Source organism: Pelodiscus sinensis, chromosome 5, assembly GCF_049634645.1.
Source record: "Pelodiscus sinensis isolate JC-2024 chromosome 5, ASM4963464v1, whole genome shotgun sequence".
In the NCBI taxonomy this organism is placed as follows: domain Eukaryota; kingdom Metazoa; phylum Chordata; order Testudines; family Trionychidae; genus Pelodiscus; species Pelodiscus sinensis.
The window spans coordinates 97,779,464-97,851,552 of record NC_134715.1 but is presented as its reverse complement, the minus strand read 5'-3'; the positions used below and the strand labels follow the sequence as shown (position 1 = coordinate 97,851,552).

At 40.9% G+C, this 72,089-nt stretch overlaps 1 long non-coding RNA gene across 1 annotated transcript; it reads left to right on the top strand.

Moving 5' to 3' along the window:
• The first annotated feature begins 37,089 nt into the window (after positions 1 to 37,089).
• Positions 37,090 to 46,643, top strand: LOC142829469 (uncharacterized). Its single transcript, XR_012903888.1, has 3 exons — positions 37,090 to 37,224; positions 43,902 to 44,004; positions 45,466 to 46,643. It is a non-coding gene; the product is annotated as an uncharacterized LOC142829469 (long non-coding RNA).
• Positions 46,644 to 72,089: the final 25,446 nt, after the last annotated feature.

The following is a 72,089-nucleotide window of genomic DNA, read 5'->3' as shown; positions in this document are numbered from 1 at the left end:
AATTCACTCTTCTTCCTTATCTTCAAGGGAGGATGTTGCGGAAGCTCGCTGCCACTGTGACTTGCTGATAACAGGTTATAGAAGATTCTTCGTTTCACACTTACCCCTACTCCCAGGGGAAGTGGAGTTGACCAGTGATTTTCATGCCCCTTAGCAGGGATAAGATGAAGTGTGCAGACAATTTAGGCTATCAGTGTGTTCTATCTCCCTGCAAATTTGCTGGGTAATCAAATATTTACTGCAAGTCTTCAAAACACTGAGTTCTCAAGCAGTATGAAAGGGACACTACATTTGATATCCCCTCACCAGCAACTGTTTGAAACCATCAAAGCTCGCCTAAAGAATTACTCAGATTCATTTAATCTGGTTCAAAGCTTATCACAAAGATGGGCATGCTTGGCTTTGAATGCCAAATGGATTTTCCCAGTCATAATGGACAAATTCTTCAGGCCATCCTGACTTTTACATGCTCGTATATCTATGCAAAATAGGTATATTCAATACTTTGGAAATCTAGGCCAGAATGATTTGCTCATAAACCTTCGAAAATACTGCCTACTGTTTGCACCTTATCCACTAGTGTATGACATTAGGTTGCTAAAAAGATCAGCTAGCAACAACTGTTGTATAACAAGCAGGTCTAACCTTGACTCTGAAAATTAAGTTTAATTGAAAGGCATGAGATTGATTCTCTGAATTTCTTAATTACTGAAAAATGGAGTTCACTGTCAATGTAAAAGAGCAAAGAAGCAGAGAAGAGTAGCTTTTTTATTCTGTGGATGCAGTATGGCCTTATTCACTTCTTTACACCTTCCAGTGAAATTTGCACTGCTCATTGCAACACAAGTGGCTAATTTATTTGAAACTCCATGATTTCTAACAATGTCTTTCCTAAGTACAACATAAAAGAGAATGCAAAAAAAGAATAAAATGTCCATTTTTTTTCATGTAAAGTGCAGAGGGAAAAGAGAAATGAGGATTTAGGAGAATGCTTTCCAATAGATTTAAATAATGCTAAGCATTAGCACTGCTGTGTGGGAGTAAGAACTATAAAGCTTTTGGCCGATAGGCATTGTAATATAATGACGCTGGGCTCTGCTTTCAGAGCCTGATATTTTGAGAGACTTGTGGTATTCAGATGAAACTGGAGATAATAAAACTATTCATACCAATACACAGAATTTTTAATGTTTGTTTTTTCTTAACTCTGATGTAGCTCCTTTTTTATTACAGTCTGTGGTCATGCATTTTCACCTGTCCAAAGAAGAATTCCCAATCTTCTAAATACTGTGTTTTTTAAAAGTCCTGCTCTAAATAAAATGGATTGTTTAGCACCAATACTGAGCTAAGTCCGTGATTTAAGTGTTAATATGCTGGGAAGCTATACCATATGATTCTAGCTGCCTTAAGATGTAAAATTTCACAATCAGTGCTGCAGGATACAGGCAATGAGGCTGTGTGCTTGCTGTCCAGCCACAGAGCCTCAATCTTTGTAAGAGCAGAGATATTAATTAAGACAATTGTCACAATGATTTTTCTGTATGCTTCTTATTTTTCAATGACAACATAAAATGATTAAGTTATGTTTCAGTATTAAAGACCCAAAGACACTGAGTACCAAGTCATATACTTTCTGGCATGATTTCTCTTTAAAATCACTTTCCTCAGCAGAAGGTCATGGTGCTGTACAAGCTTCTGTAAAAAATAATTTCTTCTCCTGAGCAGTGAAAGGAAAATTAGGTTTATTCTTTTCATTTCAGTGGCTCCTGAGTCTCAGACAAGGAATTACTCCTGCTGTTTTAGGAATTAATATCAGAAATCCAAGCAAGAATATTTAGCTGCTGAATAGACAGTAACTGTTACAGAATGATCAGCAGCAGGCCCAGTAAAAACCTTAGTATTGGTATATTATTCCTCCCAGATAGAATGTGAAAGCCATGTCACAATGGAATACCCACAGTTCTGTGTGCTAATTACTGTACCCTGTTAGTCTTGACACATTAGTCAGTATTAGACTTAACTATTTATTAACTGATAGATGCATCACTATAACAAATTACCATAAGTCCTGAATGCAAGGTCCTCTGTACACCATTTGTTAGGGGTCTATAAACACAGATGAATCGACCATCTTGAACCAGTTAGTATCAAAGTCTACTGCAATAAATGTCAATAGTAGATGATAAAATGATATATACAAAGACATTATGTTTTCATTACATTCAATATTTTTACCACATGCTATTTTCAAGAACAGTAGAGTTCTGAATCAAAATAAAACCAAATTTCAGAATATTGAAATCACCCCCAAAAGAGAATAACTTTTCTCTGCCAATTCTAATGAATAACCCTTGAAAGAAACTAGCAAATGAAGTAGTGGCTTCTCCCGCTCTTGCTGTCCTCAAATCAAAACTGTATGCTTCCCTGGAAGATATAATTTAGCCTCCAGGTTATGTTTTATTTAAACACAGGTTGTGTGGCAGAATATGGAGGTAATTGAGTGAAATGTAATGGGATATATTTGAAGTCAGATTGGATGATTCAATATGATTACTTCTGGCTTTAAATGCTATGAATGAATCTATGCAGCTGCTTTATTTGTCTAATTTCTTCCCCTTATAATTGTGCAGTTAATCTCTAAATATGATTCTAATGGAAGTTAATGCAGTGACATCTTTGAGTTTACAGGCAGTTTGAAATAATGGGCCAAATTTTCTGATACTGTAAGAATGTGAAGCTCCACTAATGCCAATTGAATCTCATCATTTACATGAGTAGAGAATCTGGCTCAATCCCTCAAAGAAAACTGTGATGTCGACCTATTCATTCCAATGGGTGGTTAACTGAAGGCTAACAATATTAAATGGTATTTGGTGCAATAAAGGTGGAATAAAATCAATGAATGATTTGATCTCTATTAGTATGCCAAGAGGATAGAGTGTAAAGAGATGATGCTGGGGGAGCACTGGCATAGGCTGATAGGAGTAGCAGAACAACTATGAAGTGGGAAAAGGTAAAAAAGAGGAAGAGAGAAAACAAAGAAGGAAGAATGTAACAAGATATCTAATTGATGTCCCCTCACAGGTTTGCCTCTCAAAGGTTTATATTGTTTCTCCATTGTTGTCTTGTCTTAAGAGAGACAAGCTGTACACACTGTAGACCAGGGACCATATGTGTAGATAATGCCTAGCAATGGAGTCCAGATTCTGAGACAGTTCCTGGGAACTACCACAATACTAGTAAAGAATAATACTTTTTGTAATAGAAAAATGACAGGATTTTTCAGTCTTGACGTGGGAAGAGAAAGAGAAAGGAATTAAATATGTTAACATTATGCATCTGGGAAAAAAGGATGAACTTGATTTATCAATAGTGACTGATTTAAGGAGGAAAGATGAGGGACCATGTTAATCCATGTCTAGATAATGACTAATAGCACCCACATGGTGTCTATTATCACTGTAGCTCTTCTCAGTCTTTACTATATTTATACCTGGGATAAGAAGGTGCAATTACAATGAAGTTGAGAGCTCAAACAGAATTCCCTCCACTCCCAAATTTCAATGTTCATCATTAAATATTTGTACTGGTAGGGGAACCTCATGAATAATATGTTGGAAAGACAGAAATCAAAGATCAAATGGATCATTAAGGTCAGTGGTGAAAAAAATTATATATAGGAGAATTTAGTGATGAGATACTGCATATGAAATTGTTAGTAATAGTCTATAGTTGTATTAGAAACCATGAACAAAGGAATACACACCATTTATACAGTATTGTGATTTTCTGGATATTGTGAATTCTGATAAACCTAATATTTTTTGAAAGCTGATGAATTCCTATATCAAGAAATGAAAACAATCTTTTTTTTTTGAGGGAATATATTTAGATAGATGATTATTTGGATACATGGAACACTAGTTTTAGTTTGGGCTCAATGTAAACTCTGTTTCTTCCAGGAAACATCATTGATTCATTTCAACTTAAAAAACCCCCAAAGTGTATTGTTCTTGCCGAAGGGTGATTTGCTTGCATTGTTTACAGATTGGATGTAAAATTGAACAGTAGGCATTTTGATTATTCTACTTTTCAGTAATATTTAGGGCATTTCCAGACCCGCTACTTTGTTACAACCAACGTTTTTTTGATAATATAAAAAGTTAAAAACAGGTTTTGATTGCTAAAGCTGAAGTATGCCAAACCACATAGAGTTGACAATGAAATGTCGAGTTAGCAGATACTTATAACAGTTGAAATGAGACCACATCCAGTAGTTCATTTAAATGCAATTAATATGAATTTGCTAATGACAGTGTGGTAATATATACTACGAAATATGACACCATATCTTAACTTTTTTATATCCAAAAACAATGACAAACCCATAATTTATATTTATTAGTACAATAGATTTAGTTCTGCATCAGAGTCCTAAAAGGAAGATAAATTGATTAAGCTCCTCAGTGACCTTTGTACAAAAACTTAGAATGCAGTGTCTGTTTTTACTCGAAACAAAAGAAACAAACATTAACTACTTTCCTGTTATTTTAAAATACATAGTGCAATGTAATAGACACAGGGTATGTCTACACTACAGCGCTATTTCGAGTTAACTTAATTCAAAATAGTTAATTCGAATTAAGATAATTTGAAATAACACATCTATACACAAAAACTATTTCGAAATAGTGTTTTGCCATTTCAAAAAAGCACATTCAAACTGAGTGCACCCTGAACCGAAGTTAAGGCTGGCTGGAACCAGTGCCGACAGATTAAGAACCAGTGCCGACAGGGCATGGGGCTGGTGCCAGAGGCTAACTGAGCTCCATGCTTAAAGGGAACCTAGACTCAACCTGGACAGACAGTTCTCAGGGTTCCCCTCTTGCTTGTCTACCTTGATGAGGGACAGCAAAGCAGTCCTGTCTTGGAATGCCCTGAGTGCCCAAACTCGGGACACCGCAGCACTCGGCCACATGAAGCCAGAGCTGCGCCTGGGCACACAGGTGCATCTTGTGGAGTCGTTGCCATCAGCCTGGCTGCACTTGCTTCAGGCTGCCATCCAGGGGGTCAATCGGGGGGCTGTCAGGATCCAGCAGGCCTTGAGGGAGACCGTCCACCCCAACGAGCCTTCAGAGCCTCCTCAGTCCTCCCCACCGGGGGATCATGCCCCATTCCTCCCTCACGTCCTTCCACTTACCCCTCCCTAGTCCCCCTTCTTCATGTCAAATAAAAGACACGTATGTTCAAAAACAGAAACTGGGTTTATTGAACAAAACTGGGGCCCCCAGTTTTGATGAACCTCTGGGGAGACTGGGAAAAGGAGGTGGTAGAGGAGAAGAGAGAGGGTGGGAGAGGGAGGGGAAACCTGGGAGGAGGGAGCTGGAAGGGGGAAGCAAGGGGAAGAAGGGGGAGGGAAAGCTCAGGGCCCAGGGTTGGGAGTCTTGCCGGACCAACTTGACTTTCATGTGAACCTGCTCCTGAGTTTGCATGTGGCCTTTGGTGGCCAGACTGGCAGCTATCCTGTCATAGACAGCCACATTCCTCTGTCTAGTGAGGAAATCATGGATGTTGGGAGCATCCCCCCAAACCTGAATGAAGTCTATGATCTCCACTGTGGACCAGGAAGGTGATCACCTTCTCCAGCCCCTGTATAGCTCCTGGGAGCTGGCAGGCTGCTCCTGGGGAATGGTGGAGGGCTGGCTGCCAGTGGCTTGCTGGCTCATGTTTGAGGTTACTGGGTCAGGGGCCCTGGTGGCCTCTGCTGGCTCTGGGATGACAGGCTTGGAGCTGGAAGAGGCACTGTGGCCAGGGTCTACCCCTTTAATGGCTCCGAGGCTGGGAGAAAGGAGAGTAAGTTTTCCTAGTTGTGTCCAGAGTGGCCACCAGGGCTCCCTGGGAAGGGCTGGAGGCCCCCTATTTTGAATTAAGTGTCTACACAGCACTTAATTTGAAATAGCTATTTTGAATTTGGTGTTACTCCTTGTAGAATGAGGTTTACCAAATTTGAATTAAATTACTTAAATTCAAAATAGCGGTTTGCATGTATAGATGCTATTGAAATTAATTTGAAATAAGGGCTGTTATTTCGAATTAACTTTGCAGTGTAGACATACCCATAAATATTTACCTTTTTCAGAAATGTCAAAGGAACATCATATATATCGTAGCCCAGTGTCGGAGAGTCTGTAATGCCGAAATGCTGGCTGTTCCCTCTGGGCGGCGCTGTTACCTGAAATGCTGGCTGTTCTCTCTGGGCGGCCCATGCTGCACGAGAAGTGCAGGACCCAAACGGCTACTTGCACCACTTGCTCCCCCGCGGCGGCACAGCAAAGCTGTGCAGAAGTCAACCAAGCACCACGGCAGGAGGAGAAGAGGGGTGGGGTGGTGACGTACATGGCCAGGGGGCGGGGCCTGGCTGTGTATGTCACCGCCTTGCGCCGTTTGCCTCCTGTTGTGTTGCTCGGCTCACTTCTGCACCGCTCAGCTGGGCCGCTGTGGGGGATCAAGCGTCTGTTTGGGCTCCCCCGTGGCGGTCCGGCTGAGCGGCGCAGAAGTCAGCCAAACACCACGGTGGGAGGCGAAGAGGAGTGGGGTGGTGACTTGTGGCATAACAGTGGCTCCAGGCTCTGACCCCTGGCTGTGAAAGTCACCGCCCAGCCCCCCTTCGCCTCCTGCCGTAGCGCTCGGCTGACTTCTGCACTGCTCAGCCAGGCCGACGAGTGGGAGCAAGTGGTGCAAGTGACTGTTTGCGCTCCACGCTCCCCATGCAGCATGGGGAGTGCATAGCCCAAACGGCCATTTGGGCTCCCCGGTCCCCCGAGTGAGAGGCAGGAGGGGGAGGAGAAGAGAAAGAGAGAGACAGAGAGAGAGGCAGAAGGTGGAGGAGAGCTGAGAGAAAGAGGGGGGGAGGCAGTAGGAGGAGGAGAGAGAGAGTGAGAGAAACAGAGCGAGAGACCAGAGGCTCAGGAGAGAAGACCGATGTGGAGGATTGACCTGAAAATCCCGTCTTATGATGGGCTAATTGGCTAGTAACATAATAACGGCCATACTAGGTCAGACCAAAGATCCATCTGGCCCATTACCCTGTCTTCCGACATTTGCCAATGACAGGTGCCCCAGAGAGAATCAACAGAATGGGTAATTATTTGCTGTGTCTAGACTGCATCCCTTTTCCATAAAAGGGATGCAAATTAGACACATCGCAATTGCAAATGAAGCGGGGACTTAAATCCCCCCGCTTCATTTGCATAAACATGGCTGCCCCTTTTTTCCAGCTCGGAGCTTTGCCGGAAAAAAGCGTCAGTCTAGACGTGGATCTTTCGGAAAATAAAGCCTTTTCCGAAAGATCCCTTATTCCTTTTTTAAAGAGGAATAAGGGATCTTTCGGAAAAGGCTTTATTTTCCGAAAGATCCACGTCTAGACTGGCGATTTTTCTGGCAATGCTCCGAGCCAGAAAAAAGCGGCAGCTATGTTTATGCAAATGAAGCGGGGGGATTTAAATCCCCGCTTCATTTGCAATCGCGATGTGTCTAATTTGCATCCCTTTTACGGAAAAGGGATGCAGTCTAGACACAGCTATTGAGTGATCTAATCCCTATAGCTCATTTCCAGTTTCTGACAAATATAGGCTTGAGGCTCCATTCCTGTTCTTCCTGGTTAATAGCTATTGACGGACCTATCCTCCATGAATGTATCCAGGAATTCCACTGGTTGACTGTGTGGTATGAGACAAAGTAATTCCTTTTGTTTGTTTTAAACCTACTACATAATAACTTCATTTGGTATTGCCTTGTTCTTGTCTTATGGGAACAAGTAAATAACTTTTCCTTATTTAATTTCTCTACCCCAGTGATGATTTCATAGATCTCTATCACATCCCCCCTTAGTCTCCTATTTTCCAAGGTGAAAAGTCCCAGTCTTTTAAAATAATCTTAAAAAATGTACTGAGGATAGTGGAGATTATTCACTCACCAATGGTTGTCCTCTGTGAAAGAAGTTTAAATAGAGTTTTTCTGAATTCATTGACATATTGGTCCACCAGTGTTATTATAGTATCATATCTGAAGAGATGTGATGGATTCAGTCATTTCATTGCTTACAGGACTATCAAACTCACAAGTCAGAGCTTTTTGACACACGAGCATACTGGCAGTTATGCAGATGATGACTGCTTTAGTGAATATGGCATTAAATCTTGGCATTAACATGGACAGTACACAGTATAAAGCAGAGGGAAATAAAATAATTGGAAAATGAGGTAATGATAGGCTGGAACTCTTGCTATAGAAGAAAATGGAGCTTCAAGTACATCAGGATGAGATAGAAAATATGATGAATGCAATATTTAAAGGAATTTTCGTGCATAGATACCAAGAGGGAATAGCTGAAATAACAGCCATCTGTAGAATATGGATGGAAACATATAACAGTGCCTTTCTTAATGACAGCTATTTAATTTGTAGATTGGACAGTGCATGATAAGCAAAGAAAGGTAAGACTCAAATGTCTTTCAGTTTTGCAAAGGCATTAGTATAATAACTAACTTAATTCCAAATTGGAGCTCTTCACCAGTTGCTTCAAAGATCACAGAGCTGGCCAGAAAACGACATTTCTGGCTTAAAAAAAAATCTGAGGCTTTGTTTTTGTTCCAACAGAGAATGCAATAAAGATCCTTTGATTTGTTTGTGAAAAGAGGAAATTGACAGTAAGCAAGACTGACTCTAGAGCCTAGTGGTTAAGGCACTAGCCTGGGATATGGGAGATCTCTTTCTCCCACCTCCCAGTGAAATTGTTATTGAAACCTACTTGGTTCCACAAAACATTCCATTTTGATAAAACAGTGTATTTCATCAGAGAATTGCTTAATCAAAAATGCTTCAACCAGCTCCATCTACCAAGTAGATTCAAAGCAGTGGTTTTGGATCAATTCCCTTAAAGCCTTGATTTTCCACAGCACATAACTTCCCTCTTTTGCTTTTTGCTATTGTATAGAAAATGGAGATTTTACATTCTTCAAAGGGAGTCTCTCGGCTCCTTTCTTTACTTTAGCTTGCTGCAGCTGTCACTTTAGTTCCAACAGTCATAAATATTGGGAAGCAAAACTTCTCTCATCTCCTGAAGAAAACAAACATTGAAAGGCAAAATGAAGTTTTATAGGGTACTCTAGAAATATATATTTTTCTAAACTACAGTATTTTTTAAATCTCCTTTCTATACATGTATCTTAGATAAGATTATATTATGTATGGCCTATGAATAGAACATATGAATTTACAGTTTGGTGTAGAATTACCCAGATTACAACAAAAATCAGGTTTTAATAGACTACGTGTTCTACTGTAAACTTTATTTTTAGAATTTTTTTTTAAAGTTCTGTCTATTTTATTTAATTTGTTAATGTTATATCTATTTTGATTTAAGCTCTTCATGTCACAGCCTGTTGACTACTCTATATTGGTAGAGAGTCTAATGTAATAAGGTCCGATTCTCAGTTTGTCTCTAGGCACTACTGTAATAACCATAGTCAATAAATAATTTTAGATAATGCTGACCTATGCCAGAGGGTCAACAATAACATTGAGATACACATTTTAATTATATGTTGGTGGATTAGCTCTAAGGATTTTTATATTGTACTTAATGATGGGACCCCTGCAAAGGAATACAGAGCTTATATCATGGCCAGGGTAGTTAAGAGAAAGACCAGGGTTTTTAGATCAGCTCGTATGAAATGAGTCAGGGTTTACCCTCAATGACAAGAGGCCGGTACAACTTTTTAAATCTCCAGGAGACCAACTTGGACAATATTAAAAAGGGAACTGAAGTAGAGAAATAGTTGTGAACTGCTAGTACCGGTTGTATAATCCTACCCAGCAGGGCTTTGGAAGTTCCAGTTAGGAACAACAGTGGGGATGAAAGCTGAATTTGATAACATGGCTTCTGGCATGGCTATTGTCAACACTTCTGTTTGTCACAAAGGTCCAAATGTTCAGACATTTGCATATACAATTGCAGATATATTTGCACACCTATTAGGCATATGCACACAAGACAGTGGCAGGCACATATATAATTGGCTAATTATGTTGTGACATTCTGTATGCCAAAGCAACTCTTAGCACCCCCATATTTATCATGGCTATATCATTATGCTATGTTTTGTACAAAGATACCAGTTTAAATTTCTTAGCACATACAATTCAACAAGCTATAAATCTTCAACAAACTATCATTTTATGTGGAGTTGTAATACAGTTTTCCTATGTGTATGTTACTGAAATATATTGTGAAGTTTAAAACATGAAAATCAGACTTTCAGATACACCAATGGAGTAGCCAGACCCTGATGATTACCAGTTAAGGAGAAGATAGACTCACAAGGACTATCCCGAAAAATGTACAAAATGGTGACTTCTGAGACAAAACACATGGACAGTGGTGATTACTTGACTCACGTAATTGAAAAAGATGTTTCCAGCAAGCTTTAAAGGAAGGGAAGTGACATCATAATTTGCTTTACTTTCCCTACAACTCAACACCTGGAAACACATTTGTAGGTCAAAGACTGAACTGATGAAGTGGTCCCAGGTTGAAAATAGCAATCCCACATCTTGTGTATGAAGGAATCATACCATCATGATGAGACACTGCTTGATTCAAATCCTGTTTAGTTTATAGAACTCAGATTGTGATTCTACTTTTATTTCATAAGTGACCAACTTCGATCTGTACACCTTCAATTTATAATCACTTAAAAAGTATACATCTGTAATTAATAAATCCATTTTATATTTACCTAAACACGTGTGTTTTGTTTGAAGTGCTTGGAAAATCTGGTCAGGCTTCCACCAAAGGCAAGATGGTATGACACTGGGGTCCTAGGCTTCAGAGCTGTGGGATATTGGCTGGAATTGCGCTATTTTTCATTCATGAGTGACTAGGTGAAGCATTCACATAACACAGCTGTGTGTCCTTGTCTATGGATGGCTGTATAGGTAAACTCTCTGGAAAGATTTGCAGCTTGTCATAGCATAATGGTGTGGGTATGTCTACACTACAGCACTAATTCGAACTAACTTAGTTCGAATTAGTTAATTCGAACTAAGCTAATTCGAATTAACGCATCCAGACTAAAAAACTAGTTCAAATTAGCATTTTGCTAATTCGAACTAGCATGTCCACATTAAGTGGACCCTGAAGCGGGGTTAAGGATGGCCGGAAGCAGTGCCGGCAGGGCATCAGATGAGGACTTAGAGCATGGAGCTGCTGCCTCAGGCTAGCCAAGGGCTGTGCTTAAAGGGACCCTACCCCCACCCCGGACAGACAGTTCTCAGGGGTGCCCCGCTTGCAAAGCAGTCCTGGCTTGGAGTGCCCTGGGGGTATGTCTACACTACCCTCCTAGTTCGAACTAAGAGGGTAATGTATGCATACCGCACTTGCTAATGAAGCCCGGGATTTGAATTTCCCGGGCTTCATTAGCATAAGCGGGGAGCCGCCATTTTTAAATCCCCGCTGCTTCGAACCCCGTGTAGCGCGGCTACACGGGGCTCGAACTAGGTAGTTCGGAGTAGGGTGTACCGGTAGTTCGGAATAGGCACCCTAGTCCGAACTACCTAGTTCGAGCCCCGTGTAGCCGGGCTACACGGGGTTCGAAGCAGCGGGGATTTAAAAATGGTGGCTCCCCGCTTATGCTAATGAAGCCCGGGAAATTCAAATCCCGGGCTTCATTAGCAAGTGCGGTATGCATACATTACCCACCTAGTTCGAACTAGGAGGGTAGTGTAGACATACCCTGGGTGCCCACACTGGGCACATCACAGCACTCGGCCATCAGACCGGTACACTTGCCGCAGGCTGCCATCTGGGAAGAGGGGGCAATTGGGAGGCTGCAGGAGAGCTTCCACCCCCAGAAGCCCGCAGAGCCAGCCCAGTCCTCCCAACGGGGGCTCGTACCCCATTCCTCCCTCACCTCCTTCCACTTACCCTTCCCTAGCCCCCTTCCTGATGTACAAAATAAAGAAAACGTGTGGTCAAAAATAGAATCTCTCTTTATTGAACAAAACTCGGGGACACTGGGAAAAGGAGGTGGGAGAGCGGAAGAGAGAGGGTGGGAGAGGGGAGGGCAACTAAAATGACCAGAGGTTTGGAACAGGTCCCATATGAAGAGAGGCTAAAGAGACTGGGACTTTTCAGCTGAGAAAAGAGGAGATGTAGGGGGACAGGATAGAGGTCTCTAAAAGCATGAGTGGGGTGGAGAGGGTGCATCAAGAAAAGTTCTTCATTAGTTCCCATAATAGAAGGACTAGAGGACACCAAAGGAAAGGAATGGGTAGCAGGCTTCAAACTAGTAACAGAAAGTCAACCTGTGGAACTCCTTGCTGCAGGAGGCTGTGAAGGCTAGAACTAGAACAGAGTTTAAAGAGAAGTGAGATAAAGTGATGGAGGTTGGGTCCATGGAGTGGTATTAGCCAGGGGGTAGGAGTGGTGTCCCTGCCCAAAGTTTGTGGAAGGCTGGAGAGGGATGGCACGAGACAAATGGCTTGGTCACTCTCTTCAGTCCATCCCCTCCAGGGTCCCTAGGGTTGGCCGCTGTCGGCAGACAGGCTACTGGGCTAGATGGACCTTTGGTCTGACCCAGTACGGCCCGTTCTAAGCTCAGGGCTCAGGTTCGGGGGTCTCAGTGGACCACCTTGATTTTCATGCACACCTGCTCCTGGGTGGCCAGGCTGGCAGCTATCCTGCCCTAGACAGCCACTTTCCTGTGCCTACTGCGGAGGTCGTGGACGAGGTCCACGATGTCAGCACTAGCCCAGGTGGGTGCCCGCCTCTTGCGGTCCCGGGCAAGGTCCCGGGAGCCGCCAGCCTGGTCCCAGGAAGAGGGGAGGGCTGGGGGGCGTCGGGAGGCTGGCTCGAGCCGTGCCAGGTGCAGGGTCTGCTGGCTGGGTGCTGGCAGGCTTGTACCTGGCACGGGCACTGTAGCCAGCCCGTGCCCCTTTAAGGGGTCCAGGGCCGGGAGGGGGGCAATAGAGTTTCCCTGGTGTTGACCAGAGTGGCCACCAGGGAAAGCTGGGGAGGGCTAGCCTCCCACTAGTTCGAATTAAGGGGCTACACACGAATTAAGGGGCTACACTAGTAAGTTCGAACTAGGCTTAGTCCTCGTAGAAAGAGGTTTACCTAGTTCGAACTAAGCGCACCGCTAGTTCGAATTAAGTTCGAACTAGCGGCGCGCTAATGTAGTGCCTATCAAAGTTAATTCGAAATAACGTCCGTTAGTTCGAATTAACTTTGTAGTGTAGACATACCCTGTGAGAGGGAGACCATGTAGGCATGCCAGAGGTCTCAATCGTGCCCCAATGCTAGGTTGCACCCTCGGCAACCCGTCACATATGTCAACTGCATGCATAGGCACTTCATTTAAATAGGCAATATGATTATGTGCATAAAAATAGCCCTATAGAATTTTTCTGTTGATTTCAGGAGAATGAAATTGTCTTAGAATTCCATATCAGAGCTTTATTTTTCTACTGAATTCTAAAGGGTGATAAAAACACACACAAGCATTATCATTTTCCATTCAATTCCATAGGAATTTTCTACAAGTGCTGGCATACAAGTCTGTACACAGTGTTTTGACAATTTTGCCTTTATTCATTTTGCCTCAATTTCTTACATACCTAGCTTGAAAGGTATTGAGGATCAATTAAAGAATGAATGATCTGAAATGTACTAAAGGGTAGGAAAAGCATTGTAGAAGTGCTAAATATTATTACTATTTGAATAATTGTCTAAATCTTCACACTTGTACAAGACTTTATGGCTTTATCTCAATGGGCTTTTTTTTTTTTTTTTTTTTTTTACATTGCAAAGTTAATCCAGCTCAGAAACAGATTAGCAACAGCACATTACTTTAGCAATGGGACGAAAACTGATGAAGGGCAGCCATATCGATGTACCCAGCTGGGATTACGGCTTTTAAAAAATATATTACAACTGCATAAATGTTGTTTTGGCTGCCTGCATTGAGGACCATCTGTTTGGATGGCTAGATGCCCATTTACAAGTTGGTAGGACCTTTGCCACTAGACAGAGGTGCCAGGTAACAATGGGTTGAAGATGGGGAGGCCTGAAGAATGATTAATAGGACATCTGTTCTATAGGCACAGAGGAGGGAAGTCCATCTTCTGTGACAACCTCCCACACAGTCACCACATGCCTCCTTAGTGACACCTGTTCATAGTTGTATGTTAAAAAAAAAGGACAAGAGGATCATGTTCAAAAAAGAATCACTCTTAAATAGTGGGAAAAGTATAACCATTTATAGCAAGGGTGGACAATATTTTTGATGGGGCGAGGGGCACTCCAAGATTTTGGAAAGTGGTTGACGGCCTCATTCTTCCAGAATATTAATGGAGGAATTCCAGGGTCTGGGATGGAGGTTGGGTTCAGAAGGGAGCTTGGGGTAAGGGATTGGAGTGCAGGAGGGAGAATGAGAGTTTGAATGAAGGAAGCAGTTGTGACCTAGGGCAGGGGGTTGGGATGTAGGGTTTTAGGATGTGACCTAGGGTAGGAGAGTATTGTAATCTGGGCAGGGAATTGGGGTACCAGATCTAGAAGGCGGTATGGGTGCAGGAGGGGGCAGAGGGTTTGAGTATGTGGAGGGGGGGCAGAGGGTTGAGAAAGGGAGAGTCTGGGGTGCCAGAAGCAGGCTCTGGCTGGGAGGCACTTACCAGAAGAAACCTGAGGCAGACTGTGATGCACGCTGCTCGTTGCTCCACGTGGCTCCTCTCTGGGCATGAGAGGAAGGGTGAGGGGATTGAGGAGAGAGGGAGAAGGCTTCCCACAGTGCCCCTGCTCCCAGCAAAAATTCTCAGCTTCTATTGTTTGGAAACGAGAGATTGGCCAATGGCAGCAAAGACATTTTTGTGGGGGGCGGGAATAGCTTGAAAAGTTTCCCTCCTCTCTCTACAGCAGTCCAGAATGGGGAATAGCTGGCTATTAAAGTGTGAGGTATTCTTTGCCTAAGGCAGGCATGTCCAAAGTCTGGCCCGGGGGTCAATTGCGGCCCGTGTTCCGGTTTAATACGGCCCCACAGGTAATTTGGCAATATCTATCTTTTATGGCCCCCAACGAATCCATATGTATTGAGATGAATACATTGTAAAATCTCAGTTAATGTCAGTTGGTCTAAATCAGATATAAATATATTTGGACACAACATGTATACTTGGTGTTATGTTCCTGTTCATATTTTTTGAACTTAAAAGTTGACAGACAACCTTTATTATCAATAATATGTAATGTACTTTACAATGTTCCTGACATATATTTCAGCTTCCTGGATTTTTTTTTCATCTGGCCTTCAGATATGAAAGGCAGAGTGATTTAACACCTGTTTAGATTTGTCATCCATGTGACGAAATAAAAAGTATGCCGTTTGCAATAAACTTTGCATAAAATAGTTAATTTGCATTTAATTTTAATGGTTCAAAGAATGTCAGGCAAAATGGTCGGCCCTCACGCATGTTCACTTCATCAAATCTGGCCCTCTTTGAAAAAAGTTTGGACACCCCTGGCCTAAGGGTTCCGGTGAGGCAGAGGTGGGCCGGATCTGGTAGCTTGGCAGGCTGGATGTGGCCCGCTGGCAGCCTTTTGCCCACCCCTGATTTATAGATATGTTTGCCTCCCCCTCAAAAAACAGGTTGAACTACAGCAGTCATTTGGGAAACCCATGTAGACTATATGGGATGTCAAAATGAGAATGCTTCCCATAGGCATATTATAGATTAGCAATTCCATGAAAAGCATTGTGACTGGGCACCTAAAAGAAATACAAAAAGGGCAAATCGGACAGGGCTATAGAACAACTTCTGCGTTTGAGAAAAAAATGGTCAATACATTGTTGATCCCCAGTTGGATGAATGATTGCTCCTTTTAGAGTTGCAACAGTTTCCTGAACATTATTGATCACATAGTAGAAAATAATAAAAAAACTATTTGAACCTTCTGTCAAATTGGCATATTCTTGTTATAATGGTAGAATACAATCCTACTGAAAGTATGACCAAACTAATTCAGTGTTTATGAATGCTTAAAAGTAAAATTGCAGAGAAATTACAAAAATAGCAGATATTCATGAGGATTATTTCACAGTTGTGTAAATATAAATGAACAGGGAAATTTAAACATGCACGTGCAAAACTGATTTTCAAATCTTCTATAACATAAAATACTTTGTAAATCAGACAGCAGTTGTCATCAGGAATTAGTCATTAGGGAAATGTTACCTTGTAAAATCCAACTAATTTCAAGTAATGAATACACACATATCTCTTTGAAAAGTTTATTTTTTTCCAAGCAGAAAAAGGGTTATTTTCCCATCCAGAATGGCTGATCTTTTGAAAAGAAAAGAAAAGAAAAGAAAAGAAAAGAAAAGAAAAGAAAAGAAAAGAAAAGAAAAGAAAAGAAATCTCTGAGCTGAAATCTACCTTCAAAGCAATGGTTAAAATTAGTCTTTAAAATAAAATAAAATAAAATAAAATAAAATAATAGCGATGAAAGAGACCTCAGAAGAATCCCAGCCCCTGCCCAAAGCAGGATCACTCCAACTAAATCATCCCAGCCAGGGCTTTGTCAATCCAGGATTTAAAAATCTCTAGAGATGGAGACTCTACCACCTCCCTAAGTAACCCATTCCAGTGCTTCACCATCATCCTAGTAAAATAGTTTTTTCTAATAACCAACCTAGATCTCTACCACTGCAACTTGAGACCATTTCTCCTCATTCTGCCATCTGTTACTACTGAGAACAGGCACTCTCCATGGGTATGTCTACACTAGCTCGTTAGTTCGAGCTAGGTAGATAAATGAGGGCAACCAGGGTTGCAAATGAAGCCCAGGATTTAAATATCTTGGGCTTCATTTGCATCTTCCCGGGTGCCGCCATTTTTAAATCCCAATTAGTCTGAACTCCGTGCCCACGGCTACACGCGACACAGAGTAGGTAGTTCTAATTAAGATCTCTAATTCAAACTACCGTTACTCCTCATGGAACGAGGTGTACCGGTAGTTCGAATTAGATATCCTAATTCGAACTACCTACTCCGTGCCGCATGTAGCCGCGGGCACGGAGTTCAGACTAAGCGGTTACATCTAGACTGGCATGATTTTCCAGAAATGCTTTTAACAGAAAAGTTTTCCGTTAAAAGCATTTTCGGAAAAGTGTGTCTAGATTGGCAGGAGGCTTTTCCACAAAAGCACTTTTTGTGGAAAAGCGTCCGTGGCCAATCTAGATGCGCTTTTCCACAAAAAAGCCCCGATCACCATTTTCCCGATCAGGGCTTTTTTGCTGAAAACAAATCTCTGCTGTCTACACTGGCCCTTTAGCACAAAAGTTTTTCGGAAAAAGACTTTTGCCTGAACGGGAGCAGCATAGTATTTCCGCAAAAACACTGACAATCTTACATGAGATCGTCAGTGCTTTTGCGGAAATTCAAGTGGACAGTGTAGCCAGCTGGCAAGTTTTTCCGGAAAAGCAGTTGATTTTCCAGAAAAACTGGCCAGTCTAGACACAGCCAGGGGGATTTAAAAGTGGCGGCGCCTGGAAAGATGCAAATGAAGCCCGGAATATTTAAATCCCGGGCTTCATTTGCAACCCCAGTTGTCCTCATTTGCCTACCTAGCTTGAACTAACGAGCTAATGTAGACATACCCTATGCTCTTTAGAACCTCCCTTCAGGGTTAAAGGCTGCTATCAGATCACACACACTCTTCTCTTCTGAAGACTAAACAAGTCCAAATCCTTCAGCCGCTCCTCATAAGTCATATGAAACCCCCTAAATCATTTTTGTTGTCCTCTGCTGCACTTTCTCCAATGCGTCCACATCCTTTCTGTAATGTGGACCCCAGAACTGGGCACAATACTCCAGATGTGGCCTCACCAGTGTCAAATAAAGGGCAATAATCACTCCTCTAAATCTACTGGCAATGTTCCTCCTAATGCATTCTAATATGCCATTTACTTCCTTGGCTACAAAGGAACATGGTTGACTCATATTCAGCTTGTCATCCACTGTAATCTCCAGGTCCTTTTCTGCTGAACTGCTGCTTAGACAGTCATTCCCCAATTTGTGACAGTGCTTGGAATTCTTCCATCCCAAATGTAGGACTCTTCAGTTCTTGTTGAACCTCATCAGATTTCTTTTGGCCCAATCCTCCAGTTTGTCTAGGTCACTCTGTACCCTATCCTTACCTCTCCCTCTAGCTTAGTGTCCTCTGCAAACTTGTTGAGAGTGAAATCCATCCCCACATCCAGGTCATTAATAAAGATGTTGAACAAAATCAGCCTTGGAATTGACCTGTAGGGCACTCCGCTTGACACTGACCATCAACCAGATATAGAGCCATTGATCACTATCTGTTGAGCCTGACAATCCAGCCAGCTTTATAACAATCTTACGACCATTTATCCAATCCATACTTCCTTAATGTGCTGGCAAGAATACTATGTGAGACCATATCAAAAGCTTTGTTAAAATCAAAGTATATCACGTCCACTGGCTTCCCAGTATCCAAAGAGCCAGTCACTTTGTCACAGAAGGTATGGCATATAGAATATTAAACTCTTCTTTTATATACGATACTCACACAGTCATTTTGGGTCAGATTCTGACACTCTGAATACTGTGTTACAGGGCAATTAGAATGTGATCCAGCATCCAGTGAAGATATTGGTGATGTTAATGACTTTAAATGGGTGGGGGATCAGCTGTTTAGTCCCTCTGATCTGATAAAGGTATGAGCCAATTTCAGTAAGCTTCAGAATTTGGAGTTTCTTGCAAAACAATCACAATTTCATTTTAATGCATTTTGTTATTTACTGAATGATTTGGGAATGATTCTCGGCCAGACTATTGTGCTGGTTGCAAATTGTTCACTTTGGATATTCACTATTCATATGTACATTGTGTAGATGCTTTTCTAAGTCACATTGTATTTTCTTGTTTCCTGATTTGATGACTGAACATTTTCAAGATAATGCAAAGTGACTAATTGTAGAATCATAGCATGTATAGAACTGAAAGGAACCCCAGCAGGTCATCAAGTTCAGTCACCTGCACTCATGGCAGGATAAAGCACCATTTAGACCATCTCTGACAGGCCTTTGTCTAACCTGCTCTTAAAAATCTCCAACGATAAGGATTCCAAATCTCCCTAGGCAATTTATTGAATGCTGCAGTTCAACCCACTTTCAGACTTACGTTATTTACCCACTTGTAAATACTTAAAATCAGAACTAGGCGAATGGTGATTTTATGAGTAATATTTCAACATTATAATATTTAATTGTAATAATATTAATGATATATTACTAAATATATTTAAAAATTTCATGTAAGAACACAAAATTAGGCAATTTATTGGTGATATTAAAGACTTTAAGTGGGTGCATGATTAACACCCTGACAAGAAGTTTTTTCCTAATGTCCAGCCTCAACCAGTCTTGCTACAGTTTAAATGTCTAATGTCTTTCTGGGGCAAATTTTCATGTAAATAATAATTTATGCTAAACATTTGGGAAATATTTTGTATTTAGAACATTGTCTTTAATTCCTAATAGAATTTCACATATCCACGAAAAACAAGTAATACAATACTACATGTGGAAACATAACTAGCCAAATTCTGTTTCTACATGAAAAACATTTTAATATATTTAATAATATATCATTGATATTGTAATGATGAAATATAGTAATGTTGAAATATTACTAATATGTATATCACCATTCATCTAGTTCTAGTTTTAAGTATTTATAAATGAGTATATAGTCGAAGCCTGAATGTTGGTTGAACCGCAGCATTCATTACTAGCTTTATAATAATGAAGTTGTCAGGCAGAATTTGAGAGTCTTCCCTCTATGTGCTTGTCATGCTCCAGTGAATTCTTCTGACTTTATTAAACGAGACGCACTTTCACATCAGAGGGAAATTTGGCTTTGTGTTTCATGGCTGTCTGAGGGAGAGGGGCAATGGTATCATCTTCTTTGCCTGAGTACCATTCCCTTACTTACATTGTTCAAGTTGACAGAGGTGTTTTCATGAGCTGTAGATAATTTTTTATGGACACAAACACAATGTATTCATGGTGTTATTCATAGTGAGCTCCTCTGTAAGAACTTCATTCCAGTTTTTTATCCCAAAATCAAAATGACCTCTAAAGATTGATAACTTTCTACAAAGAAAAGTACTATAATGAAGCTTCATCTTCTTCTTCTGGTGCTACTACTATTATATAGAGCTGTATTCCTGTTGTCTTCCTAGATTAAACATACCTTTCAGCTAAAATATCTTTCTCTGTATATACATTTTTTTTCCTGATGGACAACAGAATGTTCCTGGTAGGTAACAGAATGACATCATCACAGCATTAGCATCATCAGCATCAGCAGGCTCTCTCAGTGAAGCAAAAGTGGCTAGAGAGAGGGGTGTAGGTGAGCATAGTAAGCAAAGGACACAGGCCCCAGTATATTACATTTATTTTTTCTCTGTTTTTAAATACTAGTTTTTATCCTTATGCGGTCTTAATCTCAGAGGACACATTTACACGGAAGCATTATTTTGGAACTACTGACATTGTTCTGAAATAACATAGTCCACGTCTACACAGCAAGCAACTATTTCAACATAATGTCGAAATAATGTCGAGCAGGAGGATTTCTTGCTCTTACTGCTGTAACCCTCATTTTATAAAGAATAAGTGAAGTTGGAGGAAAAGGGCTCTATCAGACTTCTGGATGTGTAGACAGCACTAAAAGCTGAAAAAAGCTTATTTCAACTTAAGCTAAGTAATTGTCATAGCTTAAGTTGCATAGCTTATTTTGGTTTTAGCGCTACTGTGTAGATGTACCCAGAGGGATCATCATCATGATATTTTACAAAATAAAAAAAGGCTACAATATTTTAGTTAGGGATTTTATGAGGTACTAGTTCTAATTCTAGGTAGAGGATATTGGATGACATTAATTAAATGGGTTTTTACCACACTACATTAATTATGATTATTGCATTATTTTGGGGGCCGTGATACAGTATTTGCAACAATAACAATAGACCAAAACATTTGACAACTGTGGATAGTAACTATTCAGCTATTATTGACTGCAGTTGTGTATATAGCACACCTATTTATAGGAATGAGGTGATATACCTAGCTCCTATAACTAGAAGGGACCTTGAAAAGTCATCAAGTCCAATCCCTGCCTTCACAGCAGGACCAAGTACCATCCCTGACAGATTTGCCCCAGATCTCTAAATGGCCCCCTCAAGATTGAGCTCACAATCCTGAATTTAGCAGGCCAATGCTCAAACCACTGAGCTATCCATCCCCTTATGTACTAATGTGTTCAAGGACAACATATTGAGTGACTTTACTGGAAGAACTGCAATCCCTGACAATGTTTTTTCAGCCAAGAATTTGCTGACTACAAGAGAAATTGTAAGACATTTATTTTCCCCATCTCCTCATCTGCTCCCCTCTTCAAAAAACAGAGGGAGAAGGGACAACCTAGTGAGATATTCTCCCAGTTGTATTTGCTCATTTTATTTTTTATTTTTCAAACACAAATACTTTACACTCATCTTTATTGAATTTAAACATCTTTGATTTCAGACCAGTTCTACAATGTATCAAAGTTCATGTGCTAACAACCTCTCCTATTTCATTATCTAAGTCATGAATTGTATTATTCAACAGTAACAGACCCAGGACAGACCCCATGAGACCATTCTGGATATATCTTCCAACAAACTAGTGATAACTCTTTGAATAAGGTCTTTCAATGATTTATGCATTCACTTTACGGTAATTTAATTGAGACCATATTTCCCTAGTTTGCTTATGAGAATGTAATGTGAGACTGTAAAAAGTATTTCAGATATAAATACATATTGTATCCATTGCTTCCCCTGCAACTACAAAAGCATAATCCTGACAAAGATAGAAAATAGGTTGGTTTGACAGAATATATTCTTGGTCAATCTGGAATGGCAATAAATTTATCACCCCTTTATCTTCTAGGGGGCATTTACACTGCACCTTTAGCTCAAAATAAGCTATGCAATTTGAGTTTTGCAAATTGCGTAACTTATCTTGAGTGTATTTCAAAATAGCTTGTTTTGTAATTTGATGCTGTCCACACAGTGCCAAATTTAGAAATAAACTGTTATTCTGAAATGTTCCTTAATCCTTTTGGAACGAGGTTTATAGGGACGTCATTATCAAAATAGTGCCACAGTGTATATGTACTGTAGGTGATTATATATTGGTTGTTCAATAGTTTATTCTAGCATCTTTCCTACTATCATAGTTAGGTTATCAGATCTATAATTTCTGGTGTCCTCTTTTTAAAAATTAGTACTATGTTTGTCTTTCTCTACTCCTCTGGGTCCTCACCTGTACTCCAAGAGTTCTTTAAGATAATTGCTAATCATGTTGAGATTACTTCAGCTAGTTCCTTAAGTATCCTTGGATGAATTTCATCAGGTCTTGCAGTCATGAATAAGTCCAACTTATTTAAATATTCTTTAACCTGTTGTTTCTCCATTCTGGCTTGTGCTTTGGTTTCCCTGATGTTGTTAATAATAATTGTGTTAAATTCTTGGCCAAAGTTAACCTTTTAAGTGAAGTCTGATGGTGAATAGACATTGATCACCTCAGCTTTCTTAATGTCATCCATTATTAGCTTTACTTCTCTACCAAGTGGTAAATCTACACACTTCCTTTTCTTTCTTGCTCCTAATCTATAGAACCTCTTATTTTCTTTCATGTCCCTTTCTGTATGTTATACATTTTGTGCATTCACTTTCTTACTTTGTTCCTATGTTCTTACTTGGTATTTTGTATTCATCCTTAACAATTTGTCCATACATTTTATTATTATTTCAAGGTCATTAAAGAACTGTGGATGAAGCAATATTGGCCCCTTTCTATTTTCATGCATTACCTTTCCATTAGAATTGGGTTTTTTTGTTGTTGTGCCTTTAATATTATTTCTTTAAGAAGCTGCTAGCAGTTTTATCACAATAGTTATATCAGTTACAAGTGATTAATGACTACCTAATTTGCCCAAAGATTACTAAAAAAAGCTATTGCATTTTGTTGTGGATAAAATCTGCTCTATCTCTTTAAAAAAACCCAGCAGATCAGCTATCAGATCTCCTTTATCCCTACAGGTAAGCACTTGTCACTACTGTAAATAATTGAGAAGGTAGAATGTACAGACTCTTTCAATGAGGTGAGAAGGATAAAGCTGAAATCTAAGCCTTCACAGATATATTGCTTAAGACCTGTATTCTGAGAAAATCGTTAACATTCTGAATAAAAACAGTAGTGCCAATTAATAGAATAAATGTTTTCCTCATTAAATTTCCAAACATTGTAAGAAAATGCTAGATTCAGCCTTGGGGAACAAAATTTATTGTGAGCATGAAAAAATGTTTCAGTTCTGATGCTGTTTTTAAATGACAGCATAATATGTTCTGGATCATTTGATTTTTTTGTATGAAAATGCTATTCAGCGCCCAAAAAGGCATATGCTGCTAACGGCATGTGTTGCAGTCCTTTCTTTATGACATCTGGCAACTAGCAAATGCCAGTCAAAACACAAAATGTCAAGCAGAAACTTTTCCAATAAAACTATTAGTTCAGATAATAACACATAAATAAGCTTTAGTAAATTGTTTTCATTAATCCCAAAACACAGTTTATATAAACAATCTGCAATTTTAACCCCTGAAAATTATATAGGAAGAGACCTATATCTCATAATAGGAATGTACCTTCTACCCTAATTTATTATTAACTTAGAACAGTGGTATCCAACTTAATTCAGTCAAAGGCTACACTGTCATTTTGTCAGGAGCCCAATTTGCTAGGTCATCCTTACTTTGTATAATTGAGAGTAAATGATTGTTTCCCTTATTTCATAGAAAAGTATGGCCTGTGAAGATATTGGTCCACCTGGATTTACTGCATGCTGGTAATGTTAGTTTGTATTATCCATCTGCCTATAGTCAAGATAAGAGCAGCATCTTGCCTATGAGCCACATGTAGTCATTTCTACATGAATAAAACAATTCAAATCAGTTTTCTTTCTTAATGAGTGACTTTTCACTGGAAAGATTTTTGCTCAGGAAGTTTTCTTGAGCAGATTTTTTTTCTACCTTTGAGTTGCAGAGTTTTAATGTTACTGATTTGAGTTGCATTGAGTAGTTCCTATTAATTCATTATGATTCGTGGCTGTTTTGCAATTTTAAAATTTATTAGTAGTGGGGAGAAACAGAAAACCACCTCATCAGAAAGAAGACCATGTTTTTAGGGCTCAGTAGAGGTATTTCTACACTGCAGAGTTGTTCTGGAAAATCTACACTTACATCCACACTGCAATTGTGTTCTTTTGACAGAATGTTGAAAGAATGCAGGTTTTTTTAAAAACAGCGGCAAACCTCTTTCTATGAGGAAGAAGCCTTTTTCCAAAAGAGCTCTTTCAGAAAAAGGAATGTGTGGACGGGGAAGAGTTTTTTTTTTTTTTTAAAGAAGAGACCTCCAGGAAAAAGCACGGGTGCCTTGGTGGCCACTCCATCCATAGTAATCATAACTTAAATGCGAGAGAGCGTCCAGTCAATGTGGACATTATGTTTCAAAAAAACAGATCTCTTTTTCATTGTGCTTTTACTGTGTGGACGCTGTTTTGAAAGATTTTTTTTGGAAGATCTCTTCCAGGAAAGCTTCTTCTGAAAGAAGCCTGCAGTCTAGACATAGCCTAACTTAGGCTATGTCTACACTCATGGCTTCTTGTGCAAGTGCAGCTGTTCTTGCGCAAGAATCTGCAGAGCGTTCACACTGCCTGCCAGTTCTTGTGCAAGGAAATTTACAATATGGCGTGGTAAGAGAGGGCTTCTTGCACAAGCACTACGCTCTTTTTTATCAGGTGTAAGCCCTCTTGCTCAGGAGCTCTAGCACAAGAGGGCAATGTGGATGCGTGGTAGGGGTTTCTTGCACAAGAAAGCCCTATGGCTAAAATGGCCATCAAAGTTTTCTTGCGCAAGAGAGCATCCACTGCCATGGGCCCTCTTGTGCAAAAGCACAGCTCACATATGGCAGTGTGGACGTGTTCTTGTGCAAGACTTCTTGCACAAGAACCCTTGAGCAAGATGTTCTTGTGCAAGAAGCCTCCAGTGTAGACAAGCACTACTATTTTGATTTTGGTTTTGCCAAGTCACTTACTTAAAAAGTAAGGTAAATTCCAAAGAGGAGAGGGGAAAAATTAAGGTCCTCCCAAAATTAAGTGCTGAAATTATAAATTCTGTAATGAAATAGCAATAAGGAAAACAGTGGGACAACAGAAAAAGGACCAGGAGGAGCCAGAGCTGCCTCATGTTGATCATCCTGAGGACGTTGGGGAGATTCCTGAATCTGCACCGTCCTTTGTGGGTGATGAATGTGAGGAACTGTCCCAGACTGAAGTGTCATTAGAGGAGGTTTTGGAACAAATGGAAAAACTTAATGTTAACAAATCTCCGGGACCGGAAGACATTCATCCAAGGGTTCTAAAAGAACTTGAATGGGAAATTGCTGAGCTATTATCTGTGGTTTGTAACCTATCTTTTAAATCGGCTTCCCTACCTAATGACTGGAAGGTAGCCAACGTGACACCAATATTTAAAAAGGGCTCTAGAGGCGATCCTGGCAATTACAGACCGGTAAGTCTAACTTCAGTACCGGGCAAATTAATCGAAACAACACTAAAGAATAAAATTGTGAAGCATGTAGAAGAACATAATTTGTTGGACAAAAGTCAACATGGTTTCTGTAAAGGGAAATCCTGTCTTACTAATCTATTAGAGTTCTTTGAAGGGGTTAACAAACACGCGGACAAGGGGGATCCAGTAAATATAGTATACTTGGATTTTCAGAAAGCCTTTGACAAGATCCCTCACCAAAGGCTCTTGTGTAAATTACATGGCCATGGGATAAGAGGGAAGGTCCTTTCTTGGATTGCGAACTGGTTAAAAGACAGGAAACAAAGGGTAGGAATAAATGGTAAATTTTCAGAATGGAGAGGGGTAACTAGTGGTGAACCCCAAGGGTCAGTCCTGGGACCAATCCTTTTCAACTTATTCATAAATGATCTGGAGAAAGGGGTAAGCAGTGAGGTAGTAAAGTTTGCAGATGATACCAAACTGTTTAGGATAGTCAAGACAGAAGCAGACTGTGAGGGACTCCAAGAAGATCTCACCAAACTGAGTGATTGGGCAACAAAATGGCAAATGAAATTTAATGTGGATAAGTGTAAAGTAATGCACATCGGGAAAAATAACCCCAACTATACGTACAGTATGATGGGGGCTAATTTGGCTACAACAAATCAGGAAAGAGATCTTGGAGTTATCGTGGACAGTTCTCTGAAAACTTCCACACAGAGTGCAGCGGCGGTCAAAAAGGCAAATAGGATACTAGGAATTATTAGGAAAGGGATAGAAAATAAGACCCAGAATATCTTACTGCCCCTGTATAAAACTATGGTACGTCCACATCTTGAATACTGTGTACAGATGTGGTCTCCTCACCTCAAAAAAGATATTTTGGCCTTGGAAAGGGTTCGGAAAATGGCAACTAAAATGATTAGTGGTTTGGAACGGGTCCCATATGAGGAGAGGCTAAAGAGACTGGGACTTTTCAGTTTAGAAAAGAGGAGACTGAGGGGGGATATGATAGAGGTCTATAAAATAATGAGTGGTATGGAGAGGGCTGATAAAGAAAAGTTATTTATTAATTCCCTAAATAGAAGAACTAGAGGACACCAAATGAAATTAATGGGTAGCAGGTTTAAAACTAATAAAAGGAAGTTCTTCTTCACACAGAATGTTGTCAACCTGTGGAACTCCTTGCCAGAGGAGGCTGTGAAGGCTAGGACTATAATAGAGTTTAAAGAGAAGCTGGATAAATTCATGGAGGTTAGGTCCATAAAAGGCTATTAGCCAGGGGATAAAATGGTGTCCTTGGCCTCTATTTGTCAGAGGCTGGAGAGGGATGGCAGGAGACAAATCGCTTGATCATTGTCTTCGGTCCACCCTCTCTGGGGCACCCTGGTGCTGGCCACTGTCGGTAGACAGGATACTGGGCTAGATGGACCTTTGGTCTGACCCAGTATGGCCGTTCTTATGTTCTTATGTTTTTATGTCCTTTCTTTTGCACATTAAGTATGTTAATGATAGGAGAGTTCATTATCTTTTGGAAAAAAGTGAAGTTGGATTGTTCCTGAATTACTTGATGATCTTAGACCAGAAGCAGATTAGATTCTAGGAAAAAGAATCAACAGTGATACCACAAGGATTAGAAGGAAGTTTCCTGATGCTTGTGACAGGCATGGGCAGTTTTAACAAAAGAGAGTGAAGTGATGTCTATCTCATCTTGGTTCAACAGTATTAGAGCCTATGTGGAGAGAGGAAAAAGGCCTCGATATGACAGTCAAGGTGAAAATATTTCCAGTGTTTTGCCTATTAGCAGAATGAACCAATAAACTAGACAGCTAAGTGGTATTGTGCCCTCCACCCCCAAAAGGTGCTACTGAAGTAAAAATGATTAACCATTTTTTAAATGGATCTCCAAGTTGCTGTTTTGTTTCAGACCAATTCCACAAGCCAAATACACAGAGAAGGATTGGAACTTAACTTCATTCACAAGTTTAATTCTTATGCTAATGGTCTGAACAGGGCTATAGGATGGCTTGCACACTATCTTATACCTTTTAATGACTTAATCAACCAACCAACCAATGGAGATGCTAATGGTTCTTAACAGTCTCTTGTAACTATTTGCACTATCTACTGTCTCTCTTTTCCTTCCTACCCTCCCCTTTTTCGTTCCCCCCCCCCATTTATTCTTGGATTTGGACTTCTTATACTCTTGCCATCTGAAGAAGTGGGTTTTGCCCACGAAAGCCCATGATACCATCTACATGTTCTGTTAGCCTTTAAGATGCTATTAGACTATTTGTTGTTTTTATATTTTTACTATACGGTATATGTGACATAGTATAGTGTAAGCTAGTATCCCACTTTAGGAGTCACTGATCAGCCAGTGACTTTTTTTTCTGCTTATGTTACGTTTGTGACTATAAGTCTGATACTGCAGAGACTTATACATGTGAGTCTTCAGGACTGGTGGCCTGGCAGAGCTGGCAGGTAATGGGACCACCAGGGCTGACAGAGCCCATGAGACTGGCAGATTGTGGCAAAGCCACTGGGGCTCTGAGGACCCTGGGAGCCCAGATGGACCTCACAGGGGCTGCCCAAGGCTGGGACCCAGGACTGGCAAAGCTGGTGGTAGATAAACTGTGGAGGTTGGCCCCCGGGTACAGAGAAACTTAGTGCAAAATCTAGCAGTACTGCAGCACTCCCCAAACTTCTACTTCTTATACTCATGCTGTAGTATGGTTAGAACTGGTAGATGTCATTTCAAGAGAAGGTAGAGAGATCCATACAAGCTTTATTAGAGCTAGCCTGCTAATCAACAGTGTAGATGCTTTGGTATGTGTAGCAACTTGGGATAGCCACCCAAGCTTGCACCCAGTGTATTACTGATGTGTGAGGGATGTTTAGAAGGAATCCTGTGAGTAAATGTGATGGGCTGGAAACAAGTATGATATTCTGTAGGGAGAATAAGCTTAACATATAGGGCATGTCTAAACTACATTCCTCTTCCAAAAGAGTAATGTAAATGAGGCTGATTGAAAATTCTAATGAAGCGCAGATTTACAAATCTCATGCTTCATTTGCATAATTGCATGAGAGTGCTTTTTGAAAAAGGGTTTTTTTAAAAAAAAACTTTTTTGAAAGAACCCATGCTTCTGAAAAAATAAGGAGTACGAGTTCTTTCGAAAAAGGTGTTTTTTTTTAAAGAACCCCATCTAGACTGTGAGGGGAGGTGTTGAAAAACACTTTTTCAAAAAGCGCTTTCACGCAATTATGCAAATTTGTATATCCGCACTTCATTTGAATTTTCGATTAGCCTCATTTACATTCCTCTTTCAGAAGAGGAATATAGTTTAGACATGCCCATAGATAGATCTAGGACAAGTAGTTCCTTTCCTATGGAGAGAAAAGGCAGCATGTGTCTATCTGTGTTATGAGTGTTTTGAGGCATTAGTCAGAGAGGGCTGTGTTAAGGTTATATAGACAATCCAGCCTTGACTTTGGGTAGCTCAACTGAACCACCATCTATTCAGCAAGATTTACATACAGTACATGAGTAGTAGCTGTATGAAATTTTTCAGTGGTAGATACAGTAGGTGTGGCAGGATGGTAGACATAATTTTGAGAGCTGAGTAGATGGAGATTAGTGTGAGGGTCATAATGTGATTTTGATATCAGGAAATCAGGGTTTGTGTCCACCCTTTGTGATCAAGTAAAGAAAGGGAACTCTTAACACCCAGAAGAGATATTTTGTATCATTTAGGGCAAAATTGTGTAGGTTGGACTAGTAGCAATGTGAAGGCCAAGACTATAATAGGAATTAAAAAAGAGCTAGAAAAGTTCATGGAGAATAGCTCAATTAATGGCTATTAGATAGGACAGAAAGGGTTGATGGCCCTAGCCTCTGTTTGCCAGGAGCTTGGAATGAGCAATCGGTACATCACTTGATGATAACCTGTTCTGTTCATTTTCTTTGGGGCATCTGGCACTGGCCAGTGTCAGAATACAGGATACTGGGTTGGATGAACACAGGACACTGGTCTGATACATTATAGCCATTCTTATGTTCTTATTTTGCTTTCATTTCTCTCCCTCACATAAAACAAGCAACCCAAACTATCCAAACTAAATCAAGAAAAAATTTCCCCAGATCAGACAGGCAAAGACCCTGGCGGTAATAGTAGGTGGGAGGAGTTCCATATTCTCTATAGTGTGATACATGGAACTTTCCAGTTTGAACTGAAATAAATGGTGGATTCTCTATAACTTGAAATCTTTAAGTGAAGATTTGAGGATTTCTTTAACTCAGCCAGAAGTTTTAGGCCTATTACAGGAGTGAGCAGGTGAAGTTTTATGGCCTACAGGAGGTCAGATTAAATAATTATATTAGTCTCCACTAGCCTTAACAACGAGTCTTTAAAAAATAAAAACAAATAAAGAAAAAACACAACCTGAAAGATAGATTTGTAGCAGTACAACATCTTGCCTTTTTCAGTTTTCTGTCCAAGATACGACTTCAGCTAACAAAGGATGAAAGATTGGTTTCTGTTGAGTTATCCAGCTTTTGGGAAACTTCGAAGGCTATCAATCCTGTGAACTTTTTGGTTCAATATATAGGGATGGCCTAGATAGTGCTTGGTATCACATGGAGGGAATAGACTTGATGACCTTCCTTCAAGTGCAATAGTTATATGAGTCTATGATTTCATACTCTATGAAGAGGGCAAATAAGCTTGTGAGTCTTAGCATAGTTAACTTGAGGAACAAATTATTTTTCAAATAAAATTTTAATACGATTTCCCCCAAAGGCTGGTGGGATGCCTATTCTACTGAGCATCTCATTGTTTATTGAAATGATGTGAGCTCTGGTTTGATCTCTTTTGTGAACATTTAAAGGTCAAAAAGGATGAGTTTGCTTGCTTTAGGCAGGAGAAACTTCTTTTTATCCCCAGGGGAAGCTCCAAAAAGCCAATCCAATGAATTCATCTCTCTTTGGGTAGTTTTCCTTTTCAAAAGAATGTGTATCCATTTGCATCCTCTTTTAATTGTCCTTCATTGTCCCAGCAGACTGCATTAAGAGTGGCAATGGCAATGTTGAATATGGCCGGTTCCCTGGCAATTACATCATTTCTTCTGGGCATTGACTGTGCTGAGCGTCCATAAGGCTGCGGACATTCCAGATGGTGAAATTCATTGCCTTATATCTCATATCTTGGCAATAGAGTTCAGTGATCCCACAGGATACAACTATCCAGTAGAAAAGTGTGAGATTTGTGACACCTTTTCTAGCCATCTCCTCATTTGCGAAAAGCAGAGGGGGCTCCTGAAAAGGCCTGCCCAATCACAGCCATGGCTGCTGAAATGCACTTCTGTCTCAACCAAGCACAAAACAACCTCCATGTGGCTACAGCTGCCTATTTGTGGCTAAAGACTCCAAAAGATCACTCTTCCTGTCTTTTCTGTAACATGTCAATCACTGCAGGTGTAAACCCTTCGGCAGAGGCCTGAGCATAAAATATTTTAATTTTTCCTCTTTGATGTACACAACCTTGTTGTGATGGAAGCCTTGTTTGACCCTGTGGTTACGTCTACACTGGCCCCTTTTCCGTAAGGGGCATGTTAATATGAGCTATCGTAATAGGGAAATCCGCGGGGATTTAAATAGCCCCCGCGGCATTTAAATAAAAATGTCCGCCGCTTTTTTCCGGCTTTTAGAAAAGCCGGAAAAGAGCGTCTACACTGGCCCCGATCCTCCGGAAAAAGTGCCCTTTTTCGGAGGATCTTATTCCTACTTCAAATAACTTTATTAATAATAAGATCCTCCGGAAAAGGGTACTTTTTCCGGAGGATCGGGGCCAGTGTAGACGCTCTTTTCCGGCTTTTCTAAAAGCCGGAAAAAAGCGGCGGACATTTTTATTTAAATGCCGCGGGGGCTATTTAAATCCCCCGCGGATTTCCCTATTACGATAGCTGATATTAACATGCCCCTTCCGGAAAAGGGGCCAGTGTAGACATAGCCTTCAGAGTTCTATCACCTGGAACTTTTATACTCCCAGTGGAGTCCTCCTTGGCAAACCGATATGAGGTGAGGCTCCTGACTGACCATAGTCCTCACTCCAAAAGACCCCAATGGCAGATCAGGTGCATATAGAGGATCTTCTACTACTCTGCAACTCGGAGGCGGATGATAGCTGCAGCCTGAAGGAGGCTTCTGGTTGTGTTAGATCTCCTTGCCACTGGGTCAGGGCTTCCTTCCTGTCAAGTTTTGTGTGGTTACTGCCTGTGCACCAGTTTTTCCCATATTCCTATATGTAGTAGGTAAAAAAAGAACAAAGAGAAAGACTCATGTTTAGAGCTGGGCTTAATCTTGCCCCCTACAGTCTTTAAGACCCTGTGTGCATTTCTATGTTTTGAACTGCTAAAAGGGACATAAAATACCTTGCAGAATGCCACACTTAGTTTCTTTTTGTTTTTTATAATATTAGCATTTGAACTGTGAAGCAGGATAATCTTAAACATGATTCTGGCCTACTAAAAATGAGCACAGCCAGATGGAACACAGGAATTGCAGTTTCTCTTTGAACCACTGCCGGGGAGAAGTGTAAATAACATCACTTGTAAAGGAAAACATTGAACAAAGGTAGCCAAGCTGCTTCGAACTAAATTGGTACTTGAAAGGTTGAACCAATAACTAGTTTAAGACTTAGATTTCAGTCTGCATGTATATTACAACTTTAAAGAAGCTTAGATTTGGGGGAAAGGGCAAATGGGACAAATGAGAGGCTGCAGTGAATCATCTTTTGGGGAGGCAAAGAGACAAAAGGAAATGTGCCAGTCTGAAGATGTCCAATCTCTCCATGAACCTTAAATGCTGCAGTGCATCCAATTATTTGAAATGGATTTTTAAAATGAAATGTAAAATTATGCAACTGTATTTGCATAGCAATAAACCATGCCAGGGAATAATAATGCACATATGGATTAACTGTCTACAATATAGTTGACATTATACAAGACACAGATATCAAGACAGCTTGCAATTTGTAGTCCCAGTCCTTCACAGTGAAGTCAATGGGGCTAAGTGAAATCGATGAGGAACCATGCAGACATTAGGTATGCTACAATCCTACATTCCTGAAGCCAGTATTGAAGGAGATAGACACACAGGTGTTTGTTGTTCTTGTTGCAAAACTGAAACTTACAGGAAATTCAGACAATGGTCTTGTGTGTGTGTGTGTGGAAGGGTGTGTGTGATGCAGAACCATCAAGTTTTTACTGGTGTGCCTGGGTTCCAGCTGCTGCCCCTCATGCATGTGGTCCTGGATGCCAACCCCATACCCAGTATCCTGGCTGCCAGCCCCACACCCAGAGTCTAATAACTCTAATAACAAGATTTTTATAGAATCATAGAATCATAGAGTTGGAAGAGACCTCAGGAGGTCATCAAGTCCAGCCCCCTGCCCAAAGCAGGACCAATCCCAACTAAATCAACCCAACCAGGTCTTTGTCAAGCAAAGACTTAAAAACCTCTAGGGATGGAGATTCCACCACCTCCCTAGGTAACCCATTCCAGTATATCACCATCCTCCTAGTGAAATACATTTTCCTAATATCCAACCTAGACCTTCCCCACTGTAACTTGAGCCCATTGCTCCTTGTTCTGTCATTTTTATAATCATGGGATAACAGAAAAAAGTGGATCACGAGGAGGAATTTGAATAAAAACCGCCTAAGGGTCAGGCTTACAAAGAAGGCATAATTTACATTAGTGGGCTACTGGCCTCTTGGGCAGGCGATTGAAGGCACTTAACCTTGATCCTCACAACACAACAGTGGTACATATACCAACGGCTATATTCAAAGCCAACCAAAGTCAGTAGAAAGAGCCTCATTTACTGCACTGGGTTTTGAATCATACCAAATAGCTTATTAATTTCAGCTCATAGAGTTGGGTCCTTGTAGCCAGACAGGAACCCCCACCTGCAATATCCATCTTGCTTGCCTGGAGCACACAGAGCACACACAGAGCAGTAAAATCAGCATAGTCTTTGAAGCCTTGACAGGAGGCCCGGATATGCTAGCTCACAGTGACTCCGAATGGCTGTAAACAGAGATACGCCAATTGTTGACCTCGAGGCTGCGAGAACTGCCTTGGCTGGCATCTATATTAATACGAACACACAGCCATCCACGGGGGGAGGAATCTCCCACCCAGTAAAGAATGTCCAATGCTTACAATTTAGTTATCTCTCTTGCAAGTGTAAATTAAGTTGAAACTCCCTTGTAAGAACTGGCGTCACAAAGACGGACCAGCACAATTTGGCATCTTAGATAAGAAAGAGGATACGGGCCCCGATGGGTATAAAGATGGGTCCAGCAGCACACTTATTCTGAGTGTCAATCTACCATCTATCTGCTGGTCAGGTGATTGGCCTCCCGAGGTTCCACGGGGATGCCCCCCTCGTATTCGTCTTTCCTAGGAATTGAGGGACTGGCCCTGGCCTGATACGCTGGAGTTGAGAGGCACAGAAGGGGGTAAAAATTGTACCTGGATGTGTCCTTTGTCTTAAGTGTACACATAGACTTAGAGCTCTTTAAAGATTAAGCTGTCACTTGGTACCATTATTTCTATTTTCTATCTTTATTTTCTTTGTAACTATTTTTAAGATCTATATTTGCTAACAGTTAAGAAATAGAGCAATAGCCATTGTAACCATATGATTTATAAGCTTCTTTAATAAACTGTAACTGTTTAAGTTTTAACCTGACTCCTTCAGTTGCTGTAACAGAACCAAGCACAATTTAAAAGAACTCCAGCCGGTCAGAGAGAGCAGATGCAGGCAGAGCTGGGCATTTGGATCGTGTCGCCTCCAGGGGACAGATCCGTGGGACACCTGTCAGCCTTCCCTAGGCTGCCCACTGAGAAAGGGACCTAGCAGTTAGTCTCAGGTGCAATAAGCTCTCCTGCAAAAACTCTGGGGCATCTGTCGGCCTGTTGGCTGCCCCCTGTGAAGGGACCTGGTCCTAGCAGCTAAAGACACAGACATAAAACTTTGGGGTGCCTGTCGGCCTTCCCTAGGCTGCCTGCTGTGAAGGAACCTTGAGTTCGAGCAGTTGAAGACTCGGGTGTATAACACACACGCAAACACACACATATCACACACTGCCCTGACCATCGGCTGACAGTCCTTCACAGCATAATTGTTGTACTGATTGTCATTATTAATTATTTATTTTGTATTTTAGTAACCGTTAGAGACCAGGTCCCTATTGTGCATTGAGCTATGAAAATGTGTAACATCAGGAGGCTGGAACAAAGAAATTCCTGTTATACCATCCAAATAACTGACCCCCTGTTTAATTCCAAACCATGCCCACAAAAATTATACCTCACCATAAAAGTAAAAACTGACAGCAATATATCTGCAACCTAGTGGGATAATCTCAGCTTTCAGCTGTGCAGGAAACAAACAAAAATATTTTAACAAAAGAGTGTCAACAACAAAATTCTTAGTGGAACATTTCTCCATGTCCCCTGTGTAGTGCACTTGAATAATATGCTTCTGCCAAAGCACCCTAGCATAATATTTCCATTGTGAAGTGTCCTAACCAGAAGCCTGATCCTGACTGGTTATGATGACTGTATTCTATACAATTTCTCCTTTAATGGTACTGAAGAAGTTCCTGGTTTGGAAACAGGTAACTTAGGTTCTTTTTTATTGTAACTATTGCTTAGTTGCTCACTCATGGCAGGCCTTTATGTCTCCTTGTTAGCACTGGTGCTTTTCTTTCTGCTGCTGGGAACCTCAGAGTGAAAAAAACCAAAAGGACCCACTTCAGATTCTTAAAAAAAAACAACACCTTTTTCTGCCACTTTCCCCTCCCACCCTTAATAATCTCCTGAGTGGAATCTCATAAAATGAATGGACCCCTTGCAACTGTATATACTTCTGGATCAGTGCCCTCTCCACTTACTAGGAAAGGCTACAAATCTGTCTCATGAGACAGGACATCTTGCCATAATATAATTCAGACAAATATTACATAATTTACTGGTACTCAGCACTTGTTCCTGCTCTTATATTAACATCTGAGAACTTATTGGTGACCATGAGGGGAGAAGGAACATATGCTATGGTCTGTCCAGTGGAGGGGAAACTACGGTCTGCAGTCTGCACACGGCTCATCAGACTAAGCTGGGGGAGGGGAGGCTGCCAGACAGGTTGTCTACAGGTATGGCCACCCATTGCTCCCATTGGCTATGCTTTGCTGTTTCCAGACAATGGGAACTACAGGCACACGGCAAACATCTGTCCGGTGGCTCATCAGTAGATTACCCTGACGAGCCGGTAAATGGACTACAATATTCAAGTTACAAACAGTGCACATGCTAATAGCTATGCAATAACTCTCTTATTCAATTAAGGCAACAAGAGGCAAAGTTAAGGTTCAAAGGGTGAAAGAAAATGATGGAGTGATACAACCAGTACTGGTATTAATAACAATTATATTAGAATAAAATCCAGCACTCCAATCAAGTTTAGACCCCATTGTAGTAGGTGCAGTACAAATCCACTTGTATGTCAACATAGCTATTGCTCTAAAGAAATGACATCCAAAGGTTATATCTACACTTGCCCCCTAGTTCGGACTAGGGAGGCAAATGAAGCATACTGAAGTTGCTAATGAAGCGCGGGATTTAAATATCCCGTGCTTGATTAACATATTCGCAGCCGGTACAATTTTAAAATTATTTATAATCATTGCACAGTTAATTCGAGGGAAGGGTTTTGGATCGGACTACCGCGTCTACACGCAGCAAGTTAAATCGGGCAACCAGCATTTTAAAATGGCGACTGGCTGCAAATATGCTAATCAAGCACTGGATATTTAAATCCTGTGCTTCATTAGCAACTTCGGCATGCTTCCAAACTAGGGGGCAAGTATAGACATACCCTAAAATAAGACACAAAGAATGGGTGCAAGAAGTAAAGCAAGCATGAATGTGACAGGGCGCCTGCCCTGCACTGGCCCTTTAATACTCGGACTCCGTCCCGGAGCCGGGGCTAGCAGAGAGGAGGCCAGCGGGAGTTAGTTAGGGCTAGAGAGAACCCAGCTGGCAAAGACCCAGGACTGCACGAATGGCTGGTAGAAGCCAGCTGAACCTATTAGGGTGTGGGAGAGCCCAGCTGGCAAGGATCCAGGACTGCATGAATGGCTGAGAGAAGCCAGCTGAACCCATTAGGGCGAGTATGAGCACAGCTGGCTCGTATATATAAAGAAGCCCAGGTTGCTCAAGGAGGAGGAGAGAGGCCAGTGAGGGGCTGGCTGTGGAGGAAGCAGGAGCTCCCAGGAGGGAGACCTGCTGGGGCTAGCCAGCTAGAGCTGGGAGAAGGCCAGCTAAGGCTACCCTGATGAAGGGCTGGAGGAAAGGCCCGGGCGTGGAGACAGGTGGCAGCCTGGCTTAGGTAAGCGGGGCCATGGAGATAAGCCCAGATGCCTATGATGAGCAACCCATACAGACTGTATTCTGCCCTGAGATGGGCTATATGAAGACAGTCAGGGGGCACTGAGGCGCATGGGGGTGCGGACCCCCTGACAATGAAGCAGAGACAGAAAATGGAGAACAATTGTTTTATATCTAGTCAAAGATTACATGAATATTGGTAGTAAAATTCATTTATTACATATCTGGGTACCTTAAATGCATATTTCCTTTTTTTCTACCATTTGAAGTTAGGGAGCTCTATATGTGTTTGCTAGGCAGTTTAAAATAATTGGTGAAAAGTCATTTAAAATATCTTTTTATTACTCTCTTTTGAGTGAATTTCCCAGCTTTGCCTGTCTAACATTTTACAGTACATTTTATATTTATAATATATATGGCCAGCTCATGCCTTTATAATGTGGCCCTTCGCAACACAGAAAGAAGGGACAGATGTTTCCATGGCAATAGACCGCCCCCCTCCCTCTCCCATACACACACTTTCTTTCTGCCCACATGGAGAGCTCTCCACTGGTCTGAGATTCTGCACAGGGGAAGGACGTAGGTCTGGGGAAAACTGAAAAGGCCAGAGATGGTTTTTTTTCCTGTCTTCCCCCTGTTAGTTCTGAAATAGTCCTACACTTATTGAAACAAATGGAAACATTTGTATTGACTTCAGTGGATGAAAGATCAAGCCCGTGGAACAGACAGTAGCTATAGCCTTTATTATAAAGATACAACTCATCCCTCTGTAATCAAACACTTACTGGTTAATTTGATTATTTTAATGTACATTTTCTGCATCAGTATGTTTGTTTTCTTATGCATGATTATTAAATATAGCTGCTTATTAGATAACATTTGGTTAAGCATATTGTACCTACATTAACTGATATAAAAAAGTTAACTTTTTATCTTTGATATAAAAAGGAACATTCATTTGACCCATGAGACTTAGGATTGTGGGCACAAACCTGTGGCGCACAGACAGATATTATGAAAGGTTATTCATGCATAACAATATATTTACCCCATTCTGACCTAAATCTCTACCTTCATGCATGATGCCTCTCTTGGAAAAAAGAGTAAGGACTGTGTTAAATTTTTTCAAAGACTTTATTATAAGTTACACCCTCATTTTAGATTAAAATATACCTCCATCTTTCATGGAGGAAATGCTTTTTTTACTGATGTGTACAGTTGCCTCATAAATGCTTAATCATCAAACTACACTTATGGAAAATTTTATTTATGTTAAAGTAAATGTATTTCTCATTTAAAGACCTACTTTTGTATATTTTATTGTCTCACTGAGTCTGATAATCTATCTCAGACATTTAAAAAAATTGATTTTGATGATACAGGCTGAATATTAGAAATGGGAAGTTTCCTAAATAAATTAAAACAGAGGTAAATGTCTGCTGTATGCCAAAGAAAAAAAAGTTGCAGAGAATGATGAAGAGAAAGGAAAGGAAGCTCCACAAAAATCTAATGTGCTGATAACACTGCTTCTCATGCTGACCAGTGTCAAATTATTTGTTTCTTGATACTAATTCATGCAAAGTAACTTTTAAAAATCTTAAATAATTCAGTTAATTTTGGAACATAAAAGAAAATAATTATAATGAACAAAGTAAAGAAAAATAAATAGAACAAAATGGTACAGTTTGAACCTCTCTGGTCTGGGACTCTCTGGTCCAGCAAAATCCCGAGAGCACCACAGGTGTTGCTGGACCAGACAGCTCCTGGACCAAAGAGCTCCATCTTGGGAAAGTGGAGTCCTGGTGCCCTGAGGCAGCCTCAGGGCTGTAGAGTGCCCATGGCCCATGACTGGCCATGGAGCTCCAACAGGCCTACAGCAGAGGAGCCCCTGAGGCTCCAGGAAAGCAGAGCCCCAGCAGCCCTGGAGCAATGGAGCTCTAGAGCAACAGAGCCCCAGAGCAGCAGATCCTCAGAGCAATGGAGCAGCAGAGCCCTGGAGTAGCGGAACCCCAAGACAGCAGAGTCCAGCAGCCCTGGGGTAGTGTATCTCTGGAGCAGGAGAGCCCCAGAGCAGAGGAGCCCCAGAGCAGCAAGGACCCAACCATCCTGGGACAGTGGAGCCCTATCAGTCACAGGACTGGCCGAGGAGCTGGGAGCCTGGTGACCCAGAGGTAGGGGAGCCTAGTGATTTGCTGACAGATCCTGGGAGATCCTGGAGTCTGTCAGAAGAGGGACTGACCTCCCTTGGTCCAGCAAACTCCCTCCTTTGGACTGGTCAGTTCCCAAGGGTGTCAGAGGTCCAACTTGTACTGTACTCTAGTGCACACAAAACAATGCTGAGCATACTTTATGCATAAACAACTCTAAATAAAATGTAAAAGAGAAGCCTGCTGACTGGAGGACTCAGAAGGAGCAGTGAGCTTCCTCCTTCTTTCATTCTCCTTTATTTGGATTCTGTTCCTAGCATTTTCATAATAATAATAGCTAGAGCTGGTCAGCATTTTTTTGTATAGAAAATTTTAATGGGGGGGGGGGGGGGAGGACAAACATTGAAAATATTTGCTCCCGTTGCCATCCTGCCCCCAAAATGAAAATTGTTGACACATTTACTCATGAGATTTGTAGCTTCAATTCGGGTGAATCATGTCTCCTTTTACACAAATGAGCTGAACTTCCTGTTTGGACAATGTTTCTCATGATATACCAATATAATTCCCCTTGTTGGGGTTCTGTGCTGTATCATGGGGGATTCCCCTGGTTATGACATGGTGTGAGGAAGTCTCTTGGTGAATCCAAATAATAAAGGAGAATGAGACAAAGGGGAGGCCCACTGCTCCTTCTGAGTACTCTAGTCAGCAGGCTCACACTACTTGCTGCCATCTTGTGAGCAACAGTTAGACACAACCTATGGGGAGGACTAGCTGGCAGATGAGGCTAATCACTAGAGTCAATAGGTAGCATGCAGCTGCTAGGACATCATGAAATTTGGGGCAATTTAGTGCCCCAAATTTTGTGGTGTCCCATGCAGCTAGACAGTTTGCATATCAGTAGGAACAGCCCTCAGAAGGAGATTTGAAGAAAGACCAAGGAGCAAGGAGGAGAGAAACTCCCTCCAGTGATTACAGTTTCATCATTTATAACAGATACAAGATTTAGTGTAAGCTAAATCTGTATAGAAGCATGTAATCTACCCACCGAAATACATTAGCTATTATGTAAATAATTTACATTGAAGTGTTTATTTAATGATTTTTGCCTTCTTTTTGGTTTGCAATTTATCAGTGAATTTATTTCCAAATTTTCAAATTCATTAATGTTTTTAAAATATTAATTTCTTTAGGAAGTAATTCTTGTATTGCTAAGGCTTGATTAAAAACTCAAGTCAATAAGAGATTCCACTTATTTGAATTAGAATTAGATCAGCTGGTCATGTGGTAGTGTTTCTGTTCTCTGCTTGAATGACTTACATAACTTATTAAAAATTGTGCAAATGTATAGTTAAACATTCAGACATACAATTCAAAATTTGCAATTCATAAAGGAAATGTGCACACTTGTTACTTATTCAGTGTGACATTCATTCTGGGGAAAAATTTAAGCATTCTAGCTAAACAATTACTTTTTGTGATTCTATAAAATCAAGATATTTTTATATTAGGGTATTATACCAGACATCACAATACCCTGAAGCTGCTCTAATTTATGATGTAATCAAACTGGTTTCCAGTAGCCAGTGTGAGGTGAAACTCAGAGGCAAAGTCACGTTTGGCCTCCGATTTGGGCCTAAGGGTTGAGAACTCCCCTATGGTGAAATGATTTCACAGCTATTTTTTAATTTGAGGTTATTGATATGCTAATATTTGTACAGGTTGAACCTCTGAACTCTGGGACTCTTTGGTCCAGACCATGAATCAGAGCCCCATCTGGCCAGGTTCAGGGGCTGGGCTGATGGTGAGGAGCTGGGCTGATGGCGAGGAGCACAGTCCTGATGGCAGCAGGTCCCATGCAATCATAGAATACTAGGACTGGAAGGGACCTCAAGAGGTCATCGAGTCCAGTCCCCTGCCCCCATGGCAGGACCAAATACTATCTAGACTATCCCCGATAGACATTTATCTAACCTACTCTTAAATAGCTCCAGAGATGGGGATTTCACAACCTCCCTGGGCAATTTATTACAGTGTTTAACTACCCTGACAGTTAGGAACTTTTTCCTAATGTCTAACCTAAACCTCCCTTGCTGCAGTTTCAGCCCATTGCTTCTTATTCTATCCTCAGAGGCCAAGATGAACAAGTTTTCTCCCTCTTCCTTATGACACCCTTTTAGATACCTGAAAACAGCTATCATGTCCCCCCTCAGTCTTCTCTTTTCTAAACCAAACAAACCCAATTCTTTCAGCCTTCCTTCATAGGTCATGGTCTCTAGACCTTTAATCATTCTTGTTGCTCTTCTTTAGACCCTCTCCAATTTCTCCACACTTTCTTGAAATGCGGAGCCCAGAACTGGACACAATACTCCAGTTGAGGCCTAACCAGCACAGAGTAGAGAGGAAGAATGACTTCTTGTGTCTTGCTCACAACACACCTGTTAATGCATCCCAGAATCATGTTTGCTTTTTTTGCAACAGCATCACACTGCTGACTCATATTCAGCTTGTGGTCCACTATAACCCCTAGATTCCTTTCTGCCGTACTCCTTCCTAGGCAGTCGCTTCCCATTCTGTATGTGTGAAACTGATTGGGGAGCACATGCTTGGCTGGAGCTGGCAGTGGGGAGTACACAGCCTCAGCTGGGCTGGCATGGTGGGGAGTGCAGCCCAGACCAGGCTGGAGGCAGAGAGGCCAGTGACCAAGAGCATAGCCCTGGCTGGTGGCAGCCGAGAGCATAGCCACAGCCGGAGGAGCCCAATAGAACCACCCAGCTGGGGCCAACACAGAGGGTAGTGCAGACCCGGCTGGACTGAAGTCACAGGGTTTGGCAGCCAGGAGAGCAGCCCGAATTGGTGCCTCGGAGTGTATCCCAAGATGTGGCCAGCACAATTGGGAGTGGAGTTCTGGCGGGGCTGAGGGCAGTGTGACCGGCAGTAGGGAGCAGGGCTAAGAGCCAGGAGAGGAGCCTTGATCTCCTCTAGTCTGGCAAAATACATGGTTCTGGGCCACAAAGGTCCTGAGGGTGCTGGATCCCCTGTAGACAGAGAACTTCTCAGAAGTGAAGAAAAGTGTAAGTGTTGATCTAATTGTCTAAAATGAACTTACAAGTTATTGGCCTGTGGTAAAATATATTATCTTATATCCATTTTCTATATATGATAATTCCTCAAGACTTAATATCTTTTGATTTTTTTTCTAATTTTTTGATGCACCAGTGAGTCCCATTTGGTTCTATTATCCATCACCTACTTGTTGTTAGCTTCCCAAACAACAAGCCCATTAGTTAAGAAAAGGTAAAATGACAACCATGTGTATTTTTTTATCTTTTCTTGTCACTACCTTTTGAAAATTTATAGGAAGAGGAGCTTTCAGAATGTAACCAATTCATGAATCCTCATGTTAATCATTTGTTTTCATTGTGATGTTGATGTTATATGACTGTATGCCTTTAAAAATATTAAAATAGGGGAACTACTCAGAAAAATTAAGTGATGCAATGTAATCGGTCTGCAAGCTATTTTAAGTGCTGCAAGCCTTATCTTTGAAATACTATTATTTAGAGAGACGGAAGTCTACTATTATATTACTGCATTAATTTGGAAAGAAGAAAGCTTAGTTCTTTCTGCCTATCCTGACACTCTTTCTGACTTTTAAAAAAATTACAATATTAATTTCATTACTTGTTTACAACTTATTGTTAAGTATCTTCATAGCTAAAATGTGAAAGAAAAAATAGCTCATATAATCTTATGTTATATGGTAATCTTTTGGAAGACATTACCCTCCAAGTATTATTATCCTGTTGAATTACATCATGTCAATTTTTTTCACTTGGTTTGCCCCATGTTTAGTTTCTCTGATGTTGGCATTTTTGCTGGTGTTCATAGCAGTTCTTAAAACTAGTGCCAGATTCCTAGTTGAATATGTAGATGAGCTGTATGGCTGCCATTGCATTTTCCTCTAGGGTACCTATGAATGCGACAAGCCAGGAATATCTTGTTCAATTTGGTTAGAAACAATCTGAACAAAAATGAAGAATTAAGGGGTATATTTCCTCTGACTGTATAAAGGAAATGAAACAGAGTATAGTAGTAACCTGATATTTTGACTTAGGTTTATCTGTATTAGAAATATATACTTAAAACTGTGTGAAGGGACTCTTTTAGTTACTTTAGCAATGTGTGGTTGTTATTCTGATATATTGCATGTGAAGCCCACAATGATGCATGACATTCTTTCTGCAATAAAGTAAAATGTAGTTGAAAGTTATAATCAGTCTTCAAATGTTATGATGACTCCCTACTATTCATTTTCTCCAGGGTTATTGTAGTGCTACAGAAAAGCAATAGCCAATCATTGGCAAAACAAGCCATCTGAAATACTAAATTTATTCTTTTGATGTCAATCCCCCAGTTGTATTAAACCCATATAAGAAATACACTCATTTAATATTATTATTGAGTTTACTGCTGTCACGGAGACTCTAGTGCCCTGCAGTAATTTCTGTTGTGTATTTTCCATATTTAGTTACCTTCAATACTGCAGAACAATTTGGCATGTCATTCCATTGGTCCAGGATTGCATGCAGTCCGGCACAAACAGTACAGGAAGGAGTAGCAGTGGGAGATTGGTAAGCAGCTGGGAAGGCAAGGTGGGGTGGAGAGAAAGAATTCATTTTGAATTCTTGAACTGACAACACTTCTTTTGGAAGACAAGAAAGTATATATCCTGCCTAGCAACATGAGAGTGAAGCCATTTGCTCACAGGACAAAGTGCTATATTTGTGACAGAGATGGTATAATAAAGTTGAATACAAAAGTAAATCACTTGGATATGTTGCACAGGTCCTTCCCTCATCAAACACAGCTTGCTGTTTCAGCACAAACCAGGCAAGTATCTGTGTGACAGACAGCACCCAGGGTAACTGTAAATCTTCCAAGCTCATGTTGATGGAAAAATTGAAGGCTTCCAATGCATTTCCCCCAAGAAATACCATCCTTGTGGAATACTGAGTATGAACATTTTTTATTTTCATGCAGGAGCCAGGTGAATCAGATTGTGGAGAAAGACACCTGTTCCTTAAGGAGAGGTGGGTTTGACTAACAAACAAGAACATGAAGTGTGTTTTGGAGACCAATTAAATATCTTGAATGCCTATTATACAACAGGAAAAATATAGGCTTTACACAGATGTGCCTGAGCTGACAAACCTATTGGGTTAAAAAAAAGTAATGGAAGAATAAGATATAGTTAACACGTCTCTGTCACAAAGACTGCTCACCTCATTTGTGCCGAAAGACCAAGCAGTGCTTGATTAAGGGAGGACTGGTGCAACATAGCCAAATAATTTACTTTTGTACTACAAACCATGTCCACAAAAAGTTTCAATAAGCCCATGTTTTTGACTGACATCTGAAATTGTCAAAACATTCTAATCTATGTAACATATTCAGATTGGCTATTATAGACAACACCACTCATAGACCACCAGGCTTATTTGTATTCGAAGGTAAATTAAAGGGCCAAGCTCTACCATCATAATGTATATAACCCATTGAGTAAAGTAGGAGCTGCATGTGTGTATCTCTCCAAAGAGAACGACTGGATGGATTTTACTAGTTTTTTAGCACCGCTTGCTGTAGTTTTCATTTGACATTCATTAGGCCCCAGCCTATCATTTTTATTTTAAAGCATTTTTGAAGAGCATTCCATGGTATCTTCTTGCTCAATACCAAAATCATTATATTTAACCAAGATTAATCATCCAAGGTGATAACCCTAAGAGCATGTCTGCACTAGAAAATAATGTTGAGATAAGTAAAATCGAAATAATATCTCCCGAAATAACTATTTTTAAATAGCACATCCCCACTACAGGGGAGCATCAAAATAGCACAGAATTATTTCAAAATAGCGCATCCACACTGATTAGAGCCTGCCTTGGATTTAGAGCCCCCAAAAGTACTCCAGCACTAGGAAAGTGGATACTTCCTATGGCTGCTTGGTCAGTCAGGCTGCGATGCGTGCTTTCAAGGGATCCTCTTTACAACCGCATCTTACATGCCATTCCTCCACTTCCTCCCCCTTGCAGGATACCTAAAGGATGCAGTGTGCTTTGGTTGCACTTGTGGATGACACAACACTCACATCATGGGGTCCAAGCTGCTGTAAAGCAGTGCCAAGCTGACAGGCCTTGTTCTACACCTCATGGTGCTGTTTGTCCAGACTGCCCAAATCTGCTCCAGCAGGACGATGACCAACGCAGACTGGCTTCGTGAAATGAGGAGTAACGGTAGTTCGAACTAGGAAGCCTAGTTCGAACTACCTAGTTCGTGCCCCGTGTAGCCGTGCTGCACGGGGTTTGAACCAGCGGGGTTTTCAAAATGGCGGCTCCCCGCTTAGGCAAATGAAGCCTGGGAAATTCAAGTGAAGAGCTCCATGTGGCACAAGAAAGCAAGGGTGATGTGAGGAGAGATTCAAAGAGTGGTAACAGCTTTAGCAGCAGGAAATTTGGTACTCCCCTCACATTTTGGGAATTGTAAACCTTGAAGGAAATTATCTAACTGAACCAGATAGTGAGAGACTAAAGAGACTCTAATGCACACGTGAACTTACCCCATTCAGAGGAGCTCGAGACTGTTAAAAAGTGATCCAGGGAGTAACGGAATTTACGGTACCTCAGTAACTGGGCTGGACACTTTGAAAAATGCCTTAGAGCCTTGGGTTGAAAGTTGAATATGTAGTCCTTGGTGCCCCCTACCCTGTTCCTCCCTTCCAATACTTTATAGTGATGAACTCTGGAGGGGAGGAAGAAATTGGAATATGATGGCCATGATTGAAGCTGCAGCTTGAATTCCCTCAGGAAAACTAGATTGGCAGAAGCTTTAAGCCATGAGCTAACCACTAGGCAGGCTGACCTCCTGCTCAGATGATGACTGAACATTATAAAAAACTATAAAAGATTTGGGGCCGAGGCCTTTCCCTAAGCCTTTGAGAAAAACAATTGTTCAAAGTTATCATTGACACAATTAGTTCTTAGGTTTCTTGCTCCCACTCCTTGCGCACACAGGCAGAGGATGTGCATATATGATCTGGTTCCCCCACACTCCACCTTTTTTTTCCCCTGCAAGCTAATGAGCTTGGCTTCTTGTGAAACGGTTAAATGAAGAGAGATGCTGTGATTTGGCTGTGGCTGGCACATGTCCCCTGAACTGCTTTATGTGCTCCATCTCCACTGGCCTGAGGAATGCTCTTTACACACACAGATCACCTCCCGCACAGTAAACGGCATTAACATGCAGTAGCTGTGCCAAAAGGCTGGCCCTTCTCCTTTATTGATTTAAACATTTTAATATTCTCTATATGCAAAACATAATTAGAATTAATGGACTTTAGTGCTAATGTGGTGCTTGAAGCTAGCTAGTGCATTAATCTTCTGCATATGATAAACATGAATTTTGAATCCCTTTACCACCAGCAAGGCTAGAAGCTCAGCTCAGTCTGCTGATGTAGTGTGTGTCCAGATAATGATCATATCAACTGACAGAGAGAGGGAATCATCCTCCTTTTGATGAGATAAGCAATTGGTCCTCGGGGAGGAACTAAAACATGACTGAGTTGGAGAGATTGTTAAACAAGATATTATTATTATTAATGTATGAAGACAGAGGATTGCCACTAGTGGGGCTGCAGTTGCCTGTTTCAGACAAAGAATGGATCTGGGTTTCTACATACCCTCCAACATGCTATACCCGAATGGTCTCTGATATTTTCCTGGTGGAAAAAAAAATCATAGTTTGCAAGAACCCTTAGTGCTTGCACATGGCTTGCTATTTCAAATTCTCCGGGAGAGAGATGAAAAGGAAACAACTGAATTGATGGAATATAGTAAAAATTCAGTTTGACAGATCCTCTGGAAAATAAGGAAAACAAAACTAAAGGGATTACAGTGGCTACTGTTGAAAGTCACTGCTTGCCAAATTATCGCATTGTATATACTGCAATATTTAGAATAGGAAATAAAGGCAATAGCTTAAGGTCTCATCTACACTTAAGATCCTGCAATGGCACGCTGCCGCATCTTTGGAAAGCTTCAGTGTAAACTGTATTCAGATGTTCTCCTATCAGCATAGGTAATCCACATCCCTGAAAGATAGTAGCTAGGTTGAAAAAAAAAGGAATTCTTCTGTTGACTTACTGTTGTCTACATGGGGCCTTTTAGGTTAACTTAACTACACTGCTTAGAGATATGGATTTTTCATACCTCTGAGCAATGTAGTTATGCTGACCTAGTTTTCTTGAATAGATCAGAGCTAAGATACAATGCTGTCTCTATTACCAGATGGAGATTGTCAGAGAGCAGCAACTCGCTATATGAGACTCGCCTTCCCTCCAGCCTGTAAGGCTAGCAAAGAGTTAGTACAAAGAGCTCTAATCAGAGGCCGTGATCTAATCGATAACATATCAACCTACCGTCACTCTCATTCTCTTCCAAGGCAGGTCTGGTTCCTACCTTATATTTTGTCTTATGGAAATGTCCATCTGCAAGTTATTTCTCATATTAGTCTTCAAGGAATGATTCAGGCTGCTTAGGTTCCTTCTTTATAAAATACACATTCCTCCATTATTTATAGGCTGGTTATTTCCTTGTGAAAAAAGTCTTTCGGGAACAAGGTAAATTGCAGTTTTAACATGAAAATTCGAGTTTTTAACAAACTGGGGCTTTGTGTGTGTACATTAAGCATTAGGCCATGGAGTAACTGAAAAGGCAGGAAGAGAGCAATTTAATATATATAGGTTCCATACAGTGCATCTATTATTCCCTCTAAAGCAGTTATCTTCATCATCTCAAGAATTCTATACAAATTAACAATGAAATCACAATTGCATATGATTTACACTTTTTTCTCTCTTCTGCTTTTCATATTCAAAACGTTGACTATTGTGCATCTGATTTTCTAGCAATCTGGAGTTTCAGCTTTGCAAAATAAATTATGATTCCAAATAAGATTTCACACACGCAGATGTGACAGTCTTATTTGTACACTTCAGAAGGGTCTATTCCAACCCTGAGAAGAAATTAAAGGGATTAATTATAATGATGAAAAAGAGGATAATATGAAAGAAGTTAAGATATACAGGTAATGAATAACAAACTCCAGACAAGCAAACACAAGCTACAAGCTCCACTAGCCTATATATCGTAACAAATAGGAATTTTATCATATATGATCTTATTTACTACAATATTATGCTTATTGCTTTATTATCTTCATAAACGCATGCATATAGAGTTAAATAATGGTGAAATGTTCACAAAAATGGAGAACTACAATGTCCCATGACAGAGAATGATACAGTGGAGATTATGCAGATATATCAAAATAAACCTATGAAGTTTGATCCTGTTCTTTATCTTGTTTCTGATCAGTATTTGTTTGCAGGTACATAATCTAGGTTTATTATCTAGCCTCTTACTTGACCTGTGTTAGCAGTCAACCCAACCTTTTGTTCATTAACATTTTAAAACTGAAGTGAAAGTTAAATAGATGTGGATGGCGTAGAATCAAGCTAGTCCTCAGTCCTGCTATCTCATGTTCATGGGGAGACCTCTGCCTCTTTCTCTTGCACTACTGATGTATACCATATGAAGTAACTTGAAATATTGGAGTCTAATGGCCCAAGCCTATGATCTGTTGTGAATAGTCCTCATTCACATTAGTGATCCCACTGAAGTATCACTGAGAACCCTACACCATATTTTTTACAGACAATTTTGAGTAAATACATTATGAATCCCTGCTAAAGATTTAGTTTACATAATTTACATAATTAATCCCTGTTGTGACTGCACACTCGCTGACGTTTGAAGTTTCATACAGAGAAAATGTAAAAATAATTAAAAGGCTGGTTCCATTTTAAAAGTGTAAAGAGTCTTTTTCAGATAAGTATCAGAGGGGTAGCCGTGTTAGTCTGGATCTGCAAAAGTGACAAGAAGTCCTGTGGTACCTTAGGCTATGTCTACATTACAGCACTAATTCGAACTAACTTATTTCGAATTAGTTAATTTGAAATAAGATAATTTGAAATAACGCATCTAGACTCAAAAGCTAATTCGAATTAGTGTTTTGCTAATTCAAAATAGCACATCCACACTAATTAGATGCTGGGTCACATTTAAGGGCAGCTGAAACCGGTTCCAGCAGGGCATTAGGTCAGTAGTGGCTGCTATCTGAGGCTCATGCTTAAAGGGACCCCCCTGGACAGCTGGTTCTCAGCTTTTCCCCTTGCTTGCCTACCTCGCCGAGAGACAGCAAAACGTTTTCCTCTCCGCCTGCCTGTGTTGGTGGTTCCCATTGGGGATGCCACCGCGGTTGGCACCATGGAGCCAGAACTTGCCCTGGGCATGCTACTCCAGTTTTTGGACTTGCTGCTGTAAGCCTGCCAGCAATGGCTGGAGGCTGCCTCGCACCATCTGGTGCATGTCAGCCCCCTGCCTCTCCCCCTGGTCTCCCTGGGGGTCATATGGCGTCTGGACACAAGCAGCGACTGGTGGGACCGCATCATCCTGGAGCGTTGAGGAGACAAAGTGGACCCAGAACTTTAGGATGAAGAAGGACACCTTCCTGGAGCTCTGCGAGTGGCTCGCCCCTGCTCTGTGGTGACAGGACACTCATGAGGCACGCCATCCCGTTCCAGAAACATGTGGCCATCGCCCTGTGAAAGCTCTCCACACCGGACAGCTACTGATCTGTCAGGAACCAGTTCAGTGTGGGGAAATCCACTGTCGGAGCAATGCTCATGCAGGTACGGCACGCACCGGCCACTGGGCCGGGGGGCAGAGGGGCTGCAAAGAGGGAAAACGGGGGGGAGGAGGTGAAAGTGCCCCACACGGGAGGGTTCGGTCTGTCCCAGTCTTACTACACGCCGCCTGCCGTCAGGCGTTCAATGCCAGGCTCACCAGGGCTGGCATTGAGGTCGAGGGGGCCTTCTGCCGACTGAAAGCACACTTTAGGTGCCTCCTCACCCACCTCGACCTCGCTGAGCACAATATCCCTCCCGTGGTGGCAGCATGTTGTGTTCTACACAATTTATGTGAGCGGAAGGGGGAGGCTTTCCTGCCAGCCTGGATGGCTGAGGCTGACTGCATGGTTGGACACTACGGTCAGCCCCGCACCGCCACCATCCGGGAAGCCCAGCGGGGGGCCGTCCGGATCCGGGAAGCCCTGCGGGAGAGGATCCAGGTGGAGGAGGACTGAACTCTCCCTGCATGCCCCACTGGGGCCTTCTTCCACCCTCCCCTTCTCCCCCTTTCCCCTCCCTAACCTCCCTTCCTAATGTAAAATAAAAACACCTGTTTAGCCAAAAAAAACCCTCTCTTTATTGTACATAACTGGGGTGGGCGGAGGGAGGAATGAGGGTGGAAAAGGGGAGGGGGAAACCTGGGAAGAGGGAGCTGGAAGGGGAAGGAAGGGGAGGAAGGGAAGGGAAAGTTCAGGGTTGGGGGTCCTGCTGGCTCTCCCATCTCATAGCACTGCAGGTGTGGGTGCGTCAAGGAGGAGTGGGTATGGAGGGTGGGGTAGGAGGTTAGTTCGAATTAACATTGCAGTGTAGACATACCCTTGTAGACTAACAGATGTATTGGAGCATAAGCATGTCATGCAGGCATCTGACGAAGTGGGTCTGTGCCTATGAAAGCTTATGCTCCAATACATCTGTTAGTTGAAAAGGTGCCACAGGACTCCTTGTTGCTTGTTCAAATAAGAACTATTACTATCTTGTAATATTTGTACACGTAACAGTATTCTGTTAAAATAACAAGAATACAAAGAAATGTGTGAGCACTAATATAAACACTCAATTTGAAGGCTTTGATCATTAAAAAAAATGCAACAAATAAATAATAATAATAATAGCTAATTGAAGTAATGCATATTATTCAAAACCAAATACTTACACTGATGAGCAGTTGCAGCAATAATACTAACCCGTGTAAGTACCTGCTCATCTCTAAGCAAGGAGTTAACAATTGATTTTCTAAAACTTTTTTCCTCTCTCTACTTGATTCCTGAAAAGATATTGGTATATGTGTTTTGTTTTATCATGATGCTGCATTATCATGATGCATATTTAGCACTGTAGACATCAAGTATTGTTCATAAATGCATCACAGATTTCAATATAATAAAAACTTGTACATAAAAATAATTACTCCCCGGCCAATAATATATATAACTAGTTTCGGTTTTATGAGCCACAATGGCCAAATTATAAATTATTCATAATTGGACATTTTAATTTAAAAGAAGTTGATAGATCTATGCCAAATATGGGTTGGACCTTCATGTTTTAGTACTGGAATCTTCTGAATTTCACTAAGCCAGAGAGGTAGTCTGTAACAGGAAAAACTTAAAAAACAGCAAATAGTCTAGTAGAACCTTAAAGACTAACACAACCTGTAGGGTATGTCTACACTAGCTCGTTAGTTTGAGCTAGGTAGGGTAATTAGGGCAACCGGAATTGCAAATGAAGCCCGGGATTTACATATCCCGGGCTTCATTTGCATGTTCCCAGGCGCTGCCATTTTTAAATCCATCTTAGTTCGAACTCCGTGCCTGTGGCTACACGTGGCACAAAGTAGGTAGTTCGAATTAGAGATCCGAATTTGAACTACCTACTCCGTGCCACATGTAGCTGTGAACACGGAGTTTGGACTAAGGGGGATTTAAAAATGGAGGCGCCCGGGAACACGCAAATGAAGCCCGGGATATTTAAATCCCGGGCTTCATTTGCAACTCCGGTTGCCCTAATTACCCTACCTAGCTCAAACTAATGAGCTAGTGTAGACATACCCGTAGATGGTATCATGAGCTTTGGGTTGTGCCCATGAGAGCTCATGATTCTATCTACATGTTTTGTTAATCTTTAAGGTGCTCCTAGACTATTTGTTGTTTTTTAAATTTTTACTTAGTCTTTGATTATTCCTATTTCCATATAATGGATACTGACCTTAGCTAATACAAATAATCAATTTCACCTCCATCATAACTCTTAACAAGATTTCACATATTGGATTCATAAATTTACTTTCTGTGGTAAGAACATTTATTTGTGATCCATAGCTAAGAATAAAAGAAATGGAAATTAATTTTCCAATCATAAACACCAATATTAACAATATTATTGTATATGGTTAAGTGCTACTCCCTACGGTAGTGAACAATATGCAAACTTACAATTTTTACATTTTGGGGAAAGGGAAGAAACACTTTTTCTTTAAAAAAAGGTTGTGTGTGAGGTGACGAAATGCAGCACAAAACTTAAGCAGAGTCCATCAAGTTCTTTTTGAGATCCTGATTTCAAACATTAATTTTTGGCTTGCTTGTTTATTATACCACAGAAAGGGTTTTCTAAGCCCTGGTCTACACTAGGGCATTATTTTGAAATAACCACCCTCAGGTCAAATTTATAAGCAAAGCGTCCACATTAACAAGTTCATTATTTTGAAATAATTAGCCACAGAACTTAAAATCTGTACTTCTGCTTTCCTCAGGGAATAATGCTAATTTTGAAATAGTTATTTTGAAATACCATTAGTGTGAATGCTCTGGTGCCACTATTATTCCCCAAAGTAATTCAAACTAATTACTCCCCAGTGCTTCCTGGGGCTCTAAGTCGAGGTAGCATGTCCACATTAACAGAGTCTTCCTCTGACTAATTACAAGACTTCCCTATAGTAGGAACATGTCATTTAGATTTTGAAAAATAGGGAGTTAAGTTGAATTTAGTAATTTTGAAATAATTTCCTAAGGTAGACATTCCCTAAAGCTCTACAGTTCTTTTCCAGCATTAAGAAAGACATACTTGTTGATACTCTTTGATTTAAAACAGAAGATACTTTCAAAATAGCAGAGTCCTGAAATATGCATAATACAGTATCTGGCATTCAAAAAATTGACCACAGTAATAGACAGTAAGGGCCAGCTGTTCGGCTAGGTAATTTGGCATAGCTCCACTGAAGTTAATCAAGCTATGCTAGTTTATAACAGGTGAAGATCTCTTGCACAATTTTTCTCAGATACGAAAATCTCTGAAAACCTCTTTGAATTTAAAATCAACTCAAAGAAATGCAACAAAACATAATATATCTCACGAGAGTGTTAGATGTCCCCTTGGCTATGTCTAGACTGCAAGCCTCTTTCAAAAGAGGCTCTTTCGAAAGATACTTTCGAAAGAGCCTCTTTCGAAAGAGAGCGTCTAGACTGCACACGGACCTTTCGAAAGAGCAAGCCACTTTTTCGAAAGAAAGCACCCAGTGAGTCTGGATGCTCTCTTTCGAAGAAGCCCTATTTACATTCAAGAACGTCTTCTTTCGAAAGAAACACTTTCGAAAGAAGGCGTTCTTCCTCGTGAAATGAGGTTTACCGCCGTCGAAAGAAAAGCCGCGTTCTTTCGATTTAATTTCGAAAGAACGCGGCTGCAGTCTAGATGCAGGTGAAGTTTTTTCGGAAAAAGGCTACTTTTCCCGAAAAAACCCCTGAGTCTGGACACAGCCCTTCTGTGCCTGTTCTGCTCTAATGTCTCAGCTATAGATACTAGCTTTAGATGTCCATGGTTTGTTGGCCAAAAGAGCAACATCACAAAAACACTGTGAATTGGCTCATAGGATTTTCCCAGATCCAGAAAAACAAAATCATAACCACAGAGTACAAAGCAGAAAATATTGAAAAGTGATGCTACATAATGAATATGAGTCATAGGACATCCTAAACAAGCAGAAGCCCAACTCACCAAGAGTATGTCTACACTACAGCACTATTGCAAATTAACTTAATTCAAAATAGTTAATTCAAATAAAGCCAATTCGAAATAACGCATCAATACACAAAAACTATTTCTAAATAGCGTTTTGCTATTTCAAAATAGAACATCGACACTCAGTGGACCCTGAACCAAAGTTAAGGCTTGCTGGAACCAGTGCCGGCAGGACATCAGGTTACGACTTAGTGTGGGGGGCTGCTGCCTGGGGCTAACTGTGCTCTGTGCTTAAAGGGACCCTACCCCCCACCCCGGACAGATAGTTCTCAGGGTTCCCCGCTTGCTTGTCTACCTAGATGAGGGCAGCAAAGCAGTGCTGTCTTGGAGTGCCCTGAATGCCTGAATTCAGGATGCCACAGCACTTGGCCACATGGAGCCAGAGCTGCCCTTGGACATGCCGGTGCATCTTGCAGGGTCGTTGCCATCAGTCCGGCTGCACTTGCTACAAGCTGCCATCTGGGGGAATCCATCGGGGGGGCTGTCAGGATCCAGGAGGCTCTGAGGGAGAGCGTCCACCCTGAGGAGCCCTCAGAGCCTCCTCAGTCCTCCCCACCGGGGGCTCATGCCCCATTTCTCCCTCATGTCCTTCCATTTACCCCTCATTAATCCCCCTTCCTGATGTCAAATAAAAGACATGTATGTTCAAAAATAGAAACTGGGTTTATGGAACAAAACTGGGGTGGGGGGAGGAGATGAACCTCTGCAGAGACTGGAAAAGGAGGTGGGAGAGGGGAAGAGAGAGTGAAAAGGGAGGGGGAAACCTGGGAGGAGGGAGCTGGAAGGGCGAAGCAAGGGGAAGAAGGGGGAAGGGAAGCTCAGGGCCCAGGGTTGGGGGGTCTTGCCAGACCAACTTGATTTTCAGTCAAACCTGCTCCTAGATTCGCATGTGTTCTTTGCTGGCCAGGCTGGCAGCTATCCCACCATAGACGGCCGCATTCGTCCATCTAGTGCGGAGATCATGGACATTGGGGGCATCCCCCACCATCCTGAATAAGGTCTGTGATCTCCACCCTGGACCAGGAAGGCGCCCGCCTTCTCCAGCCCCTGTCAGGCTCCTGGGAGCTGGAAGACTGCTCCTGGGGAGTGGTGGAGGGCTGGCTGCCAGTGGCTTGCTGGCTCATGTTTGAGGCCACTGGGTCAGGGGCCCCGGTGGCACTGCTGGCTCTGGAGCTGGCACAGGCACTGAGGCCAGGGTCTATCCCTTTAATGGCTCCTGGGCTGGGGGAGAGGAGAGTAAGTTTTCCTGGTTGTGCCCAGAGTGGCCACCAGGGCTCCCTGGGAAGGGCTGGAGGTCCCCTATTTCGAATTAAGTGTCTACACAGCACTTAATTCAAAATAGATATTTCGAATTTGGCATTACTCTTCGTAGAATGAGGTTTTCCAAATTCGAATTAAGGGCTCTGCTATTTCAAATTAAATTTGAAATAACGGTTTGCATGTATAGACGTTATTAAACGGCTGTTATTTCGAATTAACTCTGCAGTATAGACATACCCCAAGAGATTTTTCTGTAGGGAACTAAAAATCTACTAGATCTGCAGGCAAAATGAAATATATTAAGAATGAAGAGTTCATTTGACAATAAGATACTGACCTTACCTGCAACCTCTGGTTATCCACATATATAACGTTAAACACAAGTGCTAAAATTCTGAACCCACCCATGTAAATCTAATTTAAAGGAAAAGTAAACTAAATGTGTGACATTCCTGAAGAGGGTCTGAAATTTTGTAGATTCAAGAGTAGAAATTCTCAGAGTGTCAAAAGAAGCTTTTTTGTACTTAAATTCATGGTGGCGAGTAATTAAAATGTCAATATAATTTATTAAATGAACAACACTTAAATTATTCATTGTATTTGTTAGTTCAGATATATGTGCTTAGCTTCAATCATTATACATTAATTAATGGGGAACCTATCTTGCAGTAATTGTATTATGTTGTCATGATGATTGGCTGCAAGCAGTCTGTAGTTTTGGTCCTAGTCTACAGTAACACCAAGGGACCATACACAGTGGCTACGTCTACACTGGCATGATTTTCCGGAAATGCTTATAACGGAAAAGTTTTCCGTGATAAGTATTTCTGGAGAAAGCGCGTCTACATTGGCAGGATGCTTTTCCGGAAGAGCACTTTTTCTGGAAAAGCGTCCGTGCCAATGTAGACTCTCTTTTCCGCAAAAAAGCCCCGATCGTCATTTTCGCAATCGGGGCTTTTTTGCGGAAAAGAAATCTGTGCTGTCTACACTGGCCCTTTTCCGGAACAGTTTTCCGGAAAAGGACTTTTGCCCGAACGGGAGCAGCATAGTTTTTCCAGAAAAGCACTGATGATTTTATAGTAGATTGTCAGTGCTTTTCTGGAAATTCAAGGGGCCAGTGTAGACAGCTGGCAAGTTATTCCGGAAAAGCGGCTGATTTTCTGGAATAAGTGGCCAGTGTAGACACAGCCAGTATGTAATTTATGTCCTTTTCATATGGAAGTGCCCTAAATAATTCTAATTTTAAAATGTATGGTCCATTCTGTGTTATAGATCATTTTACCTGACTGGGTCCCCAATCCTGCAAACACTTGTTCTCAAGTTATTCAAGTGTACTGCTGTATGTCTGATGAAAAGCACAGATTGTTAAAACCATATACACAGAAAGATTCAAAAATTAAAACACTAGCAAAACATGTGTTCAATCAATAAATGACTATATATGGTAATATTGTCAAATAAATGACCATGGTGTCAGTATCCTCATAAGTTTCATGCAATCTTTTGGAATAATCATTATATTTATGCCACACACCAAAGGAGCCCTGTTAAGAGATCAGTTAATCTTGGGAAAGAAATTAAAATCTCTCTAACAAGAATCATTGATAATTCTCAAGAAACAAAACATTAAGGTGAAATATTTCAGTAGTAACATGTCATCATCTTCACTACTAGGATGTAGCCAGTTCTCTCATATACCTGTCAATGCTTTTTTTGTATTTTGAAATTAAAGACATGACTTCCAATCTACACCTTTCCAACCAGTATACCTGTCATAGCAGAAGAAAAGGAACAACTGATGAATAAGGAATACAATATTTTAAAATTTCTACTTCTTTCACCTTCAACATATTGTTTTGGTTTTTAATCTTATCAAACCCACAGATCACTGAAGAAGAAAAGGTAGATTTTAAAGCAAGAGATATCAACATGTAAATTTCAAAGTGCTAGTCCAAATGACTGTTGTCCATGACGGGCAGCTGAAGCAGTAGATTTCAAAATCTTGTCAGGTGTTTCTATTGTTTGGCAGGTTTCAAATGCTGTGTCCTTTGAACATGAAAAACTGATAATTTGGAAACTATGATAATGACACTTTTAAAAAAATTAAAAATACAGATGAATAACTAATGTTAAATCAATATAGAGACTAAAATACTGTCAAAAATTATTTTGCAAGATGTTTATGCCTAGTCCTATCACTATTAATTCATATCACCGAATCTGGCTTTACTCCTTGGACAGTCACAAATCATTATAGTCATAGATGACTAAACACCATTCGTCATATTAAACTAATAAATAAAAGTGGCTTTCTATCATTAGATTCAGAGAGTATGTTCAATAGAGTGCTTTGTGACCATGTTTCATAGAACTGGAGAAATTTAATCTCAGATATCTATTTATAGCCTCGGCCAAAGTGTTCTTCAATTTTCCATGTGTATTCATTTATTTGAACAACTCCCAATCAGATTTTCTTCTTAAAGAGCAACACAAAGAAACAGTGATTTTATTCCACTTCTGTTTGCTCTATCCATTGAACTACTTGCAATAACTATCAGAGTTTCTCCAGAGATTCAGGGCCTCACAATCCTTGATAAAGAACATAAAATTGCTCTTTTCACAGATGACATTCTGCTTTATCTCAGTGAAACACCAGAAGCCTTACAGGCCTAAAGAACTATATCTAGTTTTCACGTAAATAGGATCAAGTCAGAGGCAATACTCTACTGCATGCATTGAGCTATATTCTCTCATTTAATTTTGCAAGTTGATGGTATTCTAAAAGGCAAAAGACAAACATCACCCAATTTAACAAAAAAAATAATGCTAAATCTAAAGCTCTTTTATATATATATCCTATGTCATAAACCTACAAAGATGTCATAACTAGCCATTATCTATCTTGCTTAGGATAACTTAGCAAAAAATACAGGACTATGTAGCACTTTAAAGACTATCAAGATGGTTTATTAGACGATGAGCTTTCGTGGGCCAGACCCACTTCCTCAGATCAAATAGTGGAAGAAAATAGTCACAACCATATATACCAAAGGATACAATTTAAAAAAATGAACACATATGAAAAGGACAAATCACATTTCAGAAAAGAAGGGGGATGCGGGGGGGGGGGGGAAGGAAGGTAAATGTCTGAGAGTTAATGATATTAGAGGTGGGGAAAGGTAGATGTCTGTGAGCTAATGGTATTAGAGGTGATAATTGGGGAAGCTATCTTTGTAATGGGTAAGGTAGTTGGTGTCTTTGTTCAGCCTCCCACGGAGAGTGTCGAATTTTAGCATGAATGCCAGTACAGAGGATTCCCTTTAAAGTGCAGATTTGAAAGTCTTCTGGAGTAGGATGCATGTAATTAGGTCGTTGAGACAGTGTCCTTTCAGGTTGAAATGGCAAGAAACTGTTTTTTCTTTGTGATCCTGTCTAATGTCTGTTTTGTGGGCATTGATCCTTTGGCGAAGTGTCTGAGACGTTTGTCCAATGTACATAGCAGATGGACAGTTTCGGCACATGATAGCATAAATTATATTTCTGGATGCGCAGGAATATGTATTTCTATCACTACTTAGCAAAAAATGAATGTCTTTCATTGTATTTCCAACCAGATCTACACATACTTATACCTGCACTGTATAAATAAGAATGACTGCTTAGAATATGCAACAATCTCAGATATCATGAAAGAATTAAGAATCAGTTTCTAAAACCAGAAATATTAGCTTTATTATTCAATGTGGCTACGTCTACACTGGCCCCTTTTCCGGAAGGGGCATGTAAATTTCACTAGTCGTCGTAGGGAAATCCGCGGGGGATTTAAATATCCCCCGCGGCATTTAAATAAAAATGTGCGCCGCTTTTTTCCGGCTTTTTTAAAAGCCGGAAAAGAGCGTCTAGACTGGCCCCGATCCTCCGGAAAAAGCGCCCTTTTCCGGAGGCTCTTATTCCTACTTCAAAGTAGGAATAAGAGCCTCCGGAAAAGGGCGCTTTTTCCGGAGGATCGGGGCCAGTCTAGACGCTCTTTTCCGGCTTTTTTAAAAGCCGGAAAAAAGCGGCGGACATTTTTATTTAAATGCCGCGGGGGATATTTAAATCCCCCGCGGATTTCCCTACGACGACTAGTGAAATTTACATGCCCCTTCCGGAAAAGGGGCTAGTGTAGACGTAGCCTGTATGTTTGCAATGTTACATTTGACAGATCATAACAGTCCTACATTAAAAAAAATAAAATAAACATATTGCTCTTTGTTCTTTCCAATCTAATCTTTTGCTTCCTCGGGAGTAGAAAACTACATCCTATTGTAAGAACTACTCTGCAAATGTGTAAAGTCATTCAGATTCTTAAATATAGTACCAAATTCTTCTTGACTACCCACATACATGTGAAACCAGATTTCTCACCAGAATAGGCTGATGTTAACTTTAAACAATAAGCTTCCAAAGGATAGTTAAACATTAGGGGTGAAATTCCAGCCTGAGTGAAGTTAACAGCCTAAGGACGATTGCCTTCAAGGGAGTCAAAATTTTGCCTTTAAACATTTTGTCAGGCAGAACGTTAAGTAAATATAAACTGCTTAGAATTAAATGTAATATATTATTTTTGGTTTTGAATTTTGACACTTTCTAGCTGTGTTACTAAATGAGAAACGTTGTAACTACAAAATAATTGATTAGAAGAAACACTTACTTGGAGGCTTAACAGTGTTCCTTGTAAGGAGCGACCCAAAAGAGATTCAAATACTGCCCAGCTGAATAGCAGAGCACGCACATGCTTTGGTGCACATTACAAAATTTATTCTGCAAATGGATGGGAAAATTAGAGGAAACATTGTGGCTTAATCCCATAAATATCTTACCTTTACCACACAACTTCTTCACAGAGGAAATATTTGCAAATATATACCCAAAATTGTATATATATTCACTATACAAAATCTTAAAACTCCATTTTTTGAATAATCATTTAATATCCCATTCTGAAGTTTCTATTTCCAACCCTTACAAGCCAGAGCAGTGCAAAGCTGCAATTTACTATTTACTTTGAATGTATGAATTTATGAAATTTTGTGGTGGGAATGGCTTGAAACTTTTGAGTATAAAAGATTCCAATGGTCAGGAAAATTGATCCTGTTAAATGGCAACCTCAAAAATTACATTTCACAATTCAGAAAGTAAAATTTCTGGGCCACTAAGGGCTGGAAGTTCATGAATTATGTGTCTAAAAACCTATTTATTTAGGCACCTAGTTCCTACTGATCTGTCCATAAGTTCCATAAAACAATTTCACAAAAATCTTGTTGTCATAAACAATAAATAATTAGGCTAAGTTTAAAATATTCAAAAAAAAGTAAGTGGCTTATGAAACAAAGTTATAATAAATCCTTCCTGCTATAAATCTCATAGTTAGAAGTGCAGTAGTCATATTAGCACCTATATTTCATCTTTGTGGAAGCTACTATATACCTAATTTACATGTTTAAATCAAACGACTCAACTTTCATAGACATGCAATGTAAGAATTATACATTTAAAAAAAACAATCACTCAGAATGGAGTTTGTTACACATGGATATTAATGTATCAGATTGATTCTCATTTCCTTTGGTATTAGTAAAAAACAACTCTGACTGACAAATGGAAAACAGATTCTGATTCTATCTTTCTTCTCCTTCAGTTCAAATATTTCAGAGATACCAAATGTTAGTTTAGAAATAATAGGGAACTTGGATAAAATCTTAGTCATGGAGGTAAAAAAGTATTACAATAAAACCAAGATCTAGACAAAACACAGTCCCTTTCTAATGGTGAAGGATGATTGAGAATATTTCAATTAAGGTGGAATGTATGCACACACATATACACACAGCCTATGAAGGAATCCATCTTACTCACCACCAAAACCAAACAAGATCATCTGTAGGACAATTTTACTGGCAAATGCAAACTCAATGGGTGCGTCTAGATTGGCAAGATTTTGTGCAAAAGCGGTCGCTTTTGTGCAAAAACTTGCCAGCTGTCTACACTGGCCACTTGAATTTGTGCAAGAACACTGACTTTGTAATGTACAAAATCAGAGCTTCTTGCGCAAATACTTTCATGCTCCCACTCGGGAAAAAGCCCTCTTGCACAAGAATACTTACTTAAGAGGGCCAGTGTAGACAGGGAAGAACTGTTTTGAGCAAAAAAGCCCCGATGGCTAAAATGGCGATCGGAGCTTTCTTGCGCAAAATTGTGTCTAGACTAGCCATGGATGCTTTTGTGCAAAAGCACTTTTTGCTCAAAAGCATCCATGGAAATCTAGATGCGCTTTTGCAGAAATACTTTTAATAGAAAAACTTTTACGTTAAAAGCATTTGCAGAAAATCATGCCAGTCTAGATGTAGCCTATGGGTAGCAGTACTGTGATTTAAGGCTGGCTAATCTCTGAGGGTATGTCTACACTACCCCGCTAGTTCGAACTAGGAGGGTAATGTAGGCATATCGCACTTGCAAATGAAGCCCTGGATTTGAATTTCCCGGGCTTCATTTGCATAAGCGGGGAGCCACCATTTTTAAATCCCCGCTGGTTCGAACCCCGTGTAGGTGTACCGGTAGTTCGAGGTGTACCGGTAGTTCGGAATAGGAATCCTAGTTCGAACTACCTAGTTCGAACCCCGTATAACCGCGCTACACGGGGTTCGAACCAGCGGGGATTTAAAAATGGCGGCTCCCCACTTATGCAAATGAAGCCTGGGAAATTCAAATCCCGGGCTTCATTTGCAAGTGCGGTATGCCTACATTACCCTCCTAGTTCGAACTAGGAGGGTAGTGTAGACATACCCTGACCCTTTCCTTGTATCTCAGGCTTCGTGCTTTAATTCTCCTAGAGTAGAGTTCCTCATTTTCCCTTTTTTCAGACCAGGTTTTGGACTATGGTACCTTATGTATTAGGTGGGCATTTGAAGTTCTTCTCACATGTGGCTACGTATACACTGCAGGGTTTTTGCACAAGAATGGCCATTCTTGCGCAAAAACTTGTGGAGTGTCTACACTGCATGTGCATTCTTGTGCAAGTAAATTTACAGTAAGGTGTAAGAACAGAGGGCTTGTTGCACAAGAGTTATTCCTCTCCCCATGAGGAATAAGCCCTCTTGTGCAAGAGCTCTTGCGCAAGAAGGCAGTGTGGACAGGCAACAGGGTTTTCTTGTGCAAGAAACCCCTATGGCTAAAATGGCCATCAGAGCTTTCTTGCGCAAGAGAGCATCCACACTGCCATGGGTGCTCTTGCGCAAAAGCACATCTCTTGCACAAAAGCACATGGCAATGTGGAGGTACTCTTGAGCAAGACTTTTTGTTCAAGAACTCCTGCGCAACACGGTTCTTGCATAAGAAGCCTGCAGTGAAGATGTAGCCCTAGAGACTCTATGATGAATTCAGTGATCAGACAAACTTCAAAGCACTGTTTGATTTTTAAAATAGGAACAAAGCTCCAACTACCTCCCCCATCCAGTGCTACCCTGGGGGTAGCTTACTGTGATTAGGTATATAAATCACACACTGGTTAACTATGGTTAACAAGAGTGCAACACCAAACCGGCTACTCGGTGGTTCTGGCAGAAATCTCAAGGCACAAGTGGTGATCAAAGCCATCTGTGGATGAGGTAGGTCTTCATAAATGAAGGAGTGCAGGAAAGTAGGAACAGACCAGGGAAAAGAGTCATGAGACAGATAGCTGGAACTTTCCTGTCTTGGGCTAAAGGAAGCAAGAACCCTGGCATCAAAACCACAGGATTTTTAGCTAAGAAGAGGCTGAGTGAATCCTAGGGTTAGAAGCAGGTTGTCCTGAGCAGCTGGAGGCCAGAGACAGTCTCAAGAAGTAGTGATTGTAAAACTGAAGAAGCATTTGAATTAAAGTTTGAAAGGCGGGAGGAAAGATCACTGCAGACCTTGTCTTTGTAGCCCCTTCTACAAAGACTTGAGGGGACCAGAAGACTTGAGGGGACCAAGTGAGAAGACTTGAAGGGACCAGAAAGACACTTGTAGGACAACGAAGAAACCTAGCAATGAGGAAAAGACATTTGGGAGACACAAAACTGGAGTAAGCACCTGATACAGGAGTGAGAACTGGACTTCTGAAGAGAAGCTGTGAAACTTGTTTGTTACAAAAAATGCAGGAACTGGTTGGTGAATAGGCCTGAAGAAAGGTTAATGGTAGGAAGGACTCCACAAAGACAGGAGCAAATTATTTGACAGAGCAGACCTTGGTTGCTTGTGCTAGAGTCCCTGAGCTAAAACTCAGGGTATGGGGTAGGCCTGGGTTCTTTTAACATCCAGTGGCACAATCCCCCCAGATATAAGGGTTAAGTATAATTTAACCCTAGTCCAGGCTAGTCCAGGCTGGCCTACTGCTGCTGCTGCTCTTCCTTCTCCTCCTCATCCTGGTCCATAGCCCCACCCTCCTGGAAGTGGAAGATGGGCATGTCCAGGGAGGCCAGAGTCCATTATGAGGAAGGGGGGAAGGGACCACCCCCCTCGTAGTATGCTATCCAGCTGCTGGTAAAAGTGGCAAGTCTGGAATGCCACTTCAGATCAGAAACTTTGTTCCCTGGCATTGGTGTAGATCTGGCACAGTTCTTTTATTTTCATTCTCACCCACACCTGCTTCAGGGCCAGGCTTGTAGCCATTCTACCATAGACATTGGCATTCTTGCTCCTAGTGCAGAGATCCTGAAGATTCAACTCCTCACCCCAATCTCTATGAGATCCAGGATGTCCACTCCAGTCCAGATGGGGCCTTTTTCTGCAGGGGCTTCCAAGATGGCTGCTGGTGTGCTTGAAGCTGTAGGTTGCTCAGAAGGAGTGTTGGGGTCTGCCATGGCAGCAGGGAAGATTGTGCAGGGTCCTGCTATGTGGCATGATGCAAGCAGAGTCTGTGTCGTGCCACAAGGCCTTTCCCTGAACCTGTAGAGGCTGCAGGGGAAGGGAAACTATGGAGTTTTTAGGGGTGTGGACAAAGTGACCACCAGAGCAGCTCTGAGAAGCCCTGGAGGCCGATTAGTTTGAAATAAGCACAGCTGCTCCATCCACATCCACCCTATTTTGAAATAGCTATTTGGAAATGTGTTATTTCTCATGAAATGAGGGTTTACTATTTCTGAATAAGAAGCCTCCTATTTCAATATAATTTTGAAATAACATGTTTTCTGTGTGGATGTTCAAAATAGCTCCGTGGTGTTCCCTGAGAGAACAGTATGAGACCTTAGGTCCTAGACTTTAGGAGGAATAACCAGACTTAATGATTTGTACTCTTTGTTACACTCATTCTCGGGTGACAGAGTCTAACTACAATGTGATGTGGTTATAGGGCCAAGTCATAAGAAAAGGCTGCTACAGAACCATAACAATCGGCAATGGATGACTGTGGGGCTAGAAAGAACTGCCACAGCAAGCCACAAGAGTGATTACTAACAGTGAATCCTCACTTCTACACTATTTGAGCAATTCTCTTCCCCTCTTTCTTGTTTTCTCAGCTGCCCTATCAGTTTCACCCAGCATAGGCACACAGTAAACTTCCCAATAACCAGGTCAACACTCAGTATTCATACACTATTACCAAGCAGATCACATCCGACACAAGAAGGATATGAACAGAAGACTTGAGGATAGAAGCCATATAATAATTAAGGTGTATTTCTTCTTGCTAAATCATTTTATCTTCCTTCTGTAAAAGCATCATATAGATTAAAAACACACACACACAAATCTTCAGGCTCCAACTGACAATTCAGTGATGTATCTGAAGATGGAAGAAATAATACTCTTTGAAAACCCAGCCTATATAGATGGCTCAGCCAGCAGGGTGTCAAAAGTGTTTATAAAAAGCACTGCATCTAATATAATAATAGCATTCTTTGAAGTATTGTGCTGTGTCTTTTTAATATATTGTTCCACCCTATTGGTTCTTACTGTGGCAGCAGCTTTTGAAGCAATTTAAAAGATATTTTGTGGATAACTCAATTGCTGGTTAAATAGGTTATTAAATGAAGGAGAATTAGATGGAGATTGAAATAATTTTTTTAATGGTTCTCTAGTTGTTGTTTGAGATGTAAGGTGTTATCTATGCATTTAAAGGCATATGGACAAATACTGCCCTGACTTACTTCTCATTCAATCAAACTGACATTATTAAGGATACATTGGATGTAAGCCCCCATAAAATTTGTCCCACAGTTTGTCTGCAGCCCGCTACTTATTTTTTAAAAAACAAAAAATATAGTGTTAAATTTCCCCCTTATTTCTACTATAATTCCATAGGCATAGTGAGGCCATATATGCATGCATATATTTTACAGAACACATTGTTAACGGGCAATTTCCTGCAGTATAATGGACAAACATCACTGAATTAAGTTAAACCTTATTGAAGTAATGTTAAGAGTTTTAAGAATGCAGGGCTGTGTCTACATTGGCACCCTTTTCCAGAAAAGGGATGCTAATGAGACCAGCTGGAATTGCAAATGTCGCGGGGGATTTAAATATCCCCCACGGCATTTGCATGAACATGGCTGCTGCTTTTTTCCGGCTCGGGGTTTTGCCGGAGAAAAGTGCCAGTCCTGACGGGATCTTGCGGAAAATAAAGCCTTTTCTGGAAGATCCCTTATTCCTACTTGAAAGTAGCCCTGCATACTTAAAACTCTTAACATTACTTCAAGAAGGTTTAACTTAATTCAGTGACGTTTGTCCATTGTACTGCAGGAAATTGAAAGTAGGAATAAGGGATCTTCCGGAAAAGGCTTTATTTTCTGAAAGATCCCGTCTAGACTGGCGCTTTTCTCTGGCAAAACCCCGAGCCGGAAAAAAGTGGCATCCATGGTCATGCAAATGCTGCGGGGGATATTTAAATCCCCCGCAGCATTTGCAGTTTCGACTGGTCTCACTAGCATCCCTTTTCCGGAAAAGGGTTCCAATGTAGACACAGCCCAAATGTCCATGTATAATTGTGAGATTATATGTAATGGTATGGGGGAATGGGTGTACCTGACTAATGGAAGTCCTGGGAAGAGTTATGAGCTTCAGAGAACTATTTGAAAGAAAGTGAACTCTTAATATGAAGAGTTTTTCCCAGGAAATCTGCAAGAAGAGATGTATGCAAATATAACTTCTGGTTATGTAACCCCCACCACACCCAAAGCAAATAAGCCTCCTCCTTCCCCAAGCTCCAAGTTTTTGAAGCTATCTTCTCAGATGAGACCTTAAGGTATATCTATTCCCAGAACAAAGGCCCAGGCTATGTAAAGGAGGCACTAAATGTTCATGAATGTGCTTGTTCTGAACAAACTGCTGTTATGAACTTACAATCACAGAAAAACCACTTGGTGAAATATGAAGGAAGGATTGTTCACTGACCAGAAGCCTTATTGAAGTAAGGGCATGTGATGGGGAAGCGACACCCCGCACTCAAGCCAGCCCCAGGATCCGGGAGGGGGAATGCGCCGTGGGGCTGGACGGCACCAGCGGAGGCATGTCAGGGACCCACAGCAGTGATGCGGCCGGGGGAAATGGCCAGAGGCAGGGCCTGTACAAGCCGGCGCCAGTGGATGACATCACCGGTGTCACCACGCAGGAGGCGGGGGAACGACGCCCGGGGGATGCAGGCAAGGGGTGAAGCCTTGGGAGCTGCAGCGGGAAGCTCAAAAGGGGGTCAGGAAGGCTCCCAAGGGGGAGAGAGAAAAGGATGTCGTGACCTGGGGGAGGTGAATGAAACCGGTAAGATCAACCCTGTCCCAGCGGACTGGGACTAGACGAGGTGCCAGGGGAAAGAACAAGCCCAGGGCGGGGCCGTCGAACCCACGAGTGAGGACATACAACATCGCCTTAGAGCCCTGGGCTGGGGTTTTGAGCAAGGTTGGGCCCGGACCCCCTTCCCCCGACCGGAAGGCCAACCTCCACATCTGCTGAGTGATATAAGAGTGGAGGAGCGTCAGTCCCGCATTGGACCGCCGATACAGGTCTAAAGCCCTGTCCCCGGGGAAATACAAATAAGGGGGAGTTGACTCGGGCTAACACGTGACAGGGCAATTTCTAATTGTTTATTAGTATACGTGTAGGTTTTCTATTATCTCTAATATATTTTCTTATTAATGGTTTCACCTTAAAATAAGCATGCTTTCTTAGGAAACGCTTCATGTTAACTAATACCTGTGGAGAATTACACCATTTCTGACCTCTGAGGAGAAATCAAGGCAGATTTTTTTAAGTAGTCCAGCCTTCTAAGGAATTTCCTGTGTAGGGAGGAAGAATGACATTGCATGGAAAAAAGGTGATAGCCGGGGAGCCAGAAGCCTGAGAGTGAATGCCCTTGGTGTATCACAGAGGGGAAATACAGGTGCACTTGACCTGAATGGTGACACTCATACTAAGACTGGGGCATGCATGGAGTGCTGATGTTGCAGTTTAATTGAAGGGTGCTGCATTGTCAGATGCTTTTCTTTTACTTATCTTTCGTAAAATCTAATTAGACTTTTCAAAAAGATCACTGGCTATATTAGAGATACTAGTCAATATTACATTTTTCAATAATAGAGGTTGCACAGGACATATATGAACTATTGCTAAACATTTATTGGCTGCAGCATTTGGCTATACAGTTACATGCATTATTGGTATCTACTCACTACTCAATGTAGACCTTAAGTTACTTTACTGAGAGCATGGAAGAAAACCTACAAACATATCCTAATATAGATTTTGCTGTCCACTGCATCTCCAGGCAATGAACCCAAGTAAGTTTATAGTTGCCTTCTCGTCTATCTGGATGACATTATTTCCATAATGTGTAGCTGAATTATTTTAAAATACGGGAACTCAAACACATACACCCATACAGTAGAATATATACAGTGAATGCTTATGGAAACAACACAAGAATTCATGTACCTTCAAGTGTAGATATCAGGGCTGCATTTAACTCAGTTAGCGGGGAATTACTTAGCCAGATTTTGAAACTGAAGGCCTTCCTGTCAAATTCCTAAATGTTCCATCTTCTTAATGATGACTGAAGCAATACTATTGTGCATGGGAAAAGAACCACCTTTATCCAAATTGCTGGGCATACAATGAAGATGTGTTGCTGCTAGATAATTCTGCGATGGCATGATACACTATGTACTTGACCAGATACTATATAGATGCACTTAAGACATATGTCTTGATGATCAGAACTTCATTGATGTAGAATGAATTGTCAAATCAACGAACAAACTAGTTTTAGCACTTCAAGCCCTGGAAAGCTCAGTAGCAATCATTGACTTGCAAATAATTGGGGTAAAACCACATTTCTTGCACTCATTGATTTTGAGCACAATGCAGGCTCAAATATCTTTGTGGGCAAGTACTCATTCAAGAATATCAGTGGTTTTATCTTCTTTGGCTTTGTTGCTGATAACACAGGTGATACCAAAAAGAATTTGAAGCCAATACTGCACAATGGTGGTCAGGAATGGAGTGATACAAATCAAAGACTCTGGATAGACAGAAATATGAAGGGGGAGGACATGTAATGCTTTGCTGTTTAATATTCTGACTTGTGAGACTGAAATATAGCTCCTCACTTTCAAGACTGGTGTTCAACTTCTCTTAAATCATGAATTATTTTCAAATAATCAAAACAATCAAAACAATCTCTGAGTTTTAGTAAATTCAGAGAGCTAGTAGGTAAGTTCCCATAGGGTGCACTTACACTGCACCATTATTTCGAGATAACTAGCTTGATTTCAAAATAACAATGTGAGTATCTGCATAGCCATTCCATTATCTCCACATAATTTTGAAATAACAAGTGGCTTATTCCAAAATCTGTAAACCTCATTCTACGAGGAATAACACCTATCACAAAATAGCTATTCAAAATAAGGCGCGTGTAGATGCTCCACTGCTGGTATTTCAAAATTGTTCCTCACCAAGGCCATTCTAAGTTATTCCTCTTCAGTGCCTCCTGGGGCTCAAAATCCAGACAACACATCTACATTAGGGAAGCCAGCTTCAGACTAATTTTGAAGCTTCCCCGCAGTGTAGAAGTGCTAGTTTGAAATAAGATTTCAGAAATCAAGATTCCAGAATAATATTTTGATTATTTCAAAATAGCCATGCAGTGTAGACCCATGGGAAGCAAGACTAGGAGGAAAAACAATATTAAGGGCCCAAAAGCAAACTATTAAACAGTGTAGGAAAGATAAAAAGTATGGCAGGAGACCACCTTAGAACAACTGAGATATCTTACATGATCAAAAAATGAAAAAGGAGTCATATAAAAAGTGGAAATTAGGTCAAATTACAAAGAATGAATATAAGTAAGCAGTACATATATGCAGTGGCAAGATTAGCAAGGCAAAGGCACAGCTAGATTTAGCTATAGACATAAAGGGTAATAAAAAGATGTTATTTGATACAGTCTAGCATGATATTCTTATCAATAAACTAGGCAAATACAACTTAGATGGGGCTATTATAAAGTGGGTGCATAACTGGCTGGATAACCATTCACAAAGATCAGAGGGGTAGCCATGTTAGTCTGAATCTGCAAAAGCCGCATTCACAAAAAGTAGTTATTAACGGTTCTCAATCCTGCTGGACGAGCATAATAAGTGGGGTTCCACAGGGTCTGTTTTGGGATCAGTTCTGTTCAATATCTTCATCAACAATTTAGATATTGGCATAAAGAGTATGGTATTAAGCTTGCAGTTGATACAAAGCTGGGAAGGGTTGCAATGCTTTGAAGGACAGGGTCATAATTCAAAATGATCTGGACAAATGGGAGAAATGGTCTGAGGTAAATAGGAGGAAGTTTAATACGGAGAAATGCAAAATGCTTCACTTAGGAAGGAACAATCAGTCTCACACATACAGAATGGGAAACGACTGTCTAGGAAGGAATACTGCAGAAAGGGATCATAGTGGACCACAAGCTAAATACAAGTCAACAGTGTGACGCTCTTGCAAAAAAAGCAAACGTGATTCTGGGATGCATTAACAGGAGTGTTGGGAGCAAGACATGAGAAGTCATTCTTCTACTCTACTTTGCACTGATTAGTCCTCAATTGTATCCAGTTCCGGACACCACATTTCAAGAAAGATGTGGAGAAATTGGAGAAGGTCCAGAGAAGAGCAACAAGAATGATTAAAGGTCTAGAGAACATACCTATGAAGGAAAACTGAAAGAACTGGGCTTGTTTAGTTTGGAAAAGAGAAGACTGAGGGGGACATGATATTGGTTATCAAGTATCTAAAAGGGTATTATAAGGAGGAGGGAGAAACTGAGAATAGGTTAAGAAGCAGTGGGCTTAAATTGCAGCAAGGGAGGATTAGGTATGACATCAGGAAAAACTTCCAAACTGGCAGGGTAGTTAAACACTGGAATAAATTGCCTAGGGGGGTTGTGGAATCTCCAGCACTGGAGATATTTAAGAACGAGTTAGACAGACACCTGTCAGGGATGATCTAGACAATGATTGGTCTTGCTGTGAGGGCAGAGGATTGGACTCGATGACCTCTTGAGGTCCCTCCCAGTTCTATTGTTCTATGAAAAACACCAAATAGTATGATTTTAAATTTAATGAAGAGATTAATTTTCTAAATAAACATGCCCTGCTCTATCAAATGGTCACCTAACACTAATTTTTATGATCTTCTAATTCAAGTTCCTACCAACTTGTCTTCAAGAATTTTCTTTGACTTTGAGCCAATGAAAGTAGGATGGATAAGAGACCCTAGAAGCTCTAAAACCTATGGCTGGATGGCATCAAGAGAACCCTGACCCTCAAAGTCATTTTACCCCATAATGGAATAGATTTTTTTCACAACAGAACATGCTAAAGGAAATACCACATGTGGTGATCCAATCAAGAATGAGAGAACTAACTGAAGGCATAAAAAAGACAGGACATTTCAAAAAAGTTAGACTCTCTCTTCTAAAATCAACATAGCCTTTGGCTGCATCAAGACTGGCATGATTTTGTGCAAATACTTTTAACGGAAAAGTTTTTCCATTAAAAGTATTTGTGCAAGAGAGCGTCTATACTGGTATGTGCCTTTGTGCAAAAGATTTGCTTTTGAGCAAAAGCATCCGTGCCAGTGTATACGCTCTCTTGCCATTTTAGCCATCGGGCTTTCTTGCACAAGAAATTAATGTTGCTGTCTACACTGGCCCTCTTGCTCAAGAATACTTGCGCAAGAGGGCTTATCCCTGAACAGGAGCATCAGAGTATTTGCGCAAGAACCACTGATTTTGTACATTACAAAGTCAATATTCTTGTGCAAATACTCGCAGCCAGTGTAGACAGGCAGCAAGATTTTGCGCAAAGCAAATGCTTTTGCGCAAAATCCTGCCAGTCTAGATGCATCCATAATTTATAATCTTTCTATTTAATAGAACATATTAGCACTGACTGAATAATTAAAAAATGATAAAAATAAGCAAATCAAATATAATATATTTCAATTGATGGGGCTGTGGTATTATTGTGAATTAATATTTGCATGACTTGATCCATCCAAGTATTTGTGTCCAAAGTATACTGTTACACAGTATTCATTAATTGCCTTCTTTTATCTACTATTTATATTCTTTTTCCTAGTTGAAATTCATTGTAGATCATCAGG